We start from the raw sequence: 72089 nt of genomic DNA on the forward strand, positions 1-72089 counted from the left end.
GTCATCCAACCTTTACATGCCCGTAGAGAGAACCCAGAGATTTGCAAAACAATGATCCTCTATTAGTTAAAAATATATAGATTATTTAAGATGAATGTGTATAATCAGTAAAGTTAAAAAAACAAAGAATCCTTTTGAGTTCAGCTTACTGTTTTCATTTATGCTTCTGTGGCATATGCTAATAACTTAGGGTAACCTCTGGTTGGTTTTAGGTCCACTCTTTATATAAATGTTGAAGTATTTGATATAAATCTGTTTTCTTCCTTCTTTGCTCCCTCTTTTCCTTCCTCTCCCTTCTCCCTCCCTTCTTTCCTGACTTATTTTAATCCACCATACTTCATTCTACATTTGTTGAGGTGGCATTTAGGTACGGGAAGATAGAAAGCAGTGTGAAAAGTTAACTGGAAATTTAACTGTTCAGAAGGCATGTTAACCAGCTTCCATATTGAAGAAAGATCTGAATTTACCCACAGTTACCCTTTCTCAGGTTCCTTGAATAAAGGCCATAGGAAGTTGTCTATAATATCTTGACAGGCATGTAGAATTCATAGCAATTGCCCCAAAGAACTTACCTGCCGAAGATGTCTATGAAAGTTTTTCATTGTTCCTATTTTGGCAGCTATACCAACACACACAGTCTATTTTGTTTTACATCATGACCATTGCCTGCTGTTTACCACTGTATACCTTGCTAATGGTGTGGTTTCCATGGCTTGTTAATTTCATGGCAAATAATATTGCAATTTATCACAGACTTTATTGTGGGAGAACTGAGACTCTATAAATTCTTGTGTTCCCCCACCCCCTCTTTAGAATGTATGAAACTGAGACCAGGCAAACGTAATAAATTTATTTCAAATGTACTTGATATCCAACATCAATTAGGACTGACAGGGAATATTTCTTCTTCCAGTAACAGTAACTGTTTTTAAAGACTAAACCACTGAATGTATTGTTACTGAGCAGAGGACTCAGTTCACTGGGATCACTTTTTAGAAAAATAAAGGAAAACTTGGAAAGGAAATGTGAGGCTTATCAAATATTGACTAATCAGTTACACCTTGCCTAATTTAGAATTTGTTAACTCTCTTCTCCTTCCTCTCATTACTCTCACGAGAATATATTATTAGTATCTTAAAACATAATAAATCATCTTTCATTTCTGTAAATCTAACTATAAATGCAAACTTTACTTATCTAATAGAACTTGATATCTTTTAGAGTAACTGTGCTGTAAATTCTCTCAAAAATTAAAACAAGCAAAAACAACATTTTCAGGGAGCCATTGCATTTCACAATTTTAGGAAAAAGACTTTAGAATATATATAATTGTATAGCTAAAGCAGGTGAAGCCTAAAGTAGGAAGGTGACTATCCCGGTCAGGGAAAGGGGTTGAAGATAAGGTTTCAAACTGAGAGACAGTCTGTGGGAACTCAGTCTGAGAAATTCAGACGCTGAAACACAGGCTGGGAAGGCTGGCATCTGGCCCTCAATGTGGGATTCAGACAGACAGCGGGCCCAGAGGAGCCCAGCAAAGGCTGGCCCATCTTCGGAAAGTGCCAAAGGCCCCTCAGGGGCATGAGCAATAAATGCCAGTCAGCCTGAGCGTGGGCCAGGTTGACTAATTCTGAATTTAGGTTTATCTCAGATACTTTTGGAGAAAGAGTTTGGACAAATGTGTGTCCAGTGCAGATTCTTTAAATCCTGCCTTGTATTTAGTGGTGGTACTGTGTAAATCCTCTAAGGGACTCCAATATTTTTATTTTACTCCATAATTCCAAGTGTGATGATTAATTATTTAATAAATGAATAACTAAGATCACAGAGAGTATGAATGTATGTTAGAGAATGAGGATGGGAGGAGTGGAACATTCTAGAGTAGATAAGAAAACCTACTAGAAATGGAGAGGAATTCAGTAGAAAATTAGTACCTGACACCATGCCCTACTCTATGCATGTTAGAAGTTGGGTTGCAGTCTCAATCCTTAGTGGGGGGAGTGCAGGAGGCAGCCAATCAATGATTCTCTCTCATCACTGATGTTTTTATCTCCTCCCTTCCTCTCTGAAATCAATAAAAATATATTTTTTAAAAATAGATGTGCACATTTTAAAGTTTATCTTTTTTCACCTACATGTAGAAAATAATATAGTGTAAAAGAAGTATGGGTTTTACTTTAGGCAATTTAGCATTCTGACATTCTGAGCATTCTCATAATGAAATTAAATCCAGAAAGAGGATTCTCTTCATGATCTTTTGAAATGATCCTGTTCATCCACAGTATTTCCCAGAATCACAAAGGTGGTGCCATGGGCAGGAAACTCCAATATTATTAACGTTTCATAAAGCAAAGAAAATTTTAAGAGTATAATATTCCCAAACTGATAAAGGTCTTGAGAAATAATTTCCAGCAAAGCCTAAATTATTTTCTGCTTGCCAAAGGGCAAAAATATTTAGGTTGAGTCATATATTTGAGAGTATCCTGAAAATTCACCAGAGTTGTGCTGTCAAATGAGATGGGCACGAGCTACATGGGGCTCTTTATATTTAAATAAATTTTTAAAATTAAAAATTTAGTTTCTGATTTTTTAAAAATGTATTTTATTGATTTTTTTACAGAGAGGAAGGGAGAGGGATAGAGAGTTAGAAACATCGATGAGAGAGAAACATTGATCAGCTGCCTCCTGCACACTCCCCATTGGGGATGTGCCTGCAACCAAGATTTATGACCTTGACCAGAATTGAACCTGGGACCCTTGAGTTCACAGGCTGACGCTCTATCCACTGAGCCAAACTGGTTAGGGCTAGTTTCTGACTTTTATTAGCCATATTTCAAAAGTGTTTATTAGCTATTTGTGGGTAATGGTTACTTCATTGGATAGTACAGATATAGAACATATACATTATCACAGAAAATTATGTTGGGCAGTACTAAAGATATAACCAGATAGTGGAAGAAAAGGCAACGTAGGCCCAAGGACATAATTTAACTCCCCCAAGATCATGCAACTATATTTAAAGAAATACAGAAAGACACAAAGGAAATAACAGAAACATTAAAGAAACCCAGTAGCTTCTGGAACTGCCTAAGTAGCATTTAATAATAAACACTTAGCCTGTTAACAAGGTTGAAGCTCCTGATGGTTGGCAACACCTACCTGCCTACATTTGGACATTTAGAATTTTATGCAATGAATTTAGTAGCTGAAAACATTTCAACAAGCGGCTGCCAGCTCCATATTTTTAGCCACTGCTGTGCTTCCAATTATGTTTATCACTTTTGTATACAGGGCACCACTCAGAAAAGTGATGGAAATCAAGGAATCTTGTGGGGGTGATGCCATATTTGAAAAGGTTGATTTTTAAATGCATCATGCAGACTGTGTCCAGTTTTAAAAGGAATTTCTGCCATTATGCAATCAATATGTGAAATCTTTTCTCACCTTGCGAAAGTCAAAGACAGTCTCTGCATTTTCATTATTTCGTTGAAATCCAAATATTATTTTTCCATTCTCTAACTTGTTTTCATCACAGTGTGCTCAACTATTGCAAAGGAAGAAAGGTTAGATTTATCAATCAAAGTTTGCTATAGGCCCTCAAAATAATTGAACCCTCAGGAGAAACAATCCTCATGTATTCTTTTTCTGTTGTCTCAATATCTTCATAAAAAGTCATTTTAATATGTTTGGTCCTGTAGCAGAGGTACTGTGAAGGGCTTATCTTCCGCATAGGTCCAGAAAACCTGTGAGTTATGTGGATAAAGATGGATAAAGAGAAAGGGTGAAGGAGAATGGAGAGAGACTTGATGCTGAGGTAGGAACAGTGTTTCTAAAACCTCCTTGAGTTGGGGGTGGGGTACACAAATACCATGATTAAAGTAGGGAAAGTTTCGAACAATCAGCCCAGCTGGCAAGGCTCAGTGGTTGAATGTCCAGGAGGTCACGGTTCAATTCCCAGTCAGGGTACATGCCTGGGTTGCGGGCTCAATCCCCAGTGTGGGGTATGTAGGAGGCAGCCGATCAATGATTCTCTCTCATCATTGATGTTTCTATCTCTCCTTCTCCTTTCCTCTATGAAATAAATAAAATTTTTTTAAAAAAGATTGAACAATCAAAAGAGATGAATACCAGAAGTCATATGATCAACTTTCTTTCTAGAAATAAAAATTGCCCTAATAATTCTCTTTCTCCTGCCCCAGAGAATGATTAAGTAGGTGTGTGTGTTTGGGGGTTGTGGGCAGGGATTATTGGTAGAAATGGAAAATGCATCTTGAGAGCTTGAGATAACTAATCTGGAGCAGAAAGACCAAGATCCTGAAGCCAGTAGATGGAAGGCAGACTATTCATCCCAGTCCCCAAGTATAAGCCAAGTCTCTGGGAATCCCAAGGACAAGTCAAAGAGGGCTCATTTAACCCCTTCAGGTCCCAATGGGAGTGGGGAAAGGCTGGGCAGAAAGGGAAATGGGTTTGAAGATAAATATTGATGATGGGATTTAACTCCTGAAAGGCCACCCAGTAGCTTCTATCTGCTGAAGAATCCTTCCTGCCAAGCTGGTTCCCAGCAGGCGGCTCACAGCTTCAAGGCCTCCTCAGCCACATGGGGAACTTCTGGCAAACACTCTTCCTCTATTCTGCGCTGCAGTAACTCAGGCAGGAAATTTGACCCATTTTCAGGTTCTAAAGAGAAATTCCAAGCACTGAAAGGACTTAGGAACATGGTGGCTTTTACTTAAAATTTAGAAATGAGGGCAGACCTGGACTTTGGTCTGTAGCAGCACCACCCTGAATAAACATTCCTTTTTTTTCCTCTTCCTCCCTCCCTTCCCATCTCTATTTCTCATCCTATCTTTTTTAGATTACCCACAGGACTTCAGCTTCTTCTTTATTGCATGTTCCTCGTACTGAGACCTTCCTGGGAATTATGAAGAGGTTCACCTTCTATATTAAGCATTTCTTATTTTTTCCCCAGGAATGTAAGTCATTCTTAAGACTTGCACTCTTAAATATATTTTGGGTTTTCTGCATTACCCATAAACAGATGATAGAGTGGTGAAGGCCTGGGGCAGGGAGGGACCCAGGTGAGGAGGAAAGGGGGGAAAGGAGGGGGTGTATATATAATACTCTCAATAATAAAGATTAAAGAAATAATAATAAAATAATAGCCTGGCTGGTGTGGCTCAATGGTTGAGTGCCAACCTTTGAACCCGGAGGTTATAATTTGATTCCCAGGTTTCAGGCTTTATCTCCAGTAGGGGGCATGCAGGAGGCAGCCAATCAATGATTCTCTCTCATCATTGATGTTTCTATCTCCCTCTCCCTTCCTCTCTGAAATCAATAAAATAAAATAAAAATGTGAAAAAATATATGTATATATTTGGTTTCTCAATTTCTTTACATATTATAAGCTCTTCCTTGGAGACTGCTGCTGGCCTTGATGTTCACTGTGCTCTCAGCTGGCCTCGTTTGGAAGCTATTCTTCTGTACTTGCTTGCTGCTGGCCTCCTGCAGTTCCTAGATCTGCCTTGTACCACTGGGTACAGTACAGTAGTTACCTACCTCCAGGTCATAGGTCATCTTCTAGAAGGTTTATTACTCTACCTTGTACATTTAGATCTATAATTTATCTAGACTGATTTTTATGTATTGAAGTAGATTAATTGTTTTCCCATGTGGACATACAATTGGCCCCAGCATGCTTCATAGCAAAGATGACCTTTTCCCCATTGTGCTGAATGCCACCTGTCATAAATCAAATAACTACAAGTATTTAGTGTGTTGATAAACTCTCCTTGTTTTATTTCCCTGATCTGTCTATTATTGAACCCAAACCTCACTGTCTTAAACACAGTAGCCTCATAGTAAGTTTTGTTACCTAGTAATGCAAGTCTTATAATTTTAAAAATGTTCTTTAAGATTGCCCAGTCTACACTTCCATACGCATTTTGGATTTCTGTCACCAGCAATCAATTACAAATATCCACAATAAAGCCTGGTTAGAATTCTGATTTAGGTTGTACTGACTCTATGAACAATTTGTAGTGGATTTATATATTCAAATTACTTAGCATTTCAATACATAAATAAAATGTCTCATAAGAACAGAATCATGGAAAGGGGCATGGAGAAATGTCCTGTCGTAGTAACTATAAATATTGGAAGAATAAAATAGTAAATAAAGAGAGTTTTCTATGAATATATTTGAAATATTTGTCCCTAAATAATTTCTAGAATAATACTCAAAATTTTAATATAGTAACAACTCCTGAAAAATAAGAAACTCATAAAATTTATCTCATAATATTTTTTCTGATTCTGTCATGTGATTCTCAGATTCACACACAAAAAATTATTTTTATCTGGACTTGGCAGATCTTATTTTTCCTATAGGATTAGTGATCCTACTTTTTTTCAACTAAATCCAAGGCATGTGGGATGAAACTGGTACAATCTTCAAAACTCAGGGCATATGACATATATCTATAGAAGATAATATTAAATTTCTCTTTAGTTGTAGGGTAAAATTTTTCATACCTGCCAATCTAATTTGACTAATGTATTGTTTTTACAGTGCATTAGTGAAAATTAAATGGTAAATTCAGTCAGTCATTCCATACATCAAAAAGAAAAATCAGTCAACACACTGTCTGCTTGAAATGAATGAAGAAAACAATTCAAGGCAAACAATTGTCCCAGTAGGCTCGTATAAATGCACTGGTGGTGTCATGTGCAGAATTAATCTTTCCCCGCCCTTAACTAGAGAACACTCTGCCAGCCAATTCAGTCATTCAAATAATCCTGAATTTTAATATTCCTGTTTCATTTACTCTCAGTTAATGGTGACTGCCCTTCCTTCTCCTTCATCTGTCAATCAATGGAGAATGTCAGAGCAGGAGAACAGTAATACTGGCATATTGTAATGTACTGCCTGAATTCTACAGCTTCAAAATTCTTAGACTAACTCAATGATGATCTTAGAGAGTCTGGTGCAGAAAGAATATGTGAATTGAATTACAGACCACTGGCAGTTCCTTCCAGCACAAAGTCCCTTATTTTTGGCTCGAATATATCATAAAATACTCAAAGAGGAAAACGTTCAGTGGTCAGCAGAAATAAGGGTCCAAAGCAGGCACCCTGAGAAGAAATGTTGTCACCTGCCATTGACTTTAACGTTGACTTGTCTTTTACTTGTAAACCAGGATTTAGTTTGAAAATTCTGTTCTGATAAACACTGGAGAATCTGTTGGGAGAGTTTGCCCGATTATTTTGATTTTTTTAAACTTTAACTTTTAAAGCAAGATTATTTTTGAAATTAGTTAAAGGGTTATTTGAATACTATAAGGCTTGTTGGTATTTTTGAGTTTCCAATTACCTAGAACACAGTTGCTTAAAGCAGTGGTTCTCAATCTTCCTAATGCCGCGACCCTTTAATACAGTTTCTCATGTTGTGGTGACCCCCAACCATAAAATTATTTTCGTTGCTATTTCATAACTGTAATTTTGCTACTGTTATGAATCGTAATGTAAATATCTGATATGCAAGATGTATTTTCATTGTTACAAATTGAACATAAAGCATAGTGATTAATCACAAAAACAATATGTAACTATATATGTGTTTTCTGATGGTCTTAGGCGATCCCTGTGAAAGGGGTCGCAACCCACAGGTTGAGAACCGCTGGCTTAAAGTGATTAACTGTAGTATATAGACAGCACATGGAAAGCAAACAAAATAGTTGGCTTTTCTGCTTTGAAAGAACTCTATTTGTCTGTGTAAGCAGCAGGACACACTCCTGAAGAAATAATGTGTCAGGAAGGAAAGAAGGTTGATTTCCTTAGTTCAAGTTTCTGAACCCAGAGGACTCTAAGAATTGCTTTATGAAGAAGATCTGCATAAAACAGAAGTAACTTTAAGAAGGATAAAATTAAGTCTTGGCTAATATGCATTTTCTGATAGGCTCTTATTTTTGTGGTGGTAGAAAGAGGATATGGCAGAGAAGTAGCAATAATACTGTTGACATGTTACAAGCTATTTTGTGGAATGCAGGGATAAGATGTGGGATGATAAAAGCACTTTACAAAGAGAGCCAGCTCTCAATCATTCAGCACAGTTCAACCAGTTCGTGGAGTATTCTTGTTCTTTAGCTTTCTTCTTCTTCTTCTTGCCTTTTTGGCCATTTCATGTTTTGCAGCATATCTGAAGGATGGCAAGGTGAAAAGAGTGGGTTAACAGGTAAATCAATCCAACTTTCCATTTTGTAGCACCTCTCACAGTATGAGGGCAGATAGCTTTAGAATAATGGAAAGTAAGAGTCTCTTGGATCAGTAATAGGCTCTCAATATTTGGGCAATCTTGTACTCATTTAGGAAGCTAAATAACATTTGAACAGTTATCAAGAATTAGAAGTATATAAATGTCTAATTCAGTGATTATAATTAAGCATTCATTCAGATAATATATTTGGGAAAGAAAAAAAGGTATTCTTCTTGACATAACATTCATGGGCATTGGGGAAAAGCCAACAATTTATCTATATAGAGAGAAACAGGTACAGTATAGAGATAGAGACAGAGATGGAGATAGAGGTATAAATATGGATGTAGTTGCAGGAATTCTGGATTTTAGGGATTTGTCAGTCCTGAGCTGGCCTGGAATTAAGGTGCCCAAAGCTACCTGGCCATTGGCCCACACTCTGGTCTGCTGTCCTGGACCATAGGCATTGTGCCTTATGGTCAGAAGAGTAGTTTTGTGCTCTTGAGACACACCACCTGACAGAGCTGAGACTCAAGGTCTTAAGAGTGCTCGGGCCGCCACAGCAAAGGAGGAAGAGGCCACTACCTCCTCCTCTTGTGCTTTGGGGGATGCTCCCTGCGCACTCACCAGGTGCTTCTGTGTGTCCCAGCCGCCACCAGTGCTGCAGGTGTTTCATGCAAAAGATCCGAAGCCACTTTCAGAAAAGTAAGACTTCCTCCCAGGGCTCAGCTTCCATTGAGAGCTCTGGCCAAGATCTCCGAACTTGGAAGGTGATTTGGTGGAGTTCCTGCTGTATAAGTATAAAATGAAGGAGCTCATTAAAAAGGCAGACATGCTGGAGATAGTTCACAAAAGGTACAGGGAGCACTTCCCTGAGATCTGCAGGAGAGTTTCTGACCTCATGGATCTGGACTTTGGCCTGGAATTATAGGAAGTCAAGGCCATTGCCACACCTTTGTCTGCAGCATTGATGACAGCAGCTATGGGAGTGGTCAGTGGCTGGCAATTTCCAGAAAAAAAAAGGGGGGGGGATTCTGGTGCCCCTCCTGGTTCTGTATGATCTTCTTGAATGGCAACCAGCCCCTTCAGGAGAAGATCTGTGAGATACACACACACACACACACACACACACACACACACACACACACACACACACATATATATATCTGGATTTGTTATGTATTGATATATATATATATATATATATATGGATTTGTTATGATATATATAACAAATATATATGGATTTGTTATGTTTTTCAAGAATGTTTGAGAATATAAATCATAGTGAACAAGAGAAAAAATGCAAAAGTAGGACTGTTTACTGTGTCCCTTGTTAAATGGAGAGCTAAAAACGAGGGGAAAATGAGTCTGGCTATATCCCTGTACAGAAGGGAGCTGGGAATGGAAGATTATAGGGAAGCTTGTTTTATATGTTCTTATGGGTCTAGAGCAGTAAAACACAAACAGAAAATTTATTAATATACTATTTTGCTATATAAAAGTATTCACTAAATCATTGAACCATGAGGAAATACTCCCACTCCCTCCAACTATTTCAGGATGTCCCAAGGGCTCACTTATTGTATTCCCTAGTTAATGTGGATGGCAGCTCCCGATGACATAGCTGCTTTTAGATTCGTTCCAATGCACAGAATTTCTGTTCCCACTCTCCTCTGGTACCCTCTGATTCTGCTGGCTGTCCTATGTTTTCTCAATTTTATGGGCCTTGGGAATCATCTTCAAAGTTAGTTCTTTCCTCTTTATTGTGTTCTGTTAAAGATGTCCTAGAGCCAAGTTGCTTGGTTTTGGAATTGAACAGATTTAATGGGACGATTGCTTTGGTTTCACATATAGTCCTTCTATTCTCTGGAACATACGAGACCAAGGATGGTTGGGTAAAGGCCATTTTGTGATATGGTCATTACGCTTTGTGTCTGGTAAGACACTTCTCTCCAATGATATAGGTTTTGTTGCTTGGCTTAGTCTGCATTTAGGGTATGTCTTTCTTAGCAGCACTATCTATCACCTTGAAAGTCTGCTTCTATCATCTCTTCAGAATGTTCAGTTGCCACATATGTTTATATATGTCTTAATCACAATTGTAGAATTGTTTTAATTTATTTTTCTAAGAAATTCACCTGCCTCTATTTTAAAAACATGTGACACTATAAGATATTCAGGAAGAGCAGGGCACTGTACATAGTAAACCTTGCTGCCTATGATGGATAATTTTATGTGTCAACTTCACTGGGCAATGTTGCACCCTGATCTTGGACTTTCCATCTCCAGAACTGTGAGAAAGAAATTTCTATTGTTTGTAGGAAAACCAGTCTGTGGTATTTTGTTATAGCAGCCTGAATGGTTTAAGAGACCAGATATTGCTCTAAGGGTACTTTTGGATGAGATTAACATTAAACATCTTTTGATTAAATTTATTGGGGTAACATTGGTTAATAACATTATATAAATTTCAGGTTTTCAACTTAATAATATGACATTCATATACTCCCCTGTGTGCTCACCAACGGAAGTCTAGTCTCCTCCCAAAACCATGCAATTTGACCCCCTTTATCATCATCTTACTCCCCCACTTCCTTGTAGCAACCACCATTCTGTGTCTGTATTTATGAGCTTGCTTTTTTGTTTGTTTTGTTTGTTCATTTGTTGCTTTTTATTTTATATCCCAGATGTGAGTGAAATCTTATGGTACATATCCCTTTCCGTCTGACTTATTTCACTTAGCATGATACTCTAAAGATCCATCTATAATGTTGCAAGTGGCAATAGTTCATCACTTTACATGGCGGAGTAGTATTCCATTGTATATATTTACCCCAATTTCTTTTTAGAATCATTCATCAAGGGACATGTAGATTGTTTCCATGTTTAGGCTATTGTGATTAATGCTGCAGTGAAAATAAGGATATGTATATCTTTATGAATATGTTTTTCCAAATTTTGGGGGTAGATACCCAAAAGAGGAATTGCTGGGTCAGATGATAGCTCCAGTCTTAATTTTTTGAGAAACCTTTATACTGTTTTCCATAGTGGCTTAAAATTTAAATCTGTAGACTAAGTAAATTAGATTGCCCTGTATAATGTGGGTAGGTCCATCTAATCAGTTGAAGACCTGACTAGAACAGAAAATCTGAGTAAAAGGGATTGCCCCTGCCTGATAGCCTTCAAACGGAGACATTGACTTTTTCCTTGCCTTTGGACTTGAATGAAACACTCGCTTTTTCTGGATCTTAAGCCCGCTGACCTTTAGACTGGAACATCATTGACTCTCCTGGTGTCGGTCCTTTGGAACCAGACTAGAACTAAACTATCGGCCCTCCTGGGTCTCCAGCTTGCTGATCACCCTGCAGATCTTGGGACTTGCTCACCTCTATAGTTGTGTGACCCAATTCTTTATTATCTCTCTCCCTCCTCTCTCTCTTCCTTTCTGTGTATAAAAATATATATATTGAGTGGCCAGATTATTATGACCACCTGATGTTTGTAGGCAAATTAGCTATAATTTCCCACTGAAGTTGCTAGAGGGCCAGACCATTATAAATAGGGAAGCAGGTTGTTTACCATGACAGTGGGATATGGAAGCCAAAGGCCTGTTCAAACACCTTTGCTGTCTGCAGTTACCAAGATAAAACATCTTCAATTCGCATAGGAACACAAGGATTGGACAGTTGAGCATTGGAAAAAAGTCATGTGGTCCGATGAATCACGTTTCCAGTTGCAGTATGCAGATGGCAGAGTGAAAATTTGGTGGAAACATCATGAAAGCATGCACCCCACAACCCTTCAAGCTGGTGGGGCAATGTTATGGTTTGGGGCATGTTTTCCTGGCATGATTTGGGCCCTTTAATTCATGTGGAACAACATCTGAATAGCACAACATACCTAAGTATCGACGCTGATCAAGTTCATCCTATCATGTTGTTGGCATATCCCAATGGAGATGGCTTCTTCCAGCAGGACAATGCGTCATGCCACGGTGCTCATATTGTACAGGAGTGGTTTCAAGAACATGAGGGAGACTTTACCTTGCTTAGATGGCCCCCATAATTACCAGATCTCAATCCAATTGAGCATTTGTGGGACAAAGTTAAAAGAGCCATCAGGCAGCTGGTTCAGCAACCATCAAATCTCACAGAACTGGACAGTGCTATTCATCAGGCATGGTATCAGATTCCTCGCATCACCTTTCAACATCTCGTGGAGTCAATGCCAAGAAGGATCGCTGCAGTATTGAAGGCAAAAGGTGACACAACGAAGTACTGAAGAGGTGGTCATAATAATCTGGCCACTCAGTGTATATATAAGAAAAGGGAGCCGAAACTGGTTTGGCTCAGTGGATAGAGCGTCGGCCTGTGGACTGAAGGGTCCTGGGTTCAATTCTGGTCAAGGGCATGTACCTGGGTTGCGGGCATATCCCCAATGGGAGATGTGCAGGAGGCAGCTGATCGATGTTTCTCTCTCATCGATGTTTCTAACTCTCTATCTCGCTCCCTTCCTCTCTGTAAAAAATCGGTAAAATATATTAAAAAAAAAAGAAAAAAGAAATGGGAAACATGCAAATTGACTTCCCTTTGTTACACTCACCAGCCAATCAGGAGTGAGCATGCAAATTAACCCAACAAAGATGGCAGGTTAATTTGCATACATAGGCACGGGAGGGGGTGGGGTAGAGCAGAGTGGGAGAGCTGGCGGAGAGTGGAGCAGCTTGGGGAAATTGGCTCCCCAAGCCACCAGACGGGGAGCAGATAGGGAGAGCTGGCAGCTTGGAGGACTTGGCAGAGTGGGAGACCATAGGACGGAGACAGAGTAGGAAGGGAAAACCAAGATCACAGGGAGCACCAGGAATTCTGGGAATAGTAGTTTTGGTGGCTGCCCCAGGACCGGAAGTGGAAGCCCAAAGTGCTGCGAGCACCAGGAATGCTGGAAATCATAGTTCTGGTGGCAGACGGATCTCCTAGACACTAGAGCAAAGTGAGTCTGGAGCAAGTTACTGTTGTGGTGAGGGATGAAGGGAAAGCAAAGGTGAAAGACATAAGTAAAATCAGAGTGTCTAGGAAAAATTAAAGGGAAGATATCCTAAAACTTCCAGGAAATCTCCACCAATGAAGCAAAGAAAAAAAAAAAAGCCTCTATTATTCTGTGAGCAACAAACCAAACTGAGTTGGGGTCTCGGACAATTCGCTCATATGATTGCAAAGACAGACAGAAACTCCTGGATTGGAGAGGGCTCTCTTGAGGGCTCCCAGATTGGAGAGGGTGCAGGTCGGGCTGAGGGACCCCCACAACCTCCAGTGCACAAATGTAATGCACCGGGCCTCTAAAATATATATATATCCCATGTTCAAAGGCTATTAAATCTCATTGTTTACCCATATCTTCAGAAAAAAATCACTTCTACTGTCGTGGTAAACACCTGCTTCCCTATTTATAATGGTCTGGCCCTCTAGCAACTTCAGCACGAAATTATAGCTAATTTGCCTACGAATGTCAGGTGGTCATAATAATCTGGCCACTAAGTGTACATATACGTGAGACCCAATGCAAGAAATTCATGCAAGAGTAGGCCTTCCTTCCCCCGGCTGCTGGCACTGGCTTCCCTCTGGCACCCGGGACTCGGGCTTCCCTCACAGCCTCGGCTTCGTCTGGAAGGATGTCCAGTCTAATTAGCATATTATGCTTTTATTATTATAGATATATACATATATATGAATGAATGATTTACATACGTATATGACTTATATAGGATTTGTATATATATGATTTGTAAATTATATATGCACATATACGTCTTATTGGTTCTGTTTCTCTAACACACTGCCTGATACACTTAATCTTATCCCAATCAAGCTTAGTACACACCACTACAGCACATGGCATGCATAGTTTTTTATATAAGCCTAAATTCTTTATATTTATAGCAGTACACATTTTTCACCATAATTGTAGATCTCAATGATTATTTGAATGAGCTGATTAGTAAAATACCACATCCTGGAAATGATGGCAAATATTTTAAACCAACTCCTAACTGTATAATTATTAACTTTCCCATTTAATCAGTCATAGTTTACATGTTTGACAAATTAAATTACCCTAAGGAAGCCTCCATCGTTGTTTATATCAGCTGTACAAAATTACAGAGACAAAAAGATACTTTTGAATTTCCAAAATATTTTATAAGATCTAATTTACTTTGAAGTAGGATTAGCCTTTGTAAATAAAAAAAAATTAAAAATCAAAGTTCTGAAGGGAAAGGCACCACATCAGAAATCTCCCAAAAACTAACCTTGGCTCTACCGGTGACTAGCTGTTTCACTAGTTCACATCCATGGATTCCATTTCCTTATGCACAAGTGCTGGCAAGAACCAGATCATCTCTATGCTTATAGTATTATGTCTCCCATAGGCAGCAGTATGAGATAGGCAGAGGTTGTCTTCATGTTTCTCACTCATCTGAACTCGGTTTTACTGACTTATGTTTTTATCAACCTATTTCAGATATCCAGAGATCATAGAATAACTTTCTCCTCCCAACCAACTCCACTGGGGGGAAAAATCTGATACTCACTTGTCATAGTGTAAATAATTTAAAATGGCTTTAAATGTTATTGACCCTCTGGGCTTATATTTGTTTGTTTTGCACTTTAAAAAGAATAACATTTTTAGCTAAATAAATGAAATTTAAAAGTGAAATTTCAGATGAAAAAGTATAGTTTGGGTCATTAGTTGTTTTCTTGGCCATTTAAATAACTTTCTGGGTGATTGCCTACTAGGCTTTACTATAATATTGAGAGAGGGTGTACAATGTTACAGGTCAGGACTAGCCAAAAAATAGAGGAGTTGCAATCACTCATACTTCATTAATTTTTAATTACCTATTATGTGCTAGGCATAGTGCTAGTTGATAGGTGTGCAGTGGTTAATAAAGATGATGCATGGAGCTTTATACTTAAATGTCACCATGAAGTCTACAGACTTATCAGAGAAATACTGAAGACCCCGGACCCTAAGTTGCATAATAGTCATCTATTCTCACTTGATGAGTAGACTTAGAAACACTATTTAAAACTGGATGAGACAGGCACAATTCTTCTCATCTTATTTCTACCCTAAAATATCTCCTCTTATTATCATGTGTCCATCCTGCTTTTTACATTAAGATAGAAAGGAGACTAAAACAATTTCATTGAGACAGAGAAAAATGAAAAATAATATCAATACATTTTAATAGCCAATACCTGAAATTGTACAAATAGCTATGATTATCAAATTTAATCGAAAATGGTATAACAAAAACTGCTCATTTAACTATCAGCTACCAATATTTATTTGACTCCAATACCCAGAGTCAAGTATTGGATCTTAAAAATGTTCAAATTTATAATCAAATGTAAACACAGACTAGAGAAAGTTCTTATAGGGGGCTTCTTTAGCTTCCTAAATTAATTCACCAAAACTGAAAATCTGTCCTTTACAACATTGGAAATGAAAGCTTTACTTTTTAATAGGAAATATGCATCTCTTTGTAATAATAGAACACTTCATTCCTGGCCTATACACACTTTCAGAGGCAGTAGTTTTTGGAGTGCTGAATACTTAGCATAAAGGCAATGAGTCTTGAAAATGCATTTCAGGTATGTGAGTATTAAAATTAAATAATGACTTCCTGGAGCGAAAAGGCTATATGATGAAAATTCTCCAAAGTGATAGCTTTTGCCTTATGTTCTGCAATCTTAAGTCTGCAAGTACAAAAAAGATTGAAGAGTGAGGAATAAATACAATTTAAGGTGATTATTGATACAGTTCCTGCTACAAGTTGGGTCAACTAACAGGGAACAGAGTAATTTAACCAGTAAACAAGTTCACCAGATCTATTACATCTTTTCTTAAATTTGATCATTAGGGTACCTTACCCAATTTTGTGATTTGGGATAGGTCACATATTGATGTAAGCTTTCTATGATAAAAGTAAAGCTTTCATTTCCAAAGTTCTTTAAAACAAATTTAACAATGAGTTTTTGGTAAATTAAATTTACGAAGGTTAAAACAGTCCTACATAAGAATTTCTCTTGTTTAAAGTATTTACCTTTGATTATAAATTCAGAAGGTAGATCATAACCCCATTTATTAATATGAACTGGGTACTTTCTACTGTACCAAGATGTCTCTCACCTAGAAGATCAAAAAAGTAGAGCATGTTCAGTTCAGATTGATATGAACTGACACCTAGGTATTGAGACTTACGTATAACTAGTGTTTGTTCATGAATGTAAGTGATCTCTCAGAAGTGGTGAGCAAATCCCTGGTATTCAGATTGAGTTTAAAGTCAGCTGCTCAGAAGATATGTTCCAGAGGGTTACATGTGTTTGTAGATCAAATGATCTCTGTGTTTCTATGAATTTCTGTGTGAAATGCTCGACTGAAAGAGCCTCAAAAATTGATTTGTGGCTTGTGGAAAAGAAATAAAGGGCAAGGTGGCAGACACAGGTAACGGACCAGAAACGATTTCTACTTTCTTAGGTTGTTTGTGAATAGATGGGGCCATGTGGCTACTGCCCCCGAGTGAATGTAAATGGGGATGTTGCAAACCTCTTCAGAAGCAAAGCAGTTAAGAAACATATGTAGTTTCCCTATATGTTGCTTTTACCCCAAATACAAATTAAATGGTAAGGAACCCTACCATTTAGACCTAGACAAGGACAGCAACCTTAAAGGCCTTAAACCAGGAATACCAACTGGACTTCACATGAGTCAGAAATAGTATCTATTGTGTGAAGCTGCTGAATGATGAGGGCTGGTGGCCATACTGAAATATTACTTAACCTTCCTAATACAGAATTTGACTTTTTTTTGTTGATATAGCACTGGCTCAGAGATCTAAGGGCTGCTAAAGAGTAATGCTGTAAATTTGTTTATGGTCTCTCAATTTCCAGTGTTTGCAATTGTGCTTTACAAAAGCCTATGAGGCAGTTGAGGGGGAAAATTCATAAGAATTTTACTAGAGAAACGGAGACTTAGGAAACATCCCTTAGGTCGCACTGATAGTAAGCATCACAGTGAAGACTTCCAGCGCAGGCACCTCAATATAATGTGCAGGCTTTACCAGTGCTCTTCTGTGTGATAAAGCCTACAGTTAGTCGCTCCAATATATCCATGATGGCTACAAATAAAATCTTAAGGTACAGCCACATTTTTCCTTTAAAGTTTTATTTAAGTGTATGCACAGAAAAGTACATATATCGTAAGTGTTTGGCTTATAAGCTTTTCACAAATTATGCACAAATATGTAACCAGTGCCCAGATAAAGACATTCTCCTTCACATTCCCATTTACTAATTCAACTCCAGAATGTCCAGTTCTATCCTCTTTTAACCTGTAGATTAGTTTAACTGCACTGTATAATATATAAATTTAATAAGTTTGTGAGTTATGTCGTGCTTTTTTGTTTGTTTGTTAATTCTCACCGGAAGATATTTTTTCCACTAATATTTAGAGAGAGTGGAAGGGTAAGAGGGATGAAGGGAAGAAGGGAGGGAGTGTTGGAGGGAGGGAGAGAGAGAAAGAGAGAGAGAGAGAGAGAGAAAGAAAGATTAATGTGAGAGAGACATTAAATGGTTGCCTCCCACAGGCATCCCGACCAGTACCAGGGACCTTCTGAACATGCAACCAGATACATGGCCTTGACTGGGAATCAAACTCATTACCCATTGGCGCTCAGGCCAACACTCTGATCATTGAGCCACACCAGCTAGGGCTGTCTTGCTTTTTTAACTAAATATTTTATTTAAGAAATTCATATTGCTATAGAGTTGAAGATTGTTCTTTTATGTGTGTATGTTGTTATTGTTTGTATAAATCACAATATATTATTCCATTATATTGCTCATAGGCATTTGGTATTTTCCGCTTTGGGTCTATTAGGAATCAGCAGCAGCAGTTTGAGTCCCATATTTTGCCCAAAAGAGCACACAAATGACAAAACCAAAGGGCACAGAAATAATACCTAAGAGAAAGTGTCTCATGCTTGTCATCTTCATCTATATCCCAATTCTTCACATTTCTGTAGACCTATTCTTATGGGAAAGGAGGCTATCAAAAGGCATTTGACATGTGTGCTGTCTGCTTTGTTCACATGTACAGGGAACTACTTCAGTAACTTTATTACTTAGATACTCTATATAAATCTACCTTTTCAATTTCCTAAAACAGAAAGCCTTATTTTAAATTTCTTTACATTTCAAAGATGAAAATACCAATTTAGTATAGATAAAAAATCATTGGATTTTGAGTTCTGGAAAAGTGGATATTAATTTCTACCAAAGGATTTTGTTTAGATAATTTCTTTAAGGCTCAGCTTTGCAATCTATATTACAGAAGTGATATTCCTGCCTCAAAAAATGTTTTACATGCAAATATTATATACATGAAAGCCCTTGGGAATTCTAAAAGCATTATACAAACATTGGTCATTAGTAGGGATTAACTTGCAAAGTAAATGGATATTAAGGCCAAATATCCTGTCAAATTTTTCCTCATTTACTGTCTCTCTCTCTCTCTCTCTCTCTCTCTCTCTCTCTCTCTCTCTCTCTCTCTCTCTCTCTCTTCCCCCCGCCCCCTCTCTCTCCTTTTATGTCTATGTTTATTTACTTAGACAAGAGAGTGAAAGAGACACAGAAGAGAAAGCTATCCAGGAAACATTAAGCTTGAAATTCTTGCCAAGAACTACACAGGCTCCCCACAGAGTGAGGTGTTATGGCTACCGACATCGATTTCTCCCCTCTCTCGGGACTCATAAATGGCTATCTGTCCTCCAGTTTCCACCCTGGACATTAAAATGCCCGGGTGCATTTTCAGCATGTGATTACACCCTCCCCAAGGAATCTGCAATGTCAAGCACCCACTCCTATTCTCCCTGCTCCAGCAGAAGTGCACTACAATCAAAGGCAAATGTATATGTCAATGAGTTGAAAATTGGTTGTCTTTAAGTTTCTGATTTTTTAAATACATTTGGTACAAATTGCTTCAAAAAATGAGAGCTGCCATCTTGCATTAATATTCACAACGTTGCCTACTTACTTCTAGTTTTTGGATTAATGTAGTGCTGACTTGGCTGGCTCCTGTCTCTGTCAATAAGAAAAGGGTAACAAACTGGATAGATGCAAACCAAAGAATCTGTGGGCTGCATGATAAGTGTGATTTTTCAAGTTAAAAAAAAAATGATGTTCATCTGGGAACAAACTAACTTAAAGATTTTAAAAGCCAATTTCAGCTCAGCTGCTGGGGTTTGTTTGAAATCTGCCACCAACTGAGGTGTGAAACTTACATTTGATACAGTAAATCTTGTTGACTGTTATTTTAAAGGACTGAAATATGCTTTTATAGCAAAATTGTCTCAAATAAAAAATTCATTTTTACAATCTCACTCTGCCATAAACTTTCATGTCAGGTTTTTGCTCCACAATATATGCAAAGGATATGTTACACAGCAATAGGAAGGAGGCATGCATAATAACTTGTTTTCCTTTCCATTGTAAGAGAAATAGCAATGGTCTGATACCATTCATATGATCAAAATATTAAATATTACATGGTTGATCAGAAATGACCAATCAGCATATCTTGAGCTATAAGGCCATTACTTATTGCTACAAAATAGTTTTTTTATTTTATATGCTAGAATGCCATATATACAAACATTTCTATGAAATATGATTATGATTTCTTCACTTTAGCATATTTTCTGCAAGAATTAGTAAAATCTCCAGGCCAAAATTTTACAAGAGAAGGGGTCCCTAAAAGATTTCATTCTTACACGAACATTTCAAAATTTGGGCTTTTCAGAAAATGTTTTAAGTAAATTGTTTTGCAATTAATTAAATTGTAGTGTTATCATTATTACAGGTGCTATGATTTCACATCTGAAAGCAGTTAGGCAGATTTGTGTGAATATAATGTCTACTTATGTGGGTGTGAGACTGTAAGGCTGCAGGTTTGAAATGACATCAAATCACCAACATTAACCATTGACACATTGCGTGTCAATAAATCACTGACATAATGCCTGTCAGTAGATAGCAATGACAGAAAACACATTGACAAGCAATTTTTGTCTTAATGAGAATTTCTTTTTAGGACATAGTGGTTTCTTTATTTACCGACCTTAGACATTAGGCACACTAGAAAGGCATTTAAAAAAATAAAATAATTAGGCTGTGAAAAAACAACAACAAGGCATTACCTCTTTGAAAAGACACCAATATGATATGTTAATCATTCCCAAAGAAGATTCCTCTGCCCTTAGATTTAAACTTTTAGAGTTTCAGAATATATATATATATTCTTATATAACATAATGCCCTCCTCTTACATCGCCACTACAAAATGCTCTTAGGGAAATTCAAATAGAATAAGGAATGTGAAAGTGCTCTAGAAGTTAAAAGTAAAAACAGCCGGAACCGGTTTGGCTCAGTGGATAGAGCGTTGGCCTGCGGACTGAAAGGTCCCAGGTTCGATTCCGGTCAAGGGCATGTACCTGGGTTGCGGACACATTCCCAGTAGGGGATGTGCAGGAGGCAGCTGATCGATGTTTCTCTCTCATCGATGTTTCTAACTCTCTATCTCTCTCCCTTCCTCTCTGTAAAAAATCAATAAAATATATTAAAAAAAAAAAAAAAAAAAAAGTAAAAACAAACCCTGACTCTTGTACCAAGAGTTTGGTATGCTTTTTACATTTATGAATCTGTTGACCCTTTGGACAACAGATTCATAAGATTATTTATTTTTTGACCTAAGATTCTAAAAGTAGGTTGTGATGATTTTCACTGATATGTGGGTGTTGAGGGGAAAATTCACTGTATTTTGCCTTTACCCACACTCACATGTTTCTGACGCTAGATGTGTGGGATTTTCCCCACACTGACCGATTCTTCAATACCAGCTGCTGTCCTGCAATTGAATTTGGCCACTAACCAGAGTTAGTGCAAACCCTGCGGGTTACAGGTGACATCCCACAAGACTGCCTCCCTACTTCAGACATCAATCACAAGTAGGAGTCTTAGGTGACCCACACCTTCTGTCCAACTTGGCAAAATATTGGAGGTTCCCCACAATCCCCTCTTCGGATTTGATAAGAAAACGAGTTTCATTTCAATGCTGCTGAATTCAGCTTGATAGAAATATTGAGACACCTCTTATCTGTATGAACAGAAAGAATCTGAAAACATAATTCCAGCAATTACACTCTTAAAGAAGCAGCCCACATATCACTTTTAACCAATATAACAACTAGAAATACAAGGCCAGAAATCCAATTCAACGAACATTTATTAAACTCTTACTTAGAGTAAGACTTTGTTTCAGAGTGTAGATTTATAGATGAATTTAAAAAAATGGTTCTGATTCTGGACCTTACAGCAAGAACATTAAAGTGGTATAGGATATACTCTATAAGGCCCGTTTCTCTGTTCCATCTTACTTAAACCAGACAGAGACTATGGTATCTACATCTTCCAGCCAGAGATCAAGCCCATTGTAGGAAAGACCTGAAATAACCTGCAGACATTTTCAGTCAATTCCCAACTACTTCTGCCTAAAATCCTAGAAATCTGGCACCGGCTTATATGTACCCATTGCTGTGGTTCCTACAGTTACTCAGAGTCTGGCCATTGGGCTTTACCTGGGAATTTATTAAAAATATGGTCTCAGTCTCATCTGAGACTTATTGGCTTAGCATATGCATTTTTAACAAGATATCTAGATTTGATAAGTACTGCTCTATACTGCTTTGAGCAAGAGTAATATAAAATTGCTGGAAGAAGACTGAGAGATAGATGTAAAGAATGATAGCAGGTAGGGATCTCTCCTACAATTAAGCTGGAATTGACAATCCAATGAAATACCATCAGTGGGGAGGGGAATTTGAACATTCATATAAACATATAATTCAACAACACAAACTTTGTTCAAACCTGCTCCGTCCTAACACTTTGCATTTCTTTTTATTTCTTCTCCTTCTATCAGTCATGACATTGATGTCATTCAAACATGAAGGTGAGATCATTTTTATGCTATCATATTAATGATTTTGAGACAAAATATCCTGCATTTGCCTAAGAAAATGATCCTGGTCGTATCTTTATTTCATTTTTAAAAAAGGAAGGATTTTTTTTCTATCACAAGAAATTGGGTGAAGAATTTATAGGATTTGAATGTATGGCATCTGCCTAGAAAGTTGTATATTGTTCAGATTTTAAGCGATTTGCCAAAGAGTTAATTGAGTGAATAATATTAACTAAGGTGATTAAAATCCAAATACTGGTGTATTTTAATTCATAATATCAAACTAGCCTTGAGTGAAACTGTGTGTGTGTGTGTGTGTGTGTGTGTGTGTGTGTGTGTGATTTTGTGTGTATATTGTATGCAGTGGAGGACAGGAAAGGGGGCAAAGTGACAAGAATCACACAACTTTCCTATACTCCAAGGATTACTGTTGATGCTTCTGATCCCTAGGACTTAGGAATGAATTATGTTCCACTCCATAGCGTTGTTTATTTTTGGGCAATGGCTAGCAGAGGAAACTCTCTCTCTGTGTCATTAAACCGGTCCAGTGGCTCCTGTCTTTTGAGGTTTTACTAGTTTACACTGACAGCACATCTGCAGCATTTCTACTTTCTTCCTCTTTGTTCTCCTTCTAAGTGTCACATGGTTTGCTCAGGTCCCTCCAGCCCACTTCTGGCATATTGCTCAGAGCAACAGCCGCAGGGGTGAGGCCCCCCACATCAGTAGACAAAGGGCCTAATTTCAATCCTGTCTCCTGATTCAAGGTCCAGCTTTGAGCCCACCTCTTAATCACGACACAGACCACTTCATCTGCCTCACAAGATTTCTTCCTAATTCTTTTTTTTAAGTGCCTTTATTTCATTATCTTGATTGCGCTAGCATTCTTGTTTGTTTGATTATGCTTTAACCTTGCAATTATGATTTTTTTTTAGTGCACCACATGCTATGGCACTAAGGAAGGGGCTGCTGAGTGTCAAGTGCTCTGGAAATATTTAGAGGTCAAGGGCTCTCTAAAGTACAGCACCTGTAACATTGATTTGCAAGCTAGATGTGATTTTAAAACAAAGTATATTCATAATTGTTCTCTGTAGGAATAAATTCTTTTATGCTATGGTATTGGAATGTTGAAAATGACGGCATAATAGGTACCCAGTTCCCTTTGAGGTTAAGGGGAAATGTGGAATCAGTTAACTACTCATTTACTATGCTTAGAAAAATCCAACAGCAGCTTTAATCAAGACCACATAACCAACTTATTTTTAGAGAATTCCAAGCCAAAGGGCCGGCCGGTGTGTTAGCTTTGCCTAGTACAAGCCTCCAGTCCTTGCTGGCTGATTGGTTAGTGACATTTACTAGTATTAATTAAATCCAATCCAATTCAATAAATAACTTTGTACCAATTACATTGTGCCAAGTACACCGCTTGCAATACAACTTGACTATAATGCAGATTCTGTTCTGAAGGATTCATAGTGTAGTAGAAGGAATAAACATATGATTACTAAAGCATAACAGGTTGTGACAGATATAGGAAAGGAAACACTATGACAACCATGGGGCAACTTTCTATACCTGAATTTATGTGCTTACAAATGTATACGCAAAAGTTTAAGGTTCTTATTTTGAGACCTTATAAGATGTTTTTCCTACTTAGGCATCTTTTAATGGGATAAGGTACTAGGTCTGCAATCAGGAGTTCCTATAACCACCATACACTGAGCTTCAATTTCTAATTATGGATGTCCTCTCTTCTTCCTGAGTTGTCATTGTGCAGAAAAACATCATCAGTTTTGCATTTTATTCTTAAACATTAAGAAGAAAACTCTTAAACTCTTAGCATTGGCAGGAGTATCCTATAGTGCAATTACTAGTATATTCGTCTCTGGGTGATAGAGGGTAAACCTCTCTAAAGCCCTTTCAATTAATCGAGAAGGCAAAATGTTAATAAGTTGGGAATAAGCAGGGGGAAATTTGTAATCTGAGCATCATCCTGTCTGCTAAACTGGTTCTAATAAGGAATAGCAATATGAAATTTGACTTAATGTGAAAGTAATGTCGGGCGACATGCTTGGCCTGATCAAGTCAGCAATTAAATGTAATCAGAAAAAAGAGTTGTTTAAAAATGTTTCCTCTACTTCACTTTGGTTGAATATCATTCTACAGAACACATTCAAAATTAAGAAGCTTGTGTGTATTTAGCTTAATTAAATATTTAATCATATGTCATCCACCTATTATTTCCACTCTACAATTTTCCTTAACACCCAAAAGAGTTAGCTAGTTTTTTAACATTTCTGTTGACTTTCTAAAAATTGAATGCTATTGTTCCATGCTTCTATCCATCTTTTGGTTGTCACAAAATGTCTCCCTCCCTCCTCACCTTCAGCCTCATTGGGAAAACCAAGTAGAATTAGAAATCACTCACAGCATTTAGAAGCTCAGCTGACCTGAATGAAAAGCTCAGGACATATCCAAGTTGAAATATGAAATTGCTGTGCCTTGTTGTGATTTTCACATATTTCCACTTCACGCCCTGTAATCATTTCTTATTCTTAATCACAAGGAAAATGCGAACAGATACATTATGTAAGACAGTAGAATAGGCACCAGGCGCCAAGTAGAGGCCATTTAATTAAAAGGTGTAAGATAAATAGACTGTAAAATTCAGCTAGTCCTATATAAAAATAGTCTGCTTAGCAGAATTGAATGATGAGCTCAGTTAACACATGCGAATTGCCAAAAGAGAGAAAAACAGCTTTGAAATCATATTAGCTTTGTTTTTACTTTAATTGTGCTTTAGGTTCAAGATTACAGGCTAGGTAATTTTTAGTTTTTAGATAAAGAAAGAAAAAAAGGGAAGGAGAGATGGAAGTAAGGGGGGAAAATCATGAGTGTATTGTTGCAGATTGCAGTCAAATAATATTAACCTGATTTGCTGTTCTAATTGTAAATGGACAAGAGCATATTTTTCAATAATTTGCCAAATTGTTTCAATAGTGATTAGGAACAAGAAATGTCTGGACTATGGCTTCAAAATAGTTTCAACCAGATTTATAACAGAGAAGACATGTTGTAGAGAGGAATCTTGATGCTTGCTAGGGGGCAGTGCAATGCCATCTTTGTCTCGTTGGTTGGTCCTTTTCAATTATTTGTGTTTCTGCAAGAGATGAAGCATTCCATTGTTAATTACAGAATTTTCAGCTTCATAATGGTTTTTATCTAACTACTTTTGACTTTGCCTATTTCCTGTGCCCTTCAAATTCTGTTTTCTGGTGGGATTTGTGTAAATTGAAAACACTAGATTATAATGGGGGTTTAATTTAGGGAATAACTGAATCCCACCTCCACTGTGAAAAGTGAAATTTATTTTCCCCTAAAATAGCCAGGCCTGAGCACACCACAGTTTGTTGCTGAGCGTCGAATCCTGGGATTTGTATACTGAGAAGCAGTCCTCTGCTGAAGTAAGCATGATAGAATTCTGAAAACAAGGTACTAACTAACCTCCCTATCATCAGCAGGGCCTGGTTCACCCATGACCACAGTATGACTTTCTGCTAATCTCCTATATCTCTTCTTATCCACCCTGTGACTCTCGAACTATTCTCTATTTAGTAATGAGAACACTAATTCCAGAAAATTAATCAGTCTGTCACTTACTCTGTAGTTTGTGTAAAATCAGAATTTTCTACGAATGTCTATGACGTCATTAAGCAGAATCACCCAGTACAATATGCCTAATTTTACTACAGTCCTGTTACATTGTTGACCATTTAGTTCATGAAAATATCTTTTTTTTTTTCTAACTCAGGGCCAATGCTTAATTTATTCCACCTTCCTGAATCTTCTATGCTGTGTTTCCTCCACTAAAACATAAACCCATGGCAAGGACCGTGCTTCTTTTGTTCAACATTATGATCCATTTGACTGCAACAGTTTGTCACGTTGTAGGCATTAATGCATTTCTATTGAATGAAAGATTGAAGAATAAAATAAAATAAAGAAATTCTACCAATCATTCTGAAGACTTGAAAAGTAATTTTTACACTAATGAGAAAATTTAAAGTAGAAACAGCGCACATCAAATCTAAGTGCCTCAAAGTAGGTACATACAGGTTGTGACAAAAATAGGTTTATAGTTGCGAGTACATGCAGCACAGAGTTCTTGTATTATTATTTATTAATTATTGTATTATTTTCCATAGAAACACCTGTAAACCTACTTGGCCACACCCTGAATATTAGATGGAGGATGCCATACCTGTTGAATTGTATTTAGTAGAGTCAGGAACAATCTAAATTCAAAAGACTAAGATGAGAGCAAAGGCCTATTCAGAGATATTCTCTCAACTCATGAAAGTTAAAATTGATCATATAAATCTATAATCATCAATCCAGATTAAATATCTATTTTGACAAACAAAGCTTGAAATCCTTCACTATCAAACAGATGGCAAGTTCCATTTGTAGGGCTTCATAGGTCACCTGGCTGCCAAAATGCAGAGCCTGGCTGTGCTTCAGACTTAGGGAAAACAGCATGTAACTAAAATACAAAGATAAATAATCTAGGATGTTCCAGACTTGAAGAAAGTCATCCTATAACTTTGATCTAGATTTGATATGGTATAAAAAGAAAAACAAACAAACAGAAAGGGCCAATGTAACCAAATCTAAAAGAATATTTAAAAGATGATAAAAATCATTTGACAATGAATTTATAGAATATCTGAGGAGACATAAAATGGTCCGATGGGAAAAACATTAATTCTTCTATGTTCACTGAAGCCGCTGAAATGGAAATAGATATTTGATTGAGTATCCTTTTCTGATTAAAAGAGAGTTGGTTTAGAGGCCATGATGTTTAATTAAAAGTGGCACTGGATGGAAGAAAGGCAAAAGAGCCTGCTGAAATCACAGCTCAGTGTTAAACACATGACCTTAAGAAAGGTGCTTTCTCCAGAAAATGAATATCACAACATCTACATTATATGTCTGCAATGAAGACACCATCAGATAACATATGTAGAAGTTGCTAAGAGAGGACTTAGCTTATAGAAAATATTTCAAGAATATTTCTTTCCTTTACTTAGGTAGTTTAGTGCTATAAATGATGTGCTGCAATAGAATTAAACATTTCAGGTATCAGATATTGGCAAGCTGAATTGGAGAGTATGCTATATGACCTCCCAATAGCAATAGCACTGGACAAAGGAAACAGAGTTGGAGGGAGAGTTATAAATCTGGCTATGGAGAAGCAGTAACCAACTGCTACTGCTCATTGTAATAAGGTCATGATAAATTCAACTTCATTCAGGCAAGTGTTTACATATAAGGGGATCTCATCAAGTAAATTGGGCAGGGTGGCCAGGAATTCCAGGCAGTGATCAAGGTCAAGACTCTCAGGAGTATGGCTCCAGGTTACCAGTGCATTCAAGAGAAAACTGGGCCAGTGAAACTGGTGAAAATATTTCCTCATTCTTTTTTTCATTTTGTTCTCAGATTATATGATCTCTGTTAATCTATCTTCATGTTTGCTGATTTGTTCTTCTCCTGACTTCTATCTATTATTGAGCCCCTCTAGTAAATTTTTTAATTTGGTTATTGTACTTTTAAACTCCAGAATTTTCTTTGGGTTCATTTTTTAATTTCTATTTTTTATTGCTATTCTCCAATAGATGAGACATTATCATTATACCTTCCTCTAATGCTTTAAGCTTCACTCCATTTAGTTATTCGAACATATTTAGCCACTTTGTCTGCTAAATACAATATTTGCTCTCTGAAAGGCACCTTTTGTTGCCTGTTTTTTTTTTTTTTACATCCTGAATATGGGTTGCACCTTCTTATTTGCTTGTCTCATAATTTTTCATCTTCTTATTTAAAAATAAATATTTGATAATATATTGTAGCAACTCTGATACTATCACCTTCCTTCAGGGTCTGTCGTTATTTGCTAGTCTACTTTTTAATTTTTTTTAGTTACTTGCCTGTACTAGTTCAATGAAGACTATTTTTCCCCGAATGTGCAACCTCTGATACCGCTTCTCAGACAGCTCAGCCTTGACAATGTACACAGTTACCCTGACTTCTCCTACCCCAGTGGTTGGCAAACTCATTAGTCAACAGAGCCAAATATCAACAGTACAACGATTGAAATTTCTTTTGAGAGCCAAATTTTTTAAACTTAAACTATATAGGTAGGTACATTGTTATTAACTTAATTAGGGTACTCCTTAGCTGGTCTTTGCTAAAAACGTCCCTCAGTCTGATTGAGGTATGTTCGCTGAGGTCGACCCCTTCCAGCTCTCCCATCCACACTTGTCTTGTATACTTGTTTTGTCTATCTCCTTTCGTTCATCCTCTCTATATGTCCAAACCATCTCAATCATACCTTTCTCAGTCCTTGACACTACATCTTCTTTCACTCCACAACGTTCCGAAAAGTAACTTAATAAACTTTACTTTTGTCACCTGCACACGATTTGCGGACGCGACTAGCACTAACCACTGCACATGAGACTGCTGACTGACTGGCTCACTCAACTGGTGCCTCCCCCGCGCTGCGTATCCCTTGGCCCGCCTGCGCCGCGTCTCTGTCGCCCAACCGACCAACACCCCCCACTTCTTCTAACGCCACTTCTTCAAAATACTCACCCAGGCTGAAAACCGACTTCTGCGCATGGGCCACGAAGTTTCAATCACAATGTACGTGCACGCCCACACGTGGTATTTTGTGGAAGAGCCACACTCAAGGGGCCAAAGAGCCGCATGTGGCTCGCGAGCTGCGGTTTGCCGACCACTGTCCTACCCCATTGGATAGGTACTCAGGTTATATTTATTGTCTCTTTTCATGAACTCCCTGTTAAACTGCTGGTTTGGTCTGCCTGTGTTGTATCAGACACAAAAGTTAGCATCTGTTCATTTCTAGCTCTTTGCTGAATTGTTTTTGACAACACCTCATAAATAAATTACTCTGAAATCTGACCTAATGCTACTGAACACATGCATTCTGACTCCTGTTTGCTAAATCCTGTATTTGAGGCTAAATCTTAGGGCTTCTTCCAGTTCCAAGAAGGTTCCTTTTAGCTGCTTCTTTCCTCTGCTATTTCTGTTAACCTTCAAGATGGTTTGCCTTTTCTCCTATTGCCATTACAGAGCTACCAGCTCCCTCCTAATTGCTCACCACCAAAATCTTCTTTGTGTTCTCCAGTGCCCTTAACCTAAACTTCTCCGTATTATGTTCCATACAAAGAGACCCCTGATAGGGAGAACTGTGGGACCTGTGTTCTTCTAGCCTTCCTTTCCCCTTGGGCAGAACATAATGCTACTATTCCAGAGTTGGGTGTAAGGACAGCACTCTGTTTCTCTTATGAAGACACTCATGTTCTAAGAGCAGAGTTCTAGAAAAAGGTAGCCTCTGGTCTTCTCAGCTTTCTTCCCGTCATGGAATCTTTGCTCAACACGTGAACTTGGACAGGAATGATTAGAGCACAGCATTTCCAGTCTAACATGCCAGGTATAGAACTTCTTCCCTATGACAGGATGGTGGGTGGGGGAAAAGAGTCTGCAACTTCTCTGATGATTTTGAATAGAATAGAGCTTCTGCCACATGGAGCTGGGGGAGGCAGGGCTGGGAAATACTGGTGGCCTGCCCCTCCTGGGGAGACTCCATAACCCTGGCCTTGAAGTTATGGTGGAAGAGAACTGCATCTTCTTAGCTCAACATGCCTATGTAGAGCTTCCATCACTGTGACCTGGAAAGGGGAGAAAGTAAGTCATGGCTCAAGTGTTGCTGATTCTTCCTGTTCTTACCAAGGTTTAGTAGGTTGTCTTGAAAATGTGTTTCTCCATTTGCTGTATGACTTCAGGACATCTTCCAGAGATTTAAAATTTTTTTTCCATATACTTTTTACCAGTTATTATTTACTAGGGAGAGAATCCACAGAGTTTCTCACATTTCTAATCTAAAAATTCTTTTGACCTGGTGTTAAGTACTTTTTAAAAACAATCTCTGATTATTTTACCAAGAAAAATTATCACAGAGCATATGTCATAATTTGTAACCACTTCATATTGAGAGGCCATCTCTTCCAAGAGTGCCAGTTGGGAATTGAGACATAAGCCTTTCCTGCTTTCTTATTTCCATCCTTAATTGAGGTTTCAACCACAGTGTTGACAGGTAGTAAATGTGGGCATAGACAGAGACTAGAGACCCAAAACTGACTTTTAATTTCTAGCCCTATTTTTAATTTTCTTCAAGTTCATTGCTACCGTCCAAGAAGTGTTTTAGTGTCTCTCCTGACTCTATGGTGGGAAAACAACTCTTATCTCGTCCACCTGCACCCTCCATACTAAACATTTTTATTTTGTTTTATTCCATTTTTAAATGAAAACTATGTAAGTCCAGAAGCTCTGAATCCTAAACTCACAGTTACTTTCTCTTTCAAAAATCACAACTGTTAGAAAGTCACAGGTATTTGTACTTTCAATAAATTGTCTTTTCAGCAAGTTTTCAATAATGCAACAATAATAATGTGGCTGTTTAGTCCTGCCTACCCTTTAGGGGTAGGCATATGGAAAGCTATCACTACTACCCAAACATTGGAGACAGGGAAGGCAATGGGCCACAGGCAACTTGGACAAAGAAATGTCAATTAACATTTCAAAATATTCTCCTACTCAGACTTTAGAATTCAGCAAATTGCATGGTCTTTTTGTTTGGGGGTGCGAGGACTGTGGAATGGTAGGGTGAAGAAAGGGTAGCAGCTAGTAAAATCTCAGTTGGTTCCTTTTTTCTATAAAAACAGAATATAATTTGGAAGAGAAAGAATAAAGGAATGCACCACTTTATTTACATGTGTTTTCTTTTACAATAGTGATTTGTAAAAACTGCTTTTTCTTAGCCCTTTTCAGAGTTTCCATTCCTATAAAGCTCCCTCAGTGCTTTTGGCATGCTATGCTCCTCTTTCGTGCATTCACAGAACATTGTGGTTTTACCCTGGTTGGATAGCCTTCAGCTGAGCACTGCCCTTCTCTGCTTTTTCGCATGACCTCTACTTGATTGCTTCGTGCCACATTTTCCAGTTTGTCTGAAAGTCAGCACCACCAGGGCACAAAGGCAGCTCTTCACTGTAAAGGAAGCTATGAACTAATTTCAAGTTATTTCGGTTTATTAGGAAACAAAAGGGAATTTTTTTCTTTTTTAAAAAATGTGAAATAAAACGAGAAAGTTACCAAAATTGTTAATCATCTCTTCTCAACATCAGCTCTAAAATGAAGAGGAAAGCTTGAGGATTATTAAATCTGGTATAGTAAGGTACTATTTTTATATCTTTACTTTTTAGTTTCTCCTGAAATTTCTAATTTTTTTTTTTTTTTTAAGTTTAGTCAGTCAGCCCTTTCTCTGGTCAGTGAATCAAGGAAGGGATTTAACAATAGCAACTGGGGTTGTGGGGTTGTCTCTTTTTGACTTCTGATTTTCAAAAATCTGGATCCTTAAAACAGAAAGGGCTCAGGAATAGATAAAATGTTTTGGAGCATACTTTATTAAGAACAAAACTGATAGATCCTCCCTTCCCCTATCTTGCTTCCCACTCTGAGAAAAAGGAAAGTGAGAGAGAATAATTCAACATTATTGGGGTCCATAGAGCAGATCCCTGTGCCATATTCAATGGCTGATTACTGGAGAGGTGGGATGGAAGGGCAGGAAATCCCCATAGAGGATGCCCAGGTAGGTTCTAAAGAGATTACCATTTCCCAGAATAAAAATGCTTTGTTTTATCTACCACGTCTATCTCTTCATTGAATTTTCTATACCCTAATATTATGTTGCAGGAGCAACAGAATTATCACACTTACTTTCTAGCCAGTAGGAAAAAATTTTTACCTTTTTCTGTTAAGTTACTCATACAGCATTTTCTTATATCTTATATCTTACTTGCCAAAACAGCCACATAACCATACTTAGCTAAGACAGAGGCTAGCAAACACAGTTTCTAGCCAGGCGACAATATGTCTGATCATTAAAAATTAGGGTTCTTCCCCTAGCTGCTTTGGCTCAGTAGATAGAGAGTCAGCCTGCGGACTGAAGGGTCCTGGGTTTGATTCAGGTTAAGGGCAAATGCCTGAGTTGTGGGTTCCCCAGTAGGGGGTGTGCAGGAGACAGTGGATCAATCACTCTTTCTCATCAGTGGTGTCTCCATCTGTCTCTCCCGCTCCCTTCCTCTCTGAAATCAATAAAAGAAAAATTAGCCTTCGTATTAAGTGTTCATATTAAGGAGATCTTTTTTTTTGTGGGACTCTCTTCTCTCCAGTACTCATTTATGGGATCTCTAGCCATCTTCTCTCCAGACTCTCAACATCATCTTGTCAACTTGAGGACTGTCCTGGGCTCTGCCTGGCTTCCCCCTCCCTACATTGCAAGTCAGTGAAGCAGGAATTTGGGGGGGTGCCGGGAGCCGGTCCATCCTTGCTGTTTCAAGGGACCTGGCATATGTGGAATACGGTTCTTAATATGTTTGCTCACCTTCTTGGCACTGTGTTTTAACCAAGGTCACCTCTCCGAGAAAGGTTGTTTTCCCAGGTAGGGATTTCCCCCTGAAGTTAGGGAGGAAATAAAACCTTTTAACTAAGTGCCAGGCGGGTAATTAATCACTTTAACTACAAACAATCATGCTTAAGCTGCATAATCTTTACTCCCTGGAATGGAGATAAGAAACGCTCTAACCTTTGTAATAGAGATTGATAGGATTGAATCAACTGGTATAAATACAGATGTAACAAGACAGAAAGACACAGAACTTAGCAGTCAGAGCTCAGAAGACAGAACCTACACAGAACCTACAGACAGAAGAACTTCACTGGAGAGAACATGGCAAAAGATCCTGGACTGAACCTGACTACAGAAATATGGCAAGAGAACCTGACTAGAACCTAAAAGTGCTGGAGCTTGGCTACAGAACCTGGCTGGAGATCCTAAGCAGAACCTCTCTGGAGATCCAGACCAGAACTTGGCTGGAGATCCGGGCTAGAGATCCTGGCTAGGCTGCTGATCAACTGAACACTGTCTCCGTGTCCTTCCTTCTTCGCCGACTCCGTCCACACCTTTGGGGACCCCTCGACCTGCTGGGGTTGGACCCTGGCGGGGGGGGGGGGGGGATATAGGCAGGCTTAGGGATTTTTTAGAATTGGGATCCATGGAAAAAACACAGCCTTGCAGACTGGGAGAAGGTACATTTCCATAACACAAGGAAGCCAAATGCAGTTACATCTCCATAAGACAAGGAAGCAGCACCAGTTGCATTTACATAAGACAAGGGAACTGGAAGTAACCAGGAAAGGTCTATATTAACAAAATAAAGAGAAGGAAGCCCTTCATTCCGATGGAAAAGAAGAAAGCCCAAAGAGAATAGGGGGACAATGGGGAAGGAGAGGGGGAGAACCTCATAAGTCCTTGTAAGGTTCAACCTTTGAGCCCAGGAGTTACTATAGTAACCAACTTGAAGGGAATATTGACCAATCAGAGGGGATATCAGGCACCGGGATCTGCAGCCTTTATAAGCCTTAGGGAAAGGAACCCAGTGGGGCCCTTTCCCCTCCCTATGTGGGAGTTCATTCTGTGGGACACTTCCCTCTCCCCACATGGGAATCTGTATCTATTCCTCAATAAATTTCCACCTTTGCTATACCATACACCACTTTCTGTCCGTGAATTCATTCTTTGATTCCGGCTGACAAAGAATCCGGGTTCTAGTCCAAAAATTCGGTATCATCAGGAAGCTGGGGCAATTGTAAAGGTTCACCTTGTTTGTTTACCATCTTGAAGGATCATTTTCCTTCATTGACTGATATCTAGTGTATCAAAAACTTTTGTTTCCTACATTTACCGTGTGTGTGTGTGTGTGTGTGTGTGTGTGTGTGTGTGTGTGTGTTTCAGGTAGGAAGGGTTCATTAGGTCCCTGTATTTTGTCTTTGCTGGCACTGGAAGTTTCATACCCTGTTCACTTTCCCCCCTATTCATCATTAAACTCATATCTCTCATCTACCTGGTGGGTACTTTTCTAATTTACTGAAAAATTAGATCTTTACAATTTACTAGGATCTGACTGAAGTTGACATATACACATCCTGCCAGAGATAAAAGTTCTTTCCATAGTCCTGTGTCTAATTATGCCTCCCTGCCCTCAGAATTTGATCCTGGAGAAGATGGGAAGTGGTTTAAGAAGACAATGCATCTGGAGTGAAGGTGGAGACTCAGGAAAGCACTAAGCAATGTTCGCACCAAGACTGTATTGTAAAATGACTCAAGGAAAAGGTGCCTGATGAGCAGGTTAGATTGGAGTACTCCTATGGACTTTTGCCTGATCCAAATTAGCAAAATTTTGTGTAATATTTAGCAACTAATGCATTATGATAGATAAGGAACTAAATTTAAGGGAGTGATGGTCACATAATTCAATCTGGCCTTAGTTATAAATGGCTTTATTTTCTGGCAGAAAATACTTTTAAGGTAATTAATCTTCTATCTCTAAACCTCAGTTTTCTTTTCTTATATGCAGGAGGAAATAAACTACTTGATTTTTATACACTAAATTTCTGTGTGAAGATGCTAATGATAAGACAAAATAGTGAGAAGTTTTCTGGTTTAGGTGACTCAAATTAAAGTTTCTACTAACATAAGAGAGCCACGTTTTACTTGATCTTTCTTATCTCCCAATCCTTTCAACCCCTGCTTACAATGGATTTTCCATATAAAAATTCCACTATAACCTCCAGGGTTTGTACACTGTAGAGAATGAAAGAATTACATTTTGGTGAGTATTTGGTGTGTTGTACTTTCTTCCCTCCTACAACTCAAATTTTTTGCTAATACCAAAAAAAAAAAAAAAAAAAAAGGGCGGGGGTGTCACTGTTATGCCCAGATTTCAGGATCCCCAAAAGACCACCAGGGAGCCAGCTGAGTCTGATGCAAAAGCAAAAAGAGTCTTTATTCGAGCTAGCTCAAGCTCTCTGTCCACCACACTCGCCGACGCAGCGGCAGGGGGCAGAGAGAGAGAGCCCTGTGGGAAGAGGGGTTTTATAGGGGGGTTGGAGTAAGGGGAGGAGAGAGGACTGTGGGCCCTGCCGATTGGCCAGGCGCAAGTCGGAGTCTTGTTACACAGGATGTGGTTGTGTCTATGGCATGCACTTCCCTTGATTATCATAGGTTAGTTTAAAAAAATCCTAGGTGTGGCTAGCAGAGGCTTGGGCTTCCGGGAAAAAGCTCCTTGCTGAGCACATGGCTAATGGCTGCTGCCCAAAAATGGAGGATCCAGGGCAAGATGGAGGGTGTAGCCCTCGCCCTTTCAGTCACATAATAGAATAGTGCCCACAATTGATATGCAAGAGATTTCAGGATATAAGTTGAGTTGAATATAATGGCTGGTATTTTTTGTTGAAAAATTATTCTTTGTAAATTTTTTGTGGGTAGATATGTTTGAGTATTCAGTCTTAAGGGTGTACAACAGTTTTGTAGATATGAATTCTCTTTCTGCCATATTGTTTCTAATGCATTTTACCAAAGCACAATGTCTCCATACTACTAAACAACATCTACTTGCAAGTGAAGAGGGAACAAAAGCTCATAAAACTGCAATAAAATATTTATTTGTCTTCAGCAATAGGATTAATTTTATCACTGTAGATTTATGACCCCAGAAACTCATTGCTGGATATTTAATATATCAAAATAGCAGAACAAGGAGCTTGTATTAAGAAATATGTTGTGAAACTTGTGATTTACCAGAGAAAACAGATTTCTTTTTTTTTCCATAGGACTTAATAAAACAGCGGCAAAATTGAATTAACTTGGCATAAAGTTTAATTGCCTGACAAAAAAAAATTGATACTGCTCTTGCATTACTGTTTATGTACAATACATATTGGACTTGTGGATCACCCCCCGCCCCCAGACCCCCAGACTGACTGGGGAGGTTAATGATGACAATAGGATTGTAATGTCAATGTCTGGGAGTCTTCCTGTTGATTGCCTCTTTCTTTCATAAACTAGGAAACATTCACTGCAATGCCCTTTCCAAAATGGAAAACAGGGGGTTGCAATTTACTGCCTCCCCCAGTGCAATTCCTTTGTTGAAGGCCTATCTCTTTAGGAATTCCATGGCTCTTCAGTGCTATAGTACCTTGAGATAGTATGCCTTAGTGACATTCATTGTAGGCATCTGGGACCCTTTTTTATGATGGAAATAGCCTGATAGCAGAAAGTCATAAAAGAACATAGTAAATCTACAACCTTCAAATTCTCTCTGTTTTGAATTGTGGCTATAGCTATAAATTGTTCCATTTCTGCTCACATTTTTTGGTATCTTTTAAGCTCCTATAAGAATTAGGTACACACTTAGGAAAAAGTACAGTCTCTTGAGATTGTAATCTAGAAGCTAGACATCTTCATGTTCAGAAAGGTTAGAGTAATATGGTCTGGCAGAGGCAGAACAACTTCAGTGCCCATAATTCAGCTAGCACAGAATTTGAGAATAGAGCCACTAAATCGATGATGTGGCTATAGAGTTTACAACCACAGCCCATCTCAGTTCTCATCCATAACGCTTATAACAGCGAAACTTTTGGGGGATTGCTTTGTGAATTTCCAATCAGAAGGACAGTAGCCAGTCCCCAGAGGATGGCTGAGTCTGAATCATTGTTATAGAATGTAATTGAGTAAGTGAAAATACATTTTGTGGAGAGGAAAAAGCCAACAATTTCTTTTTAGTTTGATTTGAATGATAAAGAAATAGATTTGTTTTCTTTCTTTTATCCTACTATCTCCTGGGGTCTTGATAATTTTTGTTTTTAGAGTATTTCATCAAGAAAATCTTTTGCTTTTCTTTACACATCTGATTTTTTTCTTGTCCCATTGCATGGTCTATGTAGTAGGAACATATGTAAATCAAGGGAGCCTATAGGAGGCCAGCATTTTCAAGCCCTTGGGCAGAGTCATATCCAGTGCTCTTATTTTCACCCTTATCCCTACTTATTGATGATCTAGCCAAAGAAGATGCTAACGATTAGACAAAATAGAAACCTGGCTCGTTGGCGACTAGCCATTAGGCTTCTATCTGTAAATCTTGCTGGGAATGATTCATCAAACAGTAGTGATTAAATTTTTGTCTGGGAAATGTCACTCATAAGTTAAAAAAAATGATTAAGTCCATAAAACCTGCACAAATTTATGGCAGAAAAATGGGTTATCAATTAACTTCAAGGTAACCTGGTTGCATGAGTGCCAGTGTCTACCACTCATCATCTCAGACAGAAATTTTATACTGTATTATTGATGAAGGGTACAATATTTAAAGAAATATGAAATCCTGTATTCCTTGCATAAGAATAACCAACATGAAAATATGCAGTTGATAAAAATCCAAGAGAAGTTGAAAAGAATACAGCACTAATGAAATAAAAATATGTATTTTTACAGCCCTGGTGCTATCAAGAACACAGGAATAAATTAATTAATAATCCTACAGAGATTTCACATTTTTCTCAACACTTATAAAACACTTGTCAAAATTGGTTATACACTGAGCTACAATGAAAGCTCCAAAACCTTGCAAAATACAGCCATTGTAGAGAATACATTCTCTGACCATAATATAAAACAAGAAAGAAATAATAATAAAATAAAGTGAACAATACTCAATAACTTGATCCTCCGCTGACTTTTGTAGGATTGTGTTATAACTATCCCTTTTATTTCTTTACAAGTATTTTTTTATATTCTTTCTGAGAATTTCTTAATCTAAAACTGTTTTCTGTGGCCATCCCACTGACATAATTCAGTAATTTTTTATGTGGCTAATAATCTCTATACTGTGATTCTTTCTGTCTACTAGGTATCCAAATAGGTCTAGTTCTGGCAGCACAAGACAAGTTGTTGGATTTCTGAGCTTGTCACACTTTCATTGAATGGCATGTGCCATTGCTAGTACTAAAATGTCCCTTAATTATATATATATATATATTTGTTTTTATCCATAGCCCTACTTCAAAGCCCTTTTTTATTTTTTAACACTTAAAAATTAAACTGACAACTTTCCTAAATAACGCTTATAGCAAGACAAAATATGTAGAAAAATGTCTGGTAAGAAGTTTACATGTCAAAATTTGTGAGATATTTCTAACATTGCACTCAGAGGAAAATAAATGCCTCCATATACTTTAAAGATTAAAGAAAAAGAGCAAAACTTTTACATTTAAAGTTTTCTTTAAACAATTACAAAAAGAATATCTGAAATAAAGCCAGGATTGACAAACTGTAGTCCTGGGGCCAATTTCACCACACCACCTGTATTGATAATGAAGGGGAACTCCTCCACTTTTCTTAATTTACTGATGTGATTAACTTCTTATATATGTTAGAAATCTCCCATTCTTGCTGCCATCCCCTCCTCCGCAGATCCTCTCCACCCAGTAGAGTTCTAACTCTCTGCACCTGGTTACCCACCCTTCTCACTATCTGAAACTTCACACAGGGTTCCACACTCCATAGTGAGTTACTCATCTTCACAGTGACTCTCTTCATCGTACTGGTGTTCTGCGCTAGGATAGAGATTGCCTCCTTACCCTGCGCAGGTTCTGTCACCCTGTTCTTGGAAGCTCGCTTATCATTCTCATTTTTCTTGGGCTCAGACGCCCTGCTTAGGCCACTGGGACTTCCACCCCACACCCTCACTCTACAGAAGATACCATTCTTGATCCCATCAATATCTTTAAACCTAAATTGTTCAGAAAGGGAAGATGAAGAGAAAAATGACACCATATTTATTTTTTAAAATATGTTTTTATTGATTTTAGGGGGGTGGAGAGAGAGAGAGAGAGATAAACATCAATGTGAGAGAGAAACATTAATTGGTTACCTCCTTTATGCAGTGTGAACAGGGATATAATCCACAACCTGGGCATGTGCCCTGGTTGAGAGTCAAACAGGCAACCTTTTGGTGCATGGGACAATGTTCAATCAGCCAAGCCACTCTGGCCAGGGCTGACACCATATTTCTTGAGAAGGCAGTCAAATAAATGAAAATGGAACACATAAAAACACATTTCAATGGTTTTAAGAATTTAATGTGAACAATGTTATAATATATAAAAACGTGGACATTTTCCTTTGGGTCCTAAAGGTATAAAATCAGCATACATTCAAAATTATGACAAGTATAAATCAAGAGTTTATTGTACATAATACGTTCCAATAATATTGCATAAAATTGTCATTATTATAATTACATGAAGCACTCTTACAAATCAATAAAAAATACAAAAATAAGCATAGGTTATGAATAGATTTCACACACATTAAAAAATACAAACTACCAATATGATGAAAGAAATGTTCAACCTTTCTAGCAATAAAATTAAAATAACAGTAGTAATTGTAAATCCTTTTTCTTTTCAAAATGACATATTGAAATGAGAAACAATTAGAATGGTTGGAAAGTAAAGATAGTCTAATGCACTGCTTGGCAGCGTGTAAATTGGAAAACATTTTTGAAGGAAAATTAGTATCAAATACATTAAAAATACACATAGTCTTTAAACTAGTATCTCCGCTGCTAGGAATCAACCTTAGCAAATAATGAGATGTGGACAAAGATTTATGATGGTATTTATTTCAGTCTTATTTAATATAGGGATAAAAATAATATATTACATGATATACTAGTATAAACATACATATTTACAGGGTAAGGCAAAAGCAAGTTTGCAGTTGTTTGTATGGAAAATAATACAAGAATAAATGTTTCTCATACAACTGTAAATCTATTTTTGCCCACCCTGTATTTAATATAGAAATTCTTTTTTAAAACAAGCCTTGATCTACAATGAGGAGTTGGTTAAATGAATTATCCTATATAATAAAGAGGTAATATGCAAATTAACCCTCACAACCTCACAAGATGGCTGCCTATGACCAAGCCAGCAGGAAAGTTAGTGAGGGACAACCAAATGACTGAACAAGCAGGCTGCATGGGGCGACCAGGCTGGCGGGGGTGGGGGGGGGTGGTGGTGGTAGTTTGGGTAATTAGGCTGGCGGGGGGGGGGGGGGCCGTGAGGGGCAACTAGACTAGTGGGGGGGGCAGTTGGGGGCGACCAAGCCAGCAGGTGTGGACAGTTAGGGGCGACCAGGCTGGCAGAAAGGGGGCAGTTGGGGGTGACCTGGCTGGCAGCGGGGGGGGGGGGGGGCAGTTAGGGGCAACCAGGCTGGCAGGGGGGGACTGTTAGGGGAAATCAAGCTGGCACACAGAGGCAGTGAGGGATGATCAGGCTGGCAGGGGGGACAGTTAGGGGCGACCAGGCAGACAGGCAGGTGAGCGATTAGGAGCCAGTGGTCAAGGATTGTGAGAGGGATGTCCAACTGCTGTTTTAGGCACGATCCCTGGGACATCCCTTGAGGGGTCCTGGATTGGAGAGGGTACAGGCTGGGCTGAGTGGACCACCCCCCCACCCCAGGCACAAATTTCATGCACTGGGCCTCTAGTGCTCTATAACTAGGCAGAATATCTGTAGTACAATTAATTTTTTGAAACGATAAAATTATTTTATTACATAAAGAGAGAATAATACAAGATAATAAAGTATGATTGCGTGTGTCTATGTGTATATGTGCATTTTGTGCTTGTGTGTGTGTGCGCAGATTAACCTACATGTTGATAAGGATATATATTTAGGAGAAAATACACCAACGCGTTAACAATGATTTGCTTGTGGTTTATTTCTATTTTCTTCTTTACCGCATTTTCTGTCACGAACATAAATGGGCTTTGTGTTAGTTTCTATTGATGCTGTAACAAATTTCCATAAACTTAAAATAACACAAATGTATTCTTTTATAGTCCTGGAGGTCAAAAGTTCAGGATCAGTTTCATTGGCTAAAACCAAGATGTCATCCTCAGGACTTTGGAGGTTCTGAAGAAAAATCTGTTTTCTTGACTTTTTTAACTTCAAGTGGCCACCTGTATTTCTCTGTTTTCGAAGAGCACTCCTCAGTCTCTGCTTCTATCATGTATCACCTTCTTCTCTGACTCTGATTCTCTTGCAAGCCTTATATAAGGACTCTGGTGGTTACTGTTGTGATTGACCTGGATTATCTGGCCCATAGATAACCCATGATAAACTCTCTATCTCAAAGACCCACGTCTGCAAAGTCCCTTTTCACTGGTTTCTGGGATTAGGACAGGATGTGGATATATTCAGGAGCCATTGTTCAGTCTATGTCAATAGTACTTAGTATTATTAAATTATTTATTATTATAGAGATTAACTTCACTCTGGCAATCCTTGAGGAGAATTTGATTTTCTTAAAAGGTTATGGAAAATACTACATATTACTAGATGATACAGGTGCGGAAGAGGGGAAAATATATTCTGAGGAGATAAACATGTAATCAGGAGTTCAGTACAGAAACAAGAATAATAGGAATTCATGGTGAGGGAGAGAGATTTAGGAATTTTTTCCAGTAGCCTCTGAAATAAGAGGTACCTCCAGGAAGAAAACCATGGGGATTGTGGCTAGCATTTCATTTAGGCATTAAGCCTACTACACTGATACCTACTAAACATTGAATAACATTTTTATTCAGTAATATCTATCTGTTTCCAGAAAAATGACCCCTGAGACAGTTACTGAAAACTTACCAAATGGCTAGTATTTGCACATATAAAGATATTCCCTATTCAAAAATATCAGACTGCATTGTTTTCTACCAAAGATTTATATATACTGATATTCAGAGTAATGACATATACAACCACAGAAAACAGGAAACAATCTCACTGTGCATTAGAGAAATTAACAAGCCCTGACTGGTTTGCCTCAGTGTAATTAACAACAATTTATACATTATCATATACAGTAGACTCTTATAGAGCTCTAAAATCATAAATGCTATTATATAATGCATGTTATTTGTTATATTAGAAAATGCTTGTTATAATATTAAAGGAAACAAATTAATTAGTTACCAAATTGCATACATTATAATCTCAAACATGTTACAAAAATCAAAAGAAGCTAGGGGGAGTAGAAATGACATTAAAATATGTATAGTGGATCCTTTGGGTGGTGGAGTTATAAGTGACTATTGCTTTTTGGAGTTCATAAATTTTCCATTGGACATGCTATGGGTTTTTAAAAAATTATGTATTTGTTGATTTTAGAGAGAGAGGAAGGGAGAGGAATAGAGAGATAGAAACATTGATGGGAGAGAACCACTGATAGGCTGCTGCCTGCATGCCCCCTACTGAGGATCAAGCCTGCAACCTGGGCATGTGACCTGACTGGGAATTGAATCAGTGACCTCTTGGTTCATGGCTGGATGCGCAACCACTGAGTAAGTGGACATGCTATGTTTTTAGGGGGGAAAAAAAAACATTAAATAAGTTTCCCATAAATATTGATTCAGTAACTGGGCAAAGAAAGTTTTACTCTCTGGAAAGGTTTAATTTTCCCATAGGTGAAAAAAAAATCATGTCAGCCTTTTGTTAATGGGCACTGGGCAAGGGGGTGCACCTTTAAATTCATTAAGTGGGCATAATGATCATTGTCTGCTAAGTGACCTGTAACGGCTGGAAATCCAGCAACTCTGGGTTTGTCCGTTCTACTATGCAAACTTTCAAACACATTCATCTTCATATCATCAGTGGGGAATACAGCCTTGAAAAAAGGGTTAGGTCTAAACAGAGAGAAATATGCAACATATGAAAATAAACAACAACAAAAATAAAAGGACTATGTGTTAAAAGTTTATTAGTATAAAAAGATACAGTAAAATCTATTTCTTTCATCTGTACTATGATAATTCTTGCCATAAACAACGAGTGCATGCAAAAGAGTCCTACTCTTTTTCTTCTAAGGTTAACATATAATTCTGTATTGCGCTTTCATGAGAATTGGAATAGCAATTCATTATGCATTTACCTGACTTTAATCCTCTTGGGATTTGATCAGGATGACAATACTTAGTGCTTGAGGATTCACAATGAAAATTATGAAACCTCAAGATATATCTGCTTATTCACAATTAAATAAATCAGCCTTTCATCCTTTAGTCTACTCTAAAAATGAAATAATTGAGCTAGAACAGGAATTGTTCCATCTGATTCAAAACATTTGGAGGTCAGAGTCTCAGAAGAGAGATTTTTCACATGTTTATTTGCTCTAAATCGTATAATTGGTACATTAAAATGAACAAATTAGAAACAAGCAACCAGAGGGTGCTGGATTAGCAAGAGTCTTAAAAGCTTTGCAGCTTCTTCATATAATTATTGAGGAGGCATGTTTAATTAGCACAACACACATTAGCAACAATTAAACATAATCAAGGTCAGGAAATTAACCCTTTTACAATTTCAAATGGGCATTTTCGTTTTATAGTACTCTCAGGCCAGCAGAAATGTTCATTCATTTCACTGTAGTATCCTGACACTCTTAAAACATTAAAAACCACCCTTTTGCTATCACTATAATGCCCTAATTTACAGGTAGGAAATAGAAACTTTAGTTTCTGGAGATATCTATATAAGATTCTCATAAATGTGAAAGTTCAGTACTCAAAGGAATGAAGATGCACATACAATTTCGAGTGACGATGCTTTGCTAGCCAGACTCTTTCTGAGTCGAGTGAAAAATGGAATGAAGAGACTTAAATAGTTGCTCCATTTCCTAATCCCACATCTTGTACCTCAATTGAAAGGGGTTAAGAGCCCATTAAATTCTCTTCTTGGTCCATAAGCTTCTTTTCAGTACCTTTCCCAGGTTGCGAAGAAAATTTCCTGAAGGTTAGCCATTAAAGATTACTGCACTCCTGAAAATCCTTGACTTATGTCTTGAAACATAGGGTCATTTTAATTATCTATGGATGAAAGACTGGTTTGACTTCAACTGACTTTAGGTGTCTCTTATGATGTATAACATCTTAAGGTTCTGAAATACCAGTTCTCATTACAACATGAGAACCTGCTGTATTTTCTCAGCTTTTCATTTCTATTTCTATTCTATGTAGTTGATTACTACTAATACACGAACTCTAATTTCTATAGATAAGGGCATGAGGATAAAAAACAACTATAAATCTGAAAAACAGGGGGGTATATATGGTTTCCATAATAAAGGTACCTTCTCTTTAGTTAAAGCTGTCAGAATTACTATCAGTAATTGTTTTACGAACCAGAGGATGAAGAAGGTACTAGAGATATGAAAGAACTATATCATCATCTATGTTTATGAAGTTTTTCATATTGAATGGTGAGACCTGATTTATGCCCTCAAAATTTTAAATATAGTTTTCAGATAGAAGAGAAATTGCAGCCCTATTGATTATACTTTTCTATTAGTAATATATGTAATAAATTTAATAGGCATGAAATACATATATTTATTACAGAGTTGTCCTATGTTAATTCTGATTAATACTTTATCTTCTCTATAGGAGTTCAAAATAAGAAATCAATGCCAGATGAGTTGTGTAAGGGCGTATGGACAAAAGAAGTCTGATATCTGTTGCCTGGATTTACCAAGAGTCCGGGGTCTTTCATTCAGTTTGGGACTTGGAAGCATGAAATTTTTAGGATGCGATATACAACTTCTTTTCTCAGAAGACCCAATTAAACCAGCAAACACAAATAATGTATGAAAACAGAATGTTAGAATATCATTACATTATGGGTGTGAAGATAAATAAAAGATAAAGAAATCACAATACTCTCTTTAAACTGTACATTTTCTCCCTTTAAACTGGGCTAATCTTGATGTCAAAAGTAATCAGGGTTTGTGATTTTTCTGCATTCATATTATGCCTCAATTAAATTTCCCCAAACAAAGGGAGAAGGTAAACATGAAATCAGGAAAGAAGAAATCTGATGTCTAATGAAAGCAGACTAATATAGGCTGTCCCAAAATTCACGCAAGATTTGCAATTCAATTCCATTGCAAATCTTGCATGAATTTTGGGACACCCTATATAAACTTTAGCCTATTTATTGTTTTAACAAATATTTTCTTGTGTGTGGACACGATGTGCCAGGCTCTATGATAGTCCCCAGAGTAACGTAAAGTGAGAGAATTAGATATGTTTCATGAAGACAAAATAAAAGCAAATGTGACCATATGCAAAAGAAATTAAGATAAAGCAAACTGGATGATAAAATGGAAAATAATCTCAATTTGGGCACCTGCTTATGCGTTCAAGGAAATTTTCAATAAGGAGATCCCACCCAGTTGAGATAAGAAAGATGCAAAGTAGCCAGTCATGTGATGGGGCTATGCCAGGAAACAGACCTGGAAGATGTTCTATGTGGCTGCAGTATGTATGTGATCAGGAGAGTGGTCTATGATTCAAAGCAAATTTTACTTCCTTTTTATAAATCTATGACCCATCCCACCCCCTATGGACAATCATAGAAATGAGCCTGTCACATAGGTCCCATTTATTTCAAAAACAATCTCAAGGTACCTCCTTATTGTGCCCAGGAACAATTCTTATTCCTTCCTTTCACCCCCCAGTTGGCACTGCCACCACACCACAGCCATTGGTTCTTTCTCGGCTTGTGAAATCACTCCACTGGAGTCACCTATCTCTTGCCAGTGACAGCCTTAGTAACCTCAGATCCTGGCCACAGGGAAAGGATGCTCTCTGCCCCACTTGGTTCCACATGGGGATAGAGACATAATAGTTTCTCTCAGTACAGCTGAGTTTGGGAAATTTGAATGTGGCTTTACTGAAGCTTAAGGGTAATGGAAGATATTTCAAACTATCACATGCTCTCCAATTACCCTAGGACTTCTTGCCGGGACAGTTACTGGCCTGGCTCCCAGCTTGTCACCATTTGTCCAGGGACAGACAATTGAACCCTTAATACCAGATCTGCTGTAGGACCTTCAAGCCAAATTCCCTCCTAGTTCCAGACACAAGTAGTGACCCCTAAGGCCTAATTTCCCCAAGTCTTAGTTTTGTATTCTAGAATTAATCTCTTGTTAGGATGATTAATAGTTAGAAACATCCATTCCACAGAGACGTGGACTAGCTCAATAGTGTTACTAAACTCAGAAATCACAGGATGATCTTTTACTTTTAATACAGTCCCCAAAGTTTTTATTTTTCAGTGTCATCAATACTTACCTTTTACGCCATGATAGCCCAAATGGCGTGGCCAAAGAAATGAGAAAACTTGACTCGACCGGATAATTTAACTCTTCCCAGCCAGTGCTTAGATGTGCACTGCCAACTTTTGCCTCTGGTTCTCTACCTTGTCTACATTTTTATAGGTGACTAACTCCCTATGTTTGAGTGATGTCTTCTTTTTTTATATATAGTAATAAAATAACTTCATTGATTAATCATATTACTAGTACATTCAAAATGTATAGAGAGGTGACTTTGTTTTTCTCTACTTAGTTAAAAAATGTGTTGATTTCACAAGTTCTCTTAATTATCTCTCCATTTCAAGTCCTTGGGAGATATCTCCTTGTCACCACCATGTACTAACACCATTTTTTCCTTCACAGACCAAAATTAATATCCTACAGAAAATTCCTTGATTGAGTAATAATATAAAATCTCCGACCTATAAGTGAAAGAGGTCCAAAATTCTAAATAATTAGGCAACTTACCAGCACTATCACCTTCACACTCTTTTTTAAAAAAATTCTAAAATAAAACATTGAACCACATTGTTTTAATTAACCATACTGATCTACCATACATACTGATCTACCAATCTAAAAAATCTGTAGGATAATATTTTAGTCTTCAAGTATTCATTTATAATTATCTGGGAAAAGTTTGAATGATTGGACAATTATGATGTTCATCAAGTTTTGAGAGTAGTTACCTCAGTTTTTATGGTTCAGTGTCATAAGAAGAATCAAAGTATGTTTATTTTTCTCATTACATCCTATGCTGTATTTAGAGAAAAACCATGAAATCTCTAAAACCCAGGGGCTAGGAATCTACATAGTAAACAGTAAGAACAATGCATTTCTTCTATAACTTTTGGTGGTGGTTCCTAAGGGCAAAGGGCAGTGGCCACAGCAGTTGTTGGTCATGATTTGGAACATTAATTTCAGAATTATGGATGAACACTTTTGAAAGGGACCTTAGAAATTTGGATGGATGGTTGGCCTAAGAAGACCTTTTATTTCTGAGTAGTGAGGATGACTCTCCAATGATTTATGTTTTTTTTCTGACAGTTGCCTGAGATAACGCCTTACTTCACTTGGCAAAACATTTGCGGGTCTTTCCTCTAAACAGAGGTCAAGTTCTAACTCCTACAAACATTTCCAATTATTTCAATTTATTCCAAAACTCCTTGACCCTATCAATCTCTCTTATTTGGGACATCTCAGAATAATTGCAATTTAAACTTTGAATTTTAGCTCTCTGAAAACTTGACTCATGTATTATCTTGCTGGACTTTCAGGTCCTGGAAAGTCCAAAGTATTGAGCAACTAACTGAATGCCATGGGGTTCTGGATATTTAGAGCGACACTATCTCTTATCAGTTGTGTGAGGTAAGCAAGTTGTGAAATTTCTCTAAGTTTAGCTTCCCTATCTGTAAAATCAGGACTTTAGCACTAACATGCATAATATTATTATAAGAATTAGGGAGGTGTGTGTGCATTTAAAAACTGTGGTAAGCATTTAAAAACAGAAACACCAACTTGACCTTCGTAGTATACTAGTATAATCTAATTAACACCTCTTTGGAATGGTGAGCTTCACAGATAACAAAGAATCAATTCTCAACTGGTCAATTCTTATTTCCTCCATAATTTTGCTTTGAAATTGATATCAGACTAAAGGGATCTGTTTGCACACATCAAAGCCCAATAAGACACAAACAAGAGTTTGCAGCAAAAAAAGTAAGGGTTAATTTTTAGAAAAGTGGCCCATACCCGGAGTCACAGGTAAGTTAATGCTCAAAGACCTGGCTTCCCAATAGCTTCCAGGGGATGGGTTATTCAGGGGGAAAATAATCAATCATAGTGACTAAGGGAGTTAGGGTCATGGTCAGGGTCACGGGGTAGTTGATCTGTGCATCTGGTCCTGACGTCAGACATGGCATCACTTTGTCTGTTTTGGGGATGATTCGGTCTGTTGGTGGGGTTGTTCTTGAGCTGAAACACAACTGAGGTCTAGATGTTATCTCTAGTTTGATTGAAACTCTGGCTTTATGGTCAATAGACCTGAGGTTTTGTTCCTAAGATTATTTGATGCTGACCAGAATCTCATTGTCCTGAGGGTTTAATGATTAAGCCAGTGATTGTGCAAGGGAGAAGGAGGCAGGTGAGTCAGGGTGCTGGATGAAGTCAGTTTGAGTCAAAAGAAAAGAAACAAGAATAGGTCACATTAAAGAAATGATGTTTCTGTGCCATTACTAATTAAGAAGAAGTAGAGTTCAGAAAAAATCAGGGATAAATCACAAGAAAACTGGCTCTCATAACCTGTCCACATTTGATCAGGTTCGTTGTGTATCCCAGGGAATATGGATTAAAAGTCCTGCAACTCTTATCTACTTGTGATGTTGGTACATTATTTCCAGCTAGCATTAACCAGAGGTCCTATTTTAAATGTTTTTCTTTCTTTTTATTTTTCTTCTCTTTATGCTCTCTTTTTAATGAATTGTCAGCCTTGTTTGTTTTATGTGGGGTTTTTTTTCCCCCTCTAGAATGTAGTAAATAAAGTATAGATTAAATATCAGAATTAATTTCTTTAAATCCCTGCCCTGTCTCTGGCCAGCAGTTATTCAATCTTTCTGTAGATAAATGTACTCATTTGAAAAAAGAGAATATTCTTATCTACCTCATTGAGCTGTTTGGAGGATTTAAAATGGGATAATACATGTGAAGTACTGGCATACTATAATGAAAAATAATTACTGTCTTCATCTATAGATTTAGCAGTGCTCAAAATATGAATGTTCTATACTCAGTGATAACAGGCCAATCTTGTGATATTTTCTTTGTGCTCCCCACTCTTCTTTAAACTTTTCTTCCTTTACCACTCTCTCTTCCTAACTTTTATTGTTTTGTGTTTCTTCTTTCCCCAAGAGTTATCTGCTTTGAAGATCTCACCTATGAAGGTTTTCCTGACCTCATAGGCAAGATTTCATCTAAATGCCCCCTTTTTATTCTCCCACATGATTTTCTGAATACTTTTGTCTGATACACGTCTCATTTTAATGAAAATTTATATTTATACTTGTCTTTGAAACACATACTGCAAACTACCTGAAGGTAATGACATGGCCATTGTTGGCACATCTCAAAAGTACGTCATGTTAATTTTTGAGTGTCATCTGGCCTGCCCTCCCCCCTTCTCTGTTTCTTCCTTTAATCCAATTTTCTCCCTTCTTTTCTTCTCCAACTTGTCTCATTTTTTCACTTTTCCTTTTGCTTCTCTATACTTGCTTTTTTTCCCCGTTGGATCTGCCATTCATCATCTTAGTTCTCTTTCTATTTCCATTTTTATGGCCAAACAAAACCTCTTTTGGCACTTTGTGGTTTCCACTGTTCTTGATCTCCTTAGTCTTACAAAATATTTTTAGTTGACTCCCTCACCAACTAGCATACCCATTACTTCATGGTTATTTCATAGCATATAAAAGGTAGTTGGGAATTTTAAAAATAGGTAATTTCAGTTAGCTTTCTTTCACCTCAAACATAAGACTTTCTTCCTCAATCTGACTATGCTTATATCCAGAAGTAGTTGAACTCTTTGATCTTCCTCACTTCCACATCCAAGCAAATGAACTTGTGAAATCTTTGCCCTAGTTAAATATATGAATTTTTTTAAATGTAAAAGATATAATTCTGCCCAAGGTCACCAAAGAAGAATAAAGATGCCATAGATAGATATTTAGTCCAATTTTATAATAACCATTAGCTGACTTGAACCTGACATTTTTGGGAGCCCATGGAACAAACTGACATGTTGATCCTGTGTAAACTTAACTTCATCATTCTCCAATGTAGCTGATAAACTGAACCTAATTAAATATACTGAATTTCTCTTTATATATGAATTTGGGGTTTCTAAGTTTTCTTTTCCCTTTGAAAAACTACCGACTACCAACTTTCTTAGTCACTGCAATAGGAAAGAATGAATAAGAAACACATTATCTCAATGTATTTCATCAGAGATAATGTCCTGATATTCTACAAACTCTCAGCTTAATCTAAAAGATAACTCTGCCATTATCTGCTGGTGGTCTTGATCCAGCATCTAGAAGGGTTCAGGAATCTGGAGAAGCACTGTGTGTAAATTAATCAAGAGTCCAGAGAGGAAACATAATTTTGGAAGGCATTTGGGGAGCCAGAGGAGCTTGGCTAAAGAAACCAAGTTCTCTGTCTCTCATGATCCTCTTGCTTTTATTAACCCAATTTGTCCTAAGGCAAGGTAGATATACATATCAAAGGCTAGGGTTTAGTCTACAGAGTCCATTGTCAGATTGGTGAAAAAAACTGCCTATGGCTGTTCAGGTGTTTGGCCAGTAGGAGGCAATAACATGTAGATTAAGATGTCCTCAGCTGTCTAGCAGCAAGCAATCATTTTATGCATCCTTTTCAGGTTTTGGGAAATGCCCTCAGCCATTTCCAGATGATTCAGCCCTGCTGACATGCTGGACTTGGCTTCCGGCATCTATCTTATTTTCTAGTCTTTTATAAAATCTATTTAATCTATAAAGGTTTCAGTTTCCTCATCTGGGATCTGATGTGATAGATCTGCTAATATCTAGGGGCCACTCCAATTTTTTAAAAAAAATTTTTTTATTGATTTCAGAGAGGAAGAGAGAGGGGGAGAGAGATAGAAACATTAATGATGAGAGAATCATTGGTCGGCTGCCTCCTGCACGCCCCCACACTGAGGATCAAGCCCACAACCAGGGCATGTGCCCTTGACTGGAATCGAACCCAAGACCCTTCAGTCCACAGGCAAATGCTCTATCCACTCAGGCAAACCAGCTAGGTCAGGGGCCCCTCCAACTTTAATATTCCTTGGGTATGAGGGCTGAGCCAAACACAATGTTTTCTTTCACAATTAATCTGATTCATGAAAGTTACCAGCAAAATTTATTGAAGATCAAAGATGCATATTCATATATATATCACAGCCCTTTGACTATTACGGTACTCAAAGTAACACAATGTAGTCACACTCAAAGAATTAAGGGCACTGTGGGGCATGGTTTTAGGATGTTCTTTGTTTCCTAGGCAGGGAAAGTAAATCAATTGAAATCCATTGATTTACTTTCCCTTCCTTTTTAGTCAGATAAGCCTTTCTTTATCTCTTGTATCTTAAAAGATGTAGCGTTTTGACAGGTGGAGGTTAGGAGAGGTGTTCCAGGTAGCAGGAACAACCTGAGCAAAAACAGAAGGAGAAAGAATGGATTTTGAAAATGGCATGTGATTTTACGTAGTGAGAGCAGCATTTCACAATCTCGGTCCTGTAGAACACTGGTTGTTGCACTATACACTGGGAAGTTTTGGAGAAACGAACTGATTTAATTTTGTTTAATTCAGTCTTATTCAACTTTACTTGACAGCTGAACACTTTCATCAGAGCAAACTTTAAATAGGCTGATGGAACAGTATTTTTGTGGAATGTCAATTTGAGAAATGCTGAGAGGGGGCTTGAGATATTTTTTATGTTGGGACAGGCATCTGATTATTTTTTCCTATAACTCTTCACTATTTTATGGGCCAACATTTGTCACTTTGCAGGACTCAGTTTTTCACCTTCTACTTTTACTTGATTCATTGTGCCCCTTAAGAAGCTCAACAATTCTGGTGGCTTCATCGCTCATGTGTGTGCTGGGAACACCCAAGTATGTTTCATGGCTCCTGGAACTTACCACTTATTTCCTTTGGCTTCCTTTTCTGTAACTTCAAACTTCTTATGAATATGAGCTAATTGTGTTCTCAACCTCTACTGTCAAAACCAGCTACCTCTCTTATCTTCAATTTCAAGATACAATATTGAATAAGTTTAAATGTATAAAAACATAGCTCAGGGATTGACACATAACATATGCTCAATAAAATTGTATATTATTTCTTTCTTTGTTCAAATTTATTATTTCTTTTTTTTTGTTCAAAAACACAGCCAAAGTTTTTAAGTTGAAAATTGAGTCATCTAATTTATCCAGTTCATCTAACCATCAAAATTCCTCTTTCATGTACCCATATTGCCCCTTATTTTCAAAAGTCACATTCTAGTACACAGTAAGCACACTATAAGTTATTACTGCATTAATACCTTGATATTTCTTGACTAAAATTTTCTTTATACAACTGACAGCTTAATTATCTTAATAGATTTTTTAAAAGATATACATACAATCAATAAACACCAGGTGCACTGATCAGACATGGTTTTTATCTCTTTATACATTTATGTATTCATTACCAGATCAAGATATAAAACATTCTAGCACCCTGAAATATTTCTGTTACCTCCTCTCACTCTGTACTCCTTAGCGGCAATCCCTTTACTGACCTCTATCACCATATATCATATACATGGAAGCACAGATTGTATATTCTTTTGTGTCTGGCCTTATGGCACACATCAAGTATATCAGTAGTTTGTTCTTTTATCATGACCCCTGATATTTTAAAACTAGACATTCATATAGTGCCAGAGTAGCAGTGATTTCTTCATAGTATAACATTGATCTACAAATTCAGGGACTTTCCACAGTTTCTCAGCTGTCTTTCTACCCATTTTTCTTCAATCTAATTATATTTTATTTAATCAACTGCTGCCAGCCAGACTCCCTCTATTTCCTGATGTGTACCACTCACTCCTCTGTTCTGCTCCCTATTCCATATGCCCTCTGAGTTCTTTCCTGACACTGCCTATTCCTGCCTTGAAGGCACCCTGTTCTCCTTCCTACATATCTGTTCAAGACTCTACTCAAATCCTACTTCTTCTAAGAAGTCTTCTCTGAAGAAGCCAGTGCTTGTTGGAATACTTCTTTAATAAAATTCTATACTAAATCTAATCTGTGCTCCTTGACCTGGTAATTAATTATCCATGTTTCCATCACTGAGTGTTCATTTTCCTTATGTTATTATTGTTTACACAAGCAGATTATAATGACATGAACCAGAAATGATGGCATTTTTTTTTCATTTCAATGCAAAGATCTACCATACTAAATTAAATTACACTGCTTTTCTCTTACCTCCTCATCACTTGCTTAACATAAAGCACAAATGAAACTTATCGATTAACAGATTTTCTGTCCTTGATTCTGTTCCCTGGGTCTAAGCTGCACTTCTCTGGTGCTAATTGACTGCTTTTACTTATTTATTTATTTATTTATTTATTGATTGATTGATTGATTGATTTTTTACAGCGAGGAAGTGAGAGGGATAGAGAGTTAGAAACATCAATTCAGCTGCCTCCTGCACACTCCCTACTGGGGATGTGCCTGCAACCAAGGTACATGCCCTTGACCGGAATCAAACCTGGGACCCTTTAGTTTACAGGCCTACGCTCTATCCACTGAGCCAAACTGGTCAGGGCTTGACTGCTTTCTTATTATCACACTAGAGGCCCAGCACACATGAAATTGTGTGTGAGTAGCTCGCTTCCTCTTGCCTCAGCTGGCCGCCCCACACGTCACCACCTGTAGCTCTCCGCCACTAGTAGCTCTCCACCGCTAGTAGCTCATGCCCCACTGTGAGAGCTGCTGCTCATTTGGTCGTGACACTGTAACAGCGTCATGACCACAGGCCTTTGATGACATAGATAACTCAGGAATTAGCTAAATCTTTATACATTTAGAAACATAGATAATATCATAAGAAAGCCAAATGGATATCTCAGGGAAAGGTGATGTGTGAGTCATGGGTCAATGGGGCTTATACTTAATGATTTGGCCTTTCATATTACATTGTAATTAAGAAGGAAATATGCAAAACAATTACTAATATTTAGCAGTGTTGATAAAAAGAGAAAGGGAGAAGGTATTTTAAGGTTTTGGAACTTATGAACAAATATGATTAGATAGGGGAAGAGAAAAACCAAGGGCCACTATCCCACTAATGAGCTCAAGAAAGAGAAAAGAGCCGGTCTGTTATGCAAAGTGTTACATACAGAACTGTAGAAAACCTTCACAGTCTGAGCAGTGCTGGCAAGAGGTAAGTTAAAGGACCCTGGGAAATGCTGCAACTCTCACAATGGAAAACTGGGGATGGAGAATGTCATCTAGCTGTTTCTTACATACAGTTGTTCATTAGAGTTAAGTGAGGGTTTTGCCATAGTGTGTTTCTTGTTTGGGCAATTGGCTCAAATAACTTAAAAAAAAAAAAAAAGCTAACTTAGGCTGCCAGAGCAAACAAAGAGAGAAAAAAATCAAAAGAACAAGATGTATCATTCATTGGTGATTTCTCCCAGATATACTTAGCCACACTGATAGGAGGTTACCTACCTCCTATTGGTGGTGCAGGAACTAAATTGAACAATCAAGTTAAAAGGTCCCTATAGAAAGTAAGCTAATACAGAAAATAAAAAATAACTTTGGAACTAAAAGACACATTTTGTTCCCAGGGAAAATTGAGATAATAATTCAATAATAAAATAGGATCAGGTGAGGGCTGAGCAATATTAGAAAATCTGGATAAAGTAAGAAAACATCTGTTTGAAGGCACCAGAATGTTAGAAAGAAGCAAAGACATGTGGGCCAAGTTTCAAGAGAAAGGAAACACAGACTCAGGCTGGCTATTTGGCACACTTCTTCTCTTTGGGGCATTTGCTGATTCAAAACTTGCAGCCGAGGGGCTTAGAAGCCAAGGAGTTGAAAAGGCTGTAAGCACAGAAGCCAAGTGGCAAGAGCTCAAGCAAAAAGCAACAACTAGGAGGCTGAGAAGCTAAGCAGATCCCTAGAGAGTCTCACATGCTGGGGGAACCATTAAGTTTATAGCCTAACAAGGAAAAGGGTACTTGGAAACAGGGTGAATCCAGACTTTCAAATGGTAATCCCAAAGAGCCACACCCCTAGAAGAAAGATAGGCCAGAAATAGATCAGCCTTCACAAAGTCTGAAGGCCAGCTTTGAATTCGCTCAAACTAAGAATGGAATCGGCTATCCGTCCCTATAACAACTGTCTGCCACACACAAAAGTAAGTCTTCTCAAGAGAAAGATAACAACATCCACAGTGTAAACGTAGCTCGATGGTTCCCTAAGGAAAATTAAGTCTCACTGCTCATTCTAATTTGATTCAAAATATGTTTATATTTCTCTTGAGACTTTTTTCTTTGACCCATACATTATTTACAGGGTGTAGCTTAACCTCCAAGTGTTTGGGGGATTTTCTGGCTTTATGTCATTGATTTCGGTTTAGTTCCATTGTGCTCTGAGAATAGACATTCTATGAACTCTGTTGTTTTCTCTCTGTTCAGGTGTGTTTTCCAGTCCCAAGTGTAGTCTAGTTTTGTGTATATTCCATGTGAGCTCGAGACAAAGTCTACTTTTTTGCTATTGGATGAAGTAGCCTTTGGATGTTTATTACATCTATTTAATTGATGGTTTCGTTGAATTCAGTTCTGACTGATTTTCTGCCTGTTGGATCTACCCGCTTATGATAGAGGGTTATAGAAATCTCAACTATGATAGTAGATTCCTCTCTTTCTCCTTGAAGTTCTATCAGTTATTGTCTCATATTTTCATGCTTTGCTAATAAAGCATGCACATTAAGAATTGTTATGCCTTCCTGGAGAATTGACTCCTTTATTATTATGTAATGCTCCTCTTCGTACCTGATCATTTTTCTTGCTCTGAAGTCTGCACAGTCTGAAATTAAGATAGCTACTCGGTCTTTTTGTTTAAACTAGTGTTAGCACTGTATATCTTTCACCATTTCTTTACTTTAATCTATATGTGTTTTTATAGTTAAAGTAAATTTCCTATAGTTGGGTTTTGTTTTTGATCCTCTTTGATAATCTCTGCCTTTTAATTTCTATATTTTGACCGTTGACATTTAAAGTGTACTAATAAAGTTGGATTGATAACTACCATATTTCTTAGTGTCTTATGTTTGTTGCCATTGTTCTTTGTTACTATTTTCACATTCTACTCTTTTTCTTCCATTTGTGGTTTTACTCAAGCATTTTATATGAGTCCATCTCTTCTCCCTTGAAAATCTAGACATGATATACTAGGTGAAAGTAACTGCAGTAACTAGGCCTTTGGTGTGTACTGTTATGGTGTAGGAGAAGTGGAAGCATTCTATAGTCCTATGTATGATTAGGTCTCGGTGAGCTTCACAATTGCCTCTCAGTCCCTCTCTCCCCACCTTAGGTGGGACATAATGGCTGGAAGATACTGAAGTTGGGTATTTGCCATCTCCTAAATCAGTTAGCTCTGACAAAACCCCAATAGGTTAGCCCTAAGCAGTTTGTCTTGAGGGCAGGCCTTGTCAGGAATAAGAGAATGTTCTTTCAGAGGATAGACACAGAAGGTATATGCCCTACCTCATTCATATATATGGCTATCGTTACCCTAATATTATACTTAATGGTGAGAAACTAGAATATTTCTTGCTAAGATCAAAAACAGGGCAAGAATAACCTCTCCTAACACTTTCTTTCACTATTGTACTGGAAATTCTAGCTAATGGAATCAGAAACAAAAAGGAAATAGAAGTGTACAGATTAGAAAGAGAAAATAAAACTGTCTTTATTTGCAGATAACATGATTGTCTATATAGAAAATTTGAAAGAATCAATGACAACGAAAAATCCTCCTGGAACCAATAAACAATTATAGGAAGATTGCTACGCACCTATTAGAATGGCCAGAATTCAGAACACTGACAGCACCAATGGTGATGAGAATGTGGAGCAACACAAACTCTCAGTCATTTCTGATATGAATGCAAAATGGTACGATCACTTTGGAAGATAGTTGGTGGCTTTTTATAACACTCACATACTCCTTCCCATACAGTCTAGCAATGTGCTTCGCGGTATTTACTCAAAAGAGTTGAAAATTTTTATCCACATGAAAATCTGCACAAGAATTTCTATAGCAGCTTTCATTGCTAACACTTTTTAGTAACTAATATATCTTTCAGTAGGTGAATAGACAAGTAACTGACATATCTGACACTGGAATGTTTTTCAGTGTTAAAATCAAATGAGCTGTCAAGCCTTAAAAAAAAAATGGAATAAACTTAAATGTATATTGCAAAGTGAAAGTAGCCAATATGAAAAGACTACCTACTACATAGTTTCAACTATATGACATTCTGGAATAGGCAAAAGTATGGAGACTATAAAATGGTAGCCAAAGATTAGGAGCAAGGGAGAGATGAATACGCAGAGCACAGGAGAATTTTAGGGCAGTTAAACTACTCTATATGATACTATACCAGCAGATGCATGTAATTATATAATTTGTCAAAATCCATTCAATGTACTATTCCAAGAGTGTACTCTAAGAAGAACTATTGGCTATGAGTGATAATAACTTGTCAATGTAGGTTCATAAATTGTAATAGATATACAACTCTAGTGTGAGAAGTTGACAGTAGGGAGGTTGTACGTGTGTGGGAGCAGGATATGTGGGAAATCTCTGTACTTTCTGCTAAATTTTGCTGTGAACCTAAAATTGCTCTAAAACAGTGGTTGGCAAACAAACGTGGTATTTTGTGGAAGAGCCACACTCAAGGAGCCAAAGAGCCACATGTGGCTTGTGAACCGCAATTTGCCGACCACAGCTCTAAAATAAAGTATTTTTAAAGGGGAAAAGAAAAATACTTATCAAGAGTACTTTGCATTAGTGCTTGCCCTCCTCTTGTCATTTAGTTTACAAGAAGGACCAAGAAACTTTTTACACATTGGCAAAATCTCATACTTCTTACTAAGTTTGTGTCAGCTGCCAAGATTTTATCCTGTGTGTGTTTGAAGTCACAAAATATATCTGAGAGTTTCTTTAATGTGAAGTCTTTTATTAATGTCACTGACTCTGGAATATCTTCATCCTTTTGTTCCAATCACTTTCCTCAGTTATGTTGATATTGACTCTACTAAGTTCCCTTGACTGTATATTTAGTGTCCGTTGTCTGCAAATTTAATATTCTCACAGTGAGCTATTTTTCCTACAACTTCATTTGCACTCTGTTAGTTTGACTTCGAGCCTAATCACACTTTTCTCTTTGCTGCACTTTCATCTTTGTTGCCTCTTGTTCTCTCTTGCGATTACCCAGTTTTGTGACATGTCGTGAATATTTGTTGCCAGAGGAAATAGGACCTTGTGGAGTCATGAGAAAAAAAATTCCAGAGGCACGTATGTGGGAAAAGTTTAAATGTAGTGGCAAGATTTATTGGGGTGAAAAGAAATAATATGGCCTTAGGGATGTAGAGGGCGCCAGCCTCTTGTAGCAGGTGTCCTGCGGTCCTTGCTTACCTCCATATATTTTCTTGTTTTGGGGAACCATGTAAACTGTCTTTCAAATTCTCCAACTACTTTCCTGATTCTTTCCTGGGCTGTGCTAGGCCCTCCCCATACCTAATTTCTTTCCTGGATCTTCTGGGTTTTTGTGCCCTTATCATATCCCATCCATTTTCAAAATTTTCCCAGGCTAGACTCCTACCTTTTATAGTCACCATTTTTGTTTCTAACTGCACATGCCCCAAAGTTCTGCTTCTTCATCTAGCTTCTACTGCATATGTGCTTAGTAGAAAGACTCCCCCTATACACTACCATCTTGGCCTATACTGCACATGCAACCAGCAAAGAAATCTCCCTCTCACAGGTCATCTCTCCCCCTGGTAATCCAGGTGAATGGGCCCGTTGTTCCCCAAGGCGATTTTGGAAAGCTGGTTTTTCCTGCCATTTGCCTGAGGATGCAGTTGTTTCCTGGGGTGCCTGTGAAGCTGTAGTTCCCAGACTTGAAAAGGCTTGGCTAGTTTAGTTTCTTTCTCTTTTGTTAATGCCTAGCTAGCTACCTACATACACTAACATGGTCACCAGGCAACAAAGAGGCAGACAATGACATGTTTTGCTCTCTGTGCATGAACTGAATAATATGCACAGTGATCAAGAACCAACAGACTTTGAAAGTGGTCTGATTGTCCACTGATTATCATGCAAGTCTGTTATTTGTGTGGTGATTTGTAGACTGAACTAATTGTGAAGTTTGGACAATTTCTCACAGTTAATACAGAATGGTGTTAACGTAAAAAAAACCATTGAAACCTGTAAAGAATATTTGTGAGTTTATTTGAGCCAAACTGTCGACATATGCCAGGAAGCAGAACCTCAACGAATTGAGATAGTGCTCTGAAGAATGGCGGGGTTACAATTGTATTTATACATTGCAATTAAAGGGGGGACATAGGTGAGTTACATGAAATTCATTGGTGATAGATTAAGGAGGAGGGACAAAGCAAAGTGGGGGGAAACCTCCGGGATTGGACAAAAAGTAAAATGATGGACAGGAACAGTTAACATGATAAATGAAGGAATCTGTGGTATCTGTCCTGGGCCCAGCACACCTGGCTGTGCCCCAGGGGCTCCAGGAAAAGGGAAGTCACAAGTTACCCAGACATCCCAAGGACATGTTATCATAGATGCAAAAAGACAGATAGGCTCAGTTACCGTAAAGGTTGACCTTATCAGTGAAGATACTGGCCTAGGACAAAACTGCCCACCATAACTGCTTTTAGTTAAAGTTTAATTTAAGACCATCCTTTGTGGTTACTTTAGGTCTCTGAGTTTGCAAAACTGCCATCCAGGCCTCTCCTGAGCTTGTCAGGTCAGCATGTGGCCCCTTTCGTCCACCATGGTAACTGAAATTTGACTTGTGTTGTCAGGGAGGGGAGACTGCAATTATTTACTAAATCATAGGAACTGAAATTCATGCACAGGAGAACTGTACAGAGTGGGGATTGCCTACATTTGGTAATTTTCCAATGTAAGAAAAAAATACCTAGAAGAATGTAAAATGCAATGATAAATCATATTCTTGTTATGAAGAAGTCTTTCCCTAAGCAGAATATGAAACCGAGATATCATACAGAACAAGACAGTGGATTTGACAAGTCTTTTGCCATTCCTTACATGGCAAAAGGAAATCTAAACAGAATTAAAAGATAAACAACAAACTAAGAAATACAGTATAAACATCTGACCAAGGATTCAGCCAACAATTTCTTCCCCACAACAGTATGAGGAAGGAAATAGTGAGACAAATTTCATGAATCAATAAATGAGAGGCTAAGCTAAATTTCTCCTATAGTGTGTACTTCTTTTTATGAAATGCAAAGCACCTTCCAACAGAAAAGGTGGAGAATTACCAGTCTCATCCAGATCCTTGGCAGTGCACGTAGAGAAACCTTTGGTAACAGTGAGAAAGATGGGTATCATCTGGTCTGTAAGAAAAGGAGAACAATTAACAGAAGGTCTGTTTCTCAGGGCAGAATTCCAATATTGTCTCTGCACCACTGAGCTTTGTGAAACATTGAAACACACAGCCGCTAGCAAATCACTCTTAAACAATCTAGAGGGAAAGAAATGGAAAGGGTAATGAACTTGCCAATTACCTTTGTAGTCCCAACTCCTGAAAATAACCATCATGGGAAATATCTGATGTCACGTATGTGAACCTTAAAGGACTTAGAGAGTCAAATGAAGCAGAGTGGGGGAGAATGCCTCTGATAACCCACTAAGTTGACTTATTTAGAGTCTTCACTGGGAAATGTTGATCAGGAAATGAGAGGATACAGGCAGGAGCAGCTCCTGAAATTGTGCCTAAATACCTCACATGTTCCTTAGGACAACAGTTTCAGAGACATGCTGACAAATGGAGTATACTAAGCACAGAGATCATGCCCTTGTCAGCCAGCATACGGAGAGCATTACTGATCCTCAGCAAATCATTACTGATCCTCAGAAAAATGTACTGTGACTGGGTCTAAAACCTGACTGGAATGTTCCATCGACGTGTGATATTGGAGATGGGTTTGCAGCTGCACTTGCCAAATCACCTTTGCAAAGCACAGTAGGTCACAGCCTGAGGAGCAGAGAATGCTCTGCTCTTGCTCAAGCAGAAAGGATTGTAAAAAGAGCCAAGTTCTCTCACACAAAGGGAGGGGATAGCAGCTTATGGATTAGTGATGAGTACAAGTATCTTTGATCCCTCAGCTAATTTTCATCTTGAAACCTGGGTAGAAAGTCTCAGGTGCTGGGCATGAGTAGCAATCTCTCTGAACAGGTGCTTAATCAGGAGCAGATAGGATGGATTCAGGCCCGAGCACCTGGCATCTGCCACCAGCTCTTTCTCTGCCCTCTGGGATGGCTTCAGATAAGTCCCCAACATCTTTGAGTTGATAACTTCTTTTTGTTGTTGTTTGGCAATATATACTAGAGGCCAGTGCACAAAATTTGTGCACGGGTAGTGTCCCTAGCGGCTGCCAGCTGCCGGTCAGGGCCTCCCTTCATTCCGTGCCACCCCCTGGTGGTCAGCACATGTCATAGCGAATGATCAAAATCCTGGTCAGTTGAACTCCCGAGGGGACACTTTGCAGATTAGGCTTTTATATATATAAATATATATAAAGTGGTGATAACGCTACTTGGTGGCATAGTTGATTAAAAATCCTCTGTTATCAATCACAAAACAAACAGTAAATGTTTTCTCTCAGTAAGTCTGCATAATAGTGTTCTGGACTTTTCAAATCTGAGCAAGGTTCATAAATACACTAGGTGAAGAAACTGAAAGAGGAGACAGTACATAGCCTTTTATCCAATAAGGTCATGATACTTAAGTGTGACACTTAACCAAGGATGTGCAGCAGTTAAGAACACAGGTTCAGAGTGTGTCCTAAAAGTCAGACTGCCAGAATTTAAACCTCTACTCTGAAACATTGTAAGACCTGGGACAAATTTCTTTTCTAAACTTCACTTCCTGCATCTGAGAAAGATATAGAATCTATCTTGTGGAAGGCTGAATAATACCTTTGCCCCAAAATGTCCAAGTCCTAATCCCCAGAACCTGGGAATGTCACTTTAAATGGCAAAAGGGATTTTGCAGATGGGATTAAGTTAAGCAAGAAAAAAATGCAGCCACGAGTCTGAAATTCTCACATTTTCCACAAGCCACCTTCTAATTTGGAGAAATATAGGTAGAGAAAATCCCCTCCTTATTTCCAACTGAGATGTAGCCCAATATAGGATTTTTAGTCTTGTGAGTTGTATGGGTTTCTGGTGTGCTCTCCCTTAAGGTCTAGACCAGTACTTGGCACGGCATGGAACGTAGATGGTCTGTATCATAATTATCTAGGGTTCTGGTTCCAGATTCCCAGATTCCAGATTCCCAGGTCTAGCATAAAGCTAGGCAGTTAGGATGATGGGGCCAGACCTAGGCATTTTTTATACATGGCACTTAGTAAGCATTTCTGGCCTAGTCTAAAAGCAGCTTGGGTAGCCTCTTTGGCCCACTTTCTTCTAAGACCATATCTTTAATTTGGTCTTACAGCTTCCAAACTGACTAGAGAAGGGCAAGCGTCCCACAGAGGAAGGATCACAGCCAAGTAAACAATGTTACGTTTGGAGAAAATACACACACACACACACACACACACACACCCCAAAAACTTTATTCCAGGCAAATAGTGCAAGGAAAAAAAGGAAGAAAGCAATTCAAATTTTAGGAAAAGCAATTAAATCTATGTGACAAAATAATAGCTGAAGTAAAAAGCAAAAAAAAATATAGCATGATTCTAACCAATTGATGTGAAAGACAGAAAGAAGTAGAGGCACTAAACCTACAAAGCAGAAAATGCAATCCTCACACTATTTCCTCCCGGCCGAGCAATACTTAAAAGGTCAATGCAATTTATTGGTTTTCAACCCTAGTGCCAACCTGTATCTAAAACATGGGAGGCTTTGATTTCAAACTTAGTACAGGTTTAAAACGAAGGTACTTCCCTGTAATGGCATGACAAAATATAAATGTTAACAGCGCAAACAAAAGCAAGCACATATTGGCAGAAGTTGAGTTGTACAAGGGGAACGGAAAGGCAGAGGAACTGTGGGGACACAAAGAGTCTTGGGCATAGAATGAATCATGAGACTGGGGTTCAACTTGATAAAACAAGAAAGAAATAATAACAGCTAATACTTCTTGAGAGCTGTTGTGTGTTGGCCACTAACAGCTGCAAATGCATTATTATTATTATTTGCATTATCATGAGCAACCCCATAAGGTAGGCATAATCCTTTTCCCTGGTTTATAGATGAGGAAACAGAGGCACAGAAAGGTCACGGAGCTCATAAACTAAAGAACACGGATCCAGCCAGGTGGTCCATCTGCAAACCGGCACTTTTAGTCACTAAGCTCCCACTTCCCTTTCAATGAAGCCAGCAGAAATAATCAAGTGAATGTGACATATTGGAAAGGAAGAGGGAGGAAAAGAAATGGGAGTGAGTTTATCTTCCTCCCCATGATACATGTTGTCTAAAGTGGATGTGTCATGACACAGCAGGGTAAGCATAACGTTTTGAATTATGGACATAACACAATAGTAGTGAACATGTTCTCTTGAGAAGGGATTGGGGTGAGAAGAGTTGAATTTCAGTATTATTTGAGTTGCTATCATGTGCATGTATTATTTTCATAAAATTAAAAGACTTTCTATTTATTCAGAGATATCTTCAAGTGGGTAAGTGCATCAGAACATGAAATGAAAAAATCATCTTTATGTATCTGATGCATGTGTTAAATATTTGCCTTATCAAGATCATTATTTTAGCTTGAAGGCCTTTTTTTAAAAAAAAAAAAAAAAGTCAAGTATGAGTTTTAAGGATGTGTCCCTGACAGATGGGTATAAAACCCCTCGAACCCCAGGTGGCCCGCTCAGACCGTCTGAGTTGCCTACTGTGTATTTTTTTTTTAATGTGCTTGTTGTGCTTCCTTAATAAATTCTCTTTCTTTCCTAAAAAAAAGAAAAGAAAAGAAAGAATGTGTCCCTGGTCATATTGTCAGGCATGGCAGAGGCAGAGTACGGGACTATGAGAAGCAAACCCTGCTTCTGAGGAGCAGTTCTGACTACAAAGAGCAGGCAATTCTGGATTCTCAGAAGGCCGGGGCTTTGATCCTCTGACACTGTCATAAACAACTTTGAGTAAAGGGGTCAGCAGCAGGGTGCCTGGAGCAGCCCACACCTCTCTAGGATGGTGTTCTTTGTTTTTACAGGGCTAATCTCATCAATGTTGCTCTAGGCTCAGTGCTGTGCATTCTTAGGCTCAGTTATCATGGTTTTCCATATATTTACTTCATAGAAGCAAGCACTTTTATGCTCCCATTAAAATGGGGATCACCTATTTGAATTGCCTAGTGAAAGTAATCAAAGAACAGTGCTTAGAGAACTCAGTAATCATACATACATGTATATGCTCTATCTCCATCCATCATTGAGGTATCAATGTACTAATAGCTATCTATCTACCTACCTACCTGTTTTAGTCTGCTCAGACTACTATAAGACCATAGACTGGGGGGCTTAAACAATAGACATTTATTTCTCACAATTCCAGAGGCTTAGGAAGATTCATCTCCTAGTGAGGTTCCTCCGCTGACTTATAGATAGCTACCTTCTTGCTATGACCTCACATGACAGAGGGAGAAAGTTCTTGTGTCTCTTCTTCTTTTAACAGCACTAACTCCATCATGGCAGCTACACCCTCAAGATCTCTTCTTAAAATAATTACTTTCCAAAGGCCCAATCTCCAAATACCATAATTTCGGGGGTTTAGGGTTTCAACATCTGAATCTTTTAGGGGGGGGCGGGGAGAGTGACACAAAAATTCAAACTATAATTCTATCTATCTACTTATATACTTATGTACCTACCTCCTATTTATTATCTGTCTACCCATCTATCTTATGTATAGAACAATGCCAAAATGGCTTAAAAATAACTTTCCTACACTTTTTTACTTTAACCTTTAAAAATCTTGCCATGTAAATAGGCCACAGAAAAAACACTAAGATACATGGAGGTTGAGTCATCTGTGATTATGCAGCCAATAAATGATGGTGCAGAGAATTCAACCCACATTTTCTCTGTCCTCTTCTCCCTCCTACTTGACTCTATTCCAGCCACATTTGTTTATTAACTGCTCCCCGAGGACACCAGGCACCCTTCCTCTGAGTCTTTGCAGTGATTATTCCCATTATATATTCCTAAGATATATAACTCAATCACCTCCCTCCCAGCGGTTCTCAACCTGTGGGTCGCGACCCCTGAAAATACATCCTGCATATCAGATATTTAGATTACGATTCATAACAGTAGCAAAATTACAGTTATGAAGTAGCAACAAAAATAATTTTATGGTTGGGGGTCACCACAACATGTGGAACTGTATTAAAGGGTTGCGGCATTAGGAAGGTTGAGAACTACTGGGAGTGTTCTGGCCCCTCCTTCACAGTGAAGCTTATCCTGTCCACTGTTTAAACTGAAACCCTGCTCTCTCCACAATCTCATCCTCCATATACTCTAGGGTCAGCCAAAACTGGGTGCAATTTTAACTTGTATGAATTAATATTTTTGAAGTTTAGGTAGGAGCCAGGCAAGATATTAAAGAGGATTTTTTCTGATATATTTAAGCAGCATGATAAATTCTAAGTCAACTTAAATATTGAATAATCACAGAGCAGTCATGAGCTCTTTCTTACTGTTTTCCTCCAGACTCAAAGACCTAGGCGCCAAATTCATCCTTACTGGGCGAAGGGAAAGTGTGTGAGAATGATTGGTCTAAGTCTAAATTAAATAAAAAGGCACACAAAAATTTTAAAAACTAAAACTATGTATGGTTTCCTATTACACACCAGAGATTATCTAGCCTCCACTGATGTCAGAGTGGTGGGAAGAAGAGAGAAGTATAGAGCGAAGAGGCAAGAGTGAGCCTCCCCATCTCTCCCTCCTCTGGACCTCAACTTCCTCCTGGATTACCATCTCTTACACTCAAAACAAGATTTCAGGAGTCAGCAGGTGCTTGGATACACCCCCTTAAATCCGATCACCTGTCCATATCACAGATGCTGTAGTGATGGGAAGGGATAATACCATTCCCATGATTGGAGGTGCTAGTGTTCACACTGCCTGATTAAATGAGTGGGGGCTGGGGTGAACAGGCTGACCTTGTAGTTTTCACCATCCATGGGAGCTGTAGATCCCATAAGCACAAATGGAGATACAGTGTTAGACATCCAGGTGGCACCTCCAACACCAGCAATAGTGGGCGTGTCAATGGGGAGAATACCTGGGTTTCCACCAAAGGCCAGCTGGATGTTGACAGTGGTGTCAAATGCGGAACCTGGCAATTGCAAACCTGCACTACCTGAGTGCATCATGCTGCCTCTGGCTGACTGGGCTGCAGGAGAAGTTAAACCTACAGCTTGTGCTGGGGCTACTATCACTTTTTCCAACAGTAAAGAGTTTTTAGGCTGCTGTCCTATCACTGGCCCCAGATGTAGGCTGAGAGGTAGTTTCTATCTATGTCCAAGGGAGGGTTGGAAATTTGGGTCCCTTTGCTGACTAATTTTTTAGGTAAATGGGTGGATTCATCCACTGAGGGAATGCTCGCACTGGGCAGTGTGTTCTCCGAATTAGGAAGTGGCATGGACAATGGAGAGTAGTTCTCCCTGGTCACAGGGGGTGGCGGGGGATGGAAAATGGCAGCCTGAGAAGTAGGAGGAGTGGCCATAGCCTCAGTGTCAATGGAATGGTTGAAGTTGCAGTGATGCTGTCTACTGGAGCATAGGTGACTGCAGAGCCCATAAGGCAGCGGTTCTCAACCTGTGGGTCGCGACCCCTTTGGGGGTCGAACGACCCTTTCACAGGGGTCGCCTAAGACCATTGGAAAACACATATATAATTACATATTGTTTTGTGATTAATCACTATGCTTAAATTATGTTCAATTTGTAACAATGAAATTGGGGGTCACCACAACATGAGGAACTGTATTAAAGGGTCACGGCATTAGGAAGGTTGAGAGCCACTGTCATAAGGGGTAGCAAGAGGAGCACTGAGAGAGGGGTTCTCTTCTGCTGACCATCGGTGGGCTGAGGTCTGGTTTGGGGGCCAATGGGATGCTTGTATTTTAGAAAAATTGTAATTTTTCATGAAATAAATTCACCAGTGTGTTATTCCATATCGATTAGAAGCCAGTTTCCCTGGCCTTCCTTGAATATGTCTAGTAAAGCATCTCATTCATGTCTAGAAAGCAAATACTTCATTCATTGCAAGTTAACAGTGGAGCAATGTATTGGATTAAAGTAAGATCAACACAATTTGAGCATTGTGAGCATGCCAGCTGGATCCACTCTTCAGCACACATTATTGGCACCTAAATGTAATTCTAGATATTCTTATGCCCAAGAGAGGAGACATACCCTTTGGGGTCCAGGATAAGGGAAACATGTATTATTATCATCCAGAAGCTGGAAGCACCAGCATGACAAAAAAAAGATCTGAAAAATTCTGACCTGCACATACCTTTATCTAATTTGAATCTTGTTGAGTTTTTGGGGTTTTTTTTTTGCTCACTTCTTTGGAGTGTCTTCTCTTTTATGGTACTGCTATTGTGTATCATGAATGTGACATGCAGGAGTTTCAGGACTAAAAATCATGTAGATCAGTAAAAATATTTGAATTTTTTTGGTTAAAAATATATTTAGAATAGCACTGGAGATAATTCATCTATTACAAAATTAGTTTTAGTCCTTTGCTCATGAGATTCCTTTGATAGTATATCAGAGAAAATTTGGACTTTCATCCCCTAAAAACTGTGAGGTTGGTAAGACACAAAAGGTTTTGCTGAAATACAAATTCTGTTTGAGAAAAGGAGAAATGGTATAAGCCCTTTCTAACCTCTCCAGAGCAGAAATGATTTACAGTTATGACATTTAACCATAATTCTTTGATGTCTTTAGAGGGAAGTTCAGTAAGGAACAATCTCTTGATTTTCTTTGTTTGAACAAAAATAGAAAGTTGGTACAAATTTGGAACAAAGATTTCTTATAGGAACTCTGAGAAAGATGATCAAATGTAAGACTTATTTGAAAACAATAAATTACAGTCATGTTATTCCCCTCTTTTTTTCCCAAATAGAAAAAAATTCATTAAATATATGATTCATCTTAGGGCCTCAGAACAATTAAGGAAATCTGAACAAGGGTGTTCCAGAAAAGTCCACTTCTTGATTTTCCTGTCAAATGGGAATAGATGAACAATATGTTTATTTTTTTACCTTACTTGTTCTTATAACGCAAAATAATATTAGTAGCCAGTGGCTATTCTGAGATAATTTGGCTTGGCAGAAGCAAGCATGTTGAGACAGAATTTGTCAAGGCAAAAGTATTTTAAAACAATTAATTTAATAGTTAATAAAAATTCTATATAATAAAAGCCTAATATGCTAAGTGTCCGGTCATCCATTCAACCAATCAAAGCATAATATGCTAATGATATGCTAAGGACGCTCATCTGCTTGTTATGATGTGCACTGACCACCAGGGGGCGGACGCTCCAACCAGTAGATTAGCTTGCTGCTGGGGTCTGGCTGATCGGGACTGAGTGAGATGGGCTGGACACACCCTGGAGCCCTCCAGTGGCCCCTCCCCGGCTGGCCAACCTCCCGCATCCCTCCCCGTCTGATCATGTACTGGTGGGGTCCCTCAGCCTGGCCTGCACCCTCTCACAATCCGGGACCCATCAGGGGATATTGGAGAATTGGTTTCAGCCCAATCCCACAGGCCAGGCCAAGGGAATCCACTGGTGCACAAATTCGTATTTTAATAATAACAGCAGTTTGTAGTTACCTGATTAGATTACTTCTAATTTAACAATTTGTAAAGCACCAATCTCCAGTCATATTAAATGAGCCTCGCAGTGGACATCATTGTATGGTATTTCTAGTAGTGACAATAAACCATAGCTGACAATCTGTGGTAGAACACTCACTCCAATTGTCTTGTCTTGCTCACCAACATCAATCCATTGTATTTTATACAGAGTTAATGAGGGCTGTTAATGAGTGACCCCTGGAGCTCATAAAATAATATTTTTTCCTAATAAAATTTTGTCTCCTTGTTTGAAACCCCCTTTTCCCCTCTCTCTCTCAATATATATCTATATATCTGTATATCTATATCTTTCTAGCAATGTATCAAAACCTCTATGTGATTGATCTCTTCCACAATTTCTTGGCTTTTGTTGGTTTATTAATTTCATATTTCTATACTTTTATTTAAATATTGTTTTAGAAGAAACGTAAAGTAAATATTTCCCTAGTCTATCATCTTGAACTGAAAATACCTGTTGCTTTTAGCATCCAACATTACCATAAAAAAAAACCCAACCTTGGCATTAACAGATATAACTCTCAAGATTTCAACTCTTCTTGAGCAGTCACCAAGGATTTAGGGTACGACAATTTCTAATAAGAAAATAATACCTATCTCATACAGTTGACTTGAGGATTAAATTAGATAATGAATATGAAAATGCTTTGTAAAATTTAAAATTTATAAAATATTATTTTATTTATTGTTTCAATTTTATCTGACAGTTATTTATGACATTGCTTACATGAAAAAAATGCTTTCTGGCTTACTGTTCTGAAAACCAGACTATGTTTTTAAATAGCTCAATGGAAATGGCATTGCTTGTGAAGGTTAGGCTCCAAATTAGATGTTACTAAACACCTTCCCCTCTCCATTCCTTTGCTTCTGAATCACTTAGCCAAAACATAGGCTGCTGACTATGAAGCTTTAAAGCATATTATCAATGTTTTAAAGGGAGCTATTCTCATAAGATTTCCAACTAATATCAGGAGATTTTAAAATTCTTAAAAGATCATCTAATCTTTGAGATTTACAGCTCTACTTTCATGTCAAGCAAGTAGTATTAATGCCAGATAATCATCTGAACTTCTGGGTGCTTCTCTGAACTAAAGTTCTGAACCTCTTGAGGTTTTCTCCTTATTATCTGAAATTTTTGCCAGATAAGCCTTTTCCTAAGGAGTACAGTCAGGCTTTTATATTCTCACATAAGAAAGAAGCTCAGTGAGTCCGGGTGGGGCTATTGAGCTCCTTGGTGAAATATGATCATTATGAGACAAATTTCCTCAAAACAGAAAAGCAGTTATTTCAGGTTTTCAATACCAAATTTATCTATACTTTGTACTTTCACAAGCTGGATTGTTGCACTTGCTACACTTTAGAGTTATTGTTTTTTTTTTTTTTTTCATATGTCTGTTTTCTCCCAGATAATATTCCTTGAGGCCTGGGATATCTTTTTTCATCTCTTGATGATTCCATGGCATTTTATTTGTCATGCAGTGGTTAGCTATGCAAATGAGATTTGAAGAAATTTATAATAGTTATGTACATATTTCCATTATCACTTTAAAGATATAACAGGAAAAATAACACTCTTGGTGCTGAAAGTTCGCCTCTAATAAATGTTGATTCCACTTTTAGTGATGATTTTTTTTTACTATTTTATACATTCCTACTTTATATATCATCTTTATTTTTGTCTGTCTGTATGACTAGTCCAAGAAAAGTAGGTAGGTATGAGGGTAGAACTGGACCACAGGCCAGACTTGGCTGGAACAGTAAAGAAATTATGTGGATTTTTGGTGAGAGCATCCTGAAGCATACAGATCTACATCCTCCCTTTGAAGCTTGTGTAGGGATCTGTTTCCAAAGAGTTTTATTAGCAGCTAATCAAGATGTTTTAGCACAAGGCTCCTGATTAGCTATTAGTGGGCTAAGAGTAAATCAGTGTTAAAGTAGTTTCTGATTTGTTTTACATTGTAAATGTGTAGTTTGTTGTTGTTGTTGTTCAAAGTTTCCTGGACATAACCTTTTGAGGGCCACCATTCAACCCACTGCATCAGCCTACGATACTTTGTGTTTGGCTGATAGCTGCAGTTATAGCACAGGAGAATAGCTGTTTCTGTAGATGCACTTAAGGTCTGGCTTAAAGAAAAGGGGCCTCTGGGGGTTGCAGGTGGCTGAGCAAATGACTGGAGCTGAGTGAAGAAGTCACCAGAAAGACCTTTAGTTTACAGAGATCTTTACCTGGCACTTGACTGTAGTGTATGTAGGAATAGGGCAGGAAAGTGTCAGGCAGTGCCCACCCTAACTTACTTTTCAGTTACACTTTTGAACTATTGACTCTTTCAGAGTGTTCTGTTTTATTTCCACACACTAGGAATTTTCCAGTTTTCCTTCTGCTATTGATTTCTACTTTCATTCCATTGTGGTCAGCAAAATAAACGTGGTACAATTTCAATCTTCTTCAATTTGTTAGAACTTGTTCTGTCACCTAACATGTGATCCGTTCTGGAGAATGTGTTCCATGCTCACTTGAGAAGAATGTGTGTTCTGCTGCTTTGGGTGGAATGTTCTTTTAGGTCTATTTAGTCTATGTGTTGTTTAAGTGGTCTGTTTCGTTATTGATCTTCTGTTCATATGAATATATTATTGGAAGTGGGGTATTAAAAACTCCTATAATTGTGTTGCTGTCTATTTCTCTCTCAATTCTGTCAATGCATACCTCATATATATGGGTACTCTGATATTGAGTACATGTATATTTATTATTGCTAGATCTTCTTGATGAATTGATTCTTTAACCATTATTTTTTGTGACAGTTTTTTACCCAAATATATTTTGTGTGGT

Source organism: Myotis daubentonii, chromosome 11 (genome assembly GCF_963259705.1).
Source record: "Myotis daubentonii chromosome 11, mMyoDau2.1, whole genome shotgun sequence".
Classification (NCBI taxonomy): Eukaryota; Metazoa; Chordata; class Mammalia; order Chiroptera; family Vespertilionidae; genus Myotis; species Myotis daubentonii.